A 72,089-nucleotide genomic window follows, 5' to 3' on the forward strand; every position below is an offset into this window, starting at 1 on the left:
AGTATGACTTGTGTACTGAGCACCGTTGAACACTTGCATACTGCACTATCATAATTATTCTTTGCATCTTCCCCTCTGGTGGCTTTAAATATTATTGTTTGCAATTTTGCAATTGCAAGCATGGTCAGGTCAGGTGCGTGTTGTAGGATCCTGAGGAAGATGTAGGTGCCCATACCCTTCTGTCTTCAACCACGCCTAATCTCAGCTCTCTGAGAACTCATTCCTGTGTGTCTCTAGACAGTGCCATTTCGAGAGAACACAGTGGCTCGAAAGGTTAAACAATATGTACTTTGCCGAAAGCGCCGTCATCGTAGATGGCCAGGTGATAAATCCGAATGACAGCTCTGTTCATTTGTGACTCTTCTCGGGGGCTTGGTGCTGTCTCTTATTTTATCCCCTAACGCGCATCTTCCGTGCAATCTTTATCTGCGGGGGTTTAAGCAAATATTGATCCAGACAGCTGTTAGCCGTCCCTATCCAAGGAGCTTCTAGGAAGAGGAACATTATTATTTCCAACCTGCACTAGGGTGCCAGCCCATCCCCCACACCTCCCTAATGTGTAAATACAGACAAAGGTGCCAGATCCCATTTAGCTTCTCCAAACAGGAAATAGGAGACACAGTGTTTTTTTTTCCCTTCCTTCCACTACTCTTTCAATTCCTTCCTTCCACCAACACCAAAGCCTGTTTTTTGGCCATGCTGACTTATTGATCTTTGAGCATGCAACCTGAGATGAGAGGGAGGGCTGCATCACTGTTTCCTTGGTTACTGTGCTCTCGGTCTCCCAGCACCTTGCAGGCAACTGTGTCTGAGGTGAGGCTGTCCCATGTGGCTACAGCAGGAAGGCTGAAAAAAATACCTCCTGACAGAAAAGGGCCTGAAATCTGTTGAAGGGTTGGAAGAAAGTGCCCTTTTCCCTTTAAATCATATGATATATAGCATATATATGACATATAGCAACCCAATATCACGCGATACCAAGTATTAACAGTCTAGACTCTAGAGTCTACAGTTTAATTATGTTAACATTTCAGTATATGCAGCTCCTCGATCATTTCTAATCATCTGAGCAGCATGGTAAGTAATCCAAGCTCCATATTACTCACAATTCTCTTTTTTTGTCATTTCAGCAACATAAGAAGATATTCGACAACAGGATCGAGTGATGCCATTTCAGGAGCATCTAGCTGTGTCTTAGTTTTTTTTTTTCATAAGACAAACACTATCAGTGTAATGTAACGTGACAGAACAAGTTTGGTCGCAATCACTGCCGAGCACAATTAGCCTTTCCCACCTGGGGAAGTGAGCCCTGCTCATTTGTCAGGCAGAATTGGCTGGTGTGAAGAGCCAGGCCAATGCTGAGGGGAAGAGGGGAGGGGAGGCACCAGAGGTGGGTGATTGGCAACAGTTTTCCCCCTCTCTGATACAAACGGGTGATACATTATTCTATGTTTAATGAGAGGGCAAATCACTGGTAAACAGCCTAAATTGAAATAAAAAAAAAAAACAGAATGGTAATTGTGTGGCCTGTGTGTTAATGATAATGTGAAGGGATGTTATTAAAAGTTTTCTGTGTTTGAAGCAGCAAGGATGTGCAGATTTCGCAGTTCCTGTTTATGCAAGGGTCTTTCTCAAAAGTTCAAAGCTCAAAAATGGATTGTAGGAAATGGGAATAGTGCAGTGAGAGGAAAGGACCAGTAAATGGTTCAAAATGTATGTGAAATATTACAGTTCATATATACATAATGGATTTACACTTAACATTCATAATAGCAAATAACAAACAGTAGCTTTTTTTTTGTACACATTTTAATATTTTATCTGTGTATTGTGTACAATATGATTGTAATTGATTTCCTAGAATCCCTTCAAATTGTGTAATTTGGGACAGAAGCTTCTAACCCACCCAACTGATCTAAATGTCTGTGACCCTTCTGAAATTGTGTACCAACTGTTGCTTAGCATTCTCTGGCTGAGGAGCTAGCTCATTAAGTGTAAATGTAAATTGCACATGGCAAATGAGTTTGTATCGGTCGCTGCCAAGATGTAATTAGATATAGAACGAGGCTCTAAAAAGGTCTGTGGCATGCCATATGCACTGTGCTGACACAGAAGAGAAGGGAACAGGGTGTGTTTGCTTTGCGATGGTTAGCAGATAGTCAACCTGATTTGTGTTTGATTGTGGACCAAGGCTGTTGGTCTAATTCATAAACTGGTCAAATTTGAGCAAAAATTTAATGGCGTAATAACATTGCAAAAAGATAAATTACAGAGGAAGGTTGAGTGAATGCATGTTGGACGTTGGACATATATTTTTATTTGAAGGAGGAACATAGGAAATAAATGTAGGACAAATGGAAGGGAAGGCACAGTGAATTCTTCAGAGTATATAGGGCTACCAGACCATTAATAGGAGCTGTCAGTGCAGCCTCCACCATTTTATGTATTTTTTGTTTTGGATGAAGGATGAACAATGTTATTGATATAAGGCTGTGAAACTTTATTCAACTATCTTTGGAAATGGAATAGAATGGAATTATATTTATCCATATAATGGCCATTTATCTACCAGATTTAGTTACTGTGCATGTTAGTGTGTGCGTACAAATAAAAACTGCAATGTAGAAAATAGATGACTGAGATTAGCTCACCACAGTGTCCATGCCTCCTGGAAGCATCACGGCACCATCTGCGTTTGCATGGTGGCATGGGTTGGAGTTATGCTGCCTGCAAGCACAAAAAAAGTCAAAGCCCTTACACTTGCTCTTATCTGAACACAAAAATATGTCTGCTTCACAACAGTGATAGGTTTAGACACGTTGTGCGATCTAGTTGTAAAGGAATATTGTAAAAGAAAGGAACATTGTAAAGGAAAAACACTTTGTGCTTTTAACAACAAAAATCACTTGAGGAAGTTGCAGTAAGAACAAATTGGGACATTTGGAATATATCTCTAAATGTTGTGTTTTGCTGTCCATTCAGCATATTGCAATGTCAACATACAGATTGCAATGTGCTGTTTACTGTGCTATTTCATGAAAATATACAGACCTGGGGGTAATACATGACTGTAGTTAGCTACAACTTTCATTATGCAACATTTTTCTCTTTCCACATCTTTAATGCTATATTTTAATATGACACATCGTGCTGCCCTGAAAGTATGAGAGGACGAGATTGCCTCGAAATGCAGTTTCTGTGATCTATATCTGAATGTGGCTTTTTATTGTGTTTATAAATACAGCAACTTCCTGAATGCCAATGCCATTATTCCCAGGCTAATGCCGAATATGTGCTGTAAATGTACCTCCAGTAAATTATGATGGCTGTAGTCAAGTAGATGACCACAGATGATAATCATAGAGGAATGTCCTGAAAGACCAACTTGATTTGAACTTTTCTCAGAAATTGCGACCTCATGCTCCCTGACCGAGGCATCCTTTACAACATCAGTGCTGCTGCATGACCTCACCAAGAGACATGGGTTATTAATTTCTATTTTAATACATTTACATCTTCACGGCTGTCTTTGCAGACCTGAGAATGAGGATAGGGCATGTTTCATAATTTTTTCAAAGGTTCATCACTCTCACTTGCTTGCATCAAATACCTTTTTAAAAATGGAGGGGGGGGGGGGCTTCTGTGGTCTCTCTTTCATCTATTTTTAAAAGACTCCACTGAGGCGTAGATCCTCGGCGTGGTTCGCCCGTACCCCAGCGGACCACTTCTCCTCAGTTCCCTTCATAAAAGCAGACATATACAACTCATTTTGGCAAAATTGTGGGTGGATTACATCATATTGAAGGGGTTACATTGCTCCGGTGTAGCAGCAATAACAATGCAAGGAAAAAAAATCTTTACTCCAATGCTGCAGATATTGACTTTACACATTTTTTTTTTACCAGTGCGTACGCCTTTATAGAGAGAGGTGTCTCAGATGATCAGATGCTTTCTGCTCTGATTTGAAGTCACTAGACGTCATCTCACATTTCAGGACCCCCAAGAGAGAGAGAGAGAGAAAAAAATGAGTGGGATGCTGAAAAGGCCCATAAACCAAATATGCTCCAGACAGGTCAATGAGCTTTGCTCTGTCCAATTAATAGAGTGTTAGCTTGGCCTTTGTGAGGGCACAACAGGCCCAAATGCACTTAGGTATAGGTGCATGTTAGCTAGCATTTATTTTGAAGAAAATGCACATTGATGGATGGTTATATTTGGTTTTTGGTCACACTGTGCTGAGCAAGAATGATTTTATGAGCCATCCTGGGCTATGGGCTATGTTCCACATATAAAAGGTGGAAATCAGAATTGGTATTACTTTTGTGAAGGGTTTAAAGATTCAACTGTCTGCACACTATGTGTTTCCTGACCTCCAAAGCACACAGCACAGAGAGATATGGGAGATAAAAGTATATTCTTGACCAAAGGCTAAGGAAGGAATTGTATCCAGTGACATTGAAAGAAAAAGTGGTTTTCAAAAAGTCTAGATATAAGAGAGACTTATTATAGGTTTATACAAGAGAGTTATTACAGGTTTGTGGTGAGGAGTTTGCCTCTTGCCCACTCCTTTTTCCGGCTTTTGTGTGTGTGTGTGTGTGTGTGTGTGTGTGTGTGTGTGTGTGTGTGTGTGTGTGTTTGTGTACAATCCAGTTGAGAGTCATCAAAGGGAATAGGTATTGTGGATGAAAACTTTCTGTGGATATACTGTATATGAACTGTAAAAAAATCAGCATTTAGTGCAAGCACCCAGTCCAAAATACACAACCATAATAAAGGTCTCCTTTCGTTGCTTAACTTAATTTAATTGATGGGCAATGAGCAATGAACAAAGTCCGCCGTGCATAAACTAAAGCTAATTTAATAACTACGATCCTAAGCGCAAACATGGGTGGGTCAGCATAATGCTCCCACACGCCACCCGATAGCTTTAGTTCAAGTGCGACAGACTTTGCTCATTGCCCATCAATGAAATTAGGGCCCAGTATGTTACTGTGGTGTCTGCAGACATGTAGATGTATGTCCTGAGGCAATAAATCAAATGACGACAACCATTGCTTCAAGCACAGCTTACCCTTAGCATTACTTTGTCTTGCTTTTATATAAATATTATGCTGTTCAGATTGAATTTAGTTTGCTTCATAAATAAAATGGAAATCATGAATTTTATGTGTTTAAACAAAAGTTCTAAGATGAACTATTGTGCAGTGATAGTGTCTGACTCTGGATCTTTGACTCGGGCCTTTGTTGAAACAGTGTGTGTTTGAATGCAACTTCTTGTACCTGCAGAAAGCCTAAATATACAAAGTTAAAGCCCCATTATGCCCCATTTTATGCTACTGAGATCCACCTAAAGTTGTGGAGTGTAGATCACTTTTACACTACTGTTGCAAATACAAATCGAACCTCGAGACCCCCTAATAGACAATGCCCACGTCATTGTTGACAAGCTGAAGGATATGGAACCAGCAAAGACAGCGACAGGGGCCAAAGAAGCATGTAGACTGATAAGGTAGGGTAATATTTTACACATATATGACCATGCATAGCTTCATTTATTGTGACATCGGAGATGAACGCTAACATAACTAAAGAACAAAAAAAAGACTTTTTCTCAGCCCGTATACACTGTTTTCTAAGCATTTGAATGTGGAGTATGTATAATCTAATAAAATGTTGTTGGCAACATGCTTAATATGCAATGGACTGACTCTTTTTCAGTTACTCTCTTTTTCTCTTCCTCACTTCCTCTTTTTTTTTGTCGCCTCCGCCATGATGTTGATACAGAGAATACTGCGCTAGCTTCCTCTTTTAGCTAGCAGATGGTTCTAGTTGTTGTTGCTCGAGGTGGTGCCACAAAGCTTTACGTAGCTCTCGTGAGGTGCTCAGTTATATATTGCACAATGTTGGTACAGGTCTTAATGTGTCTGTATGTATATTCTCATCAGTAAAGTGTTATGAAATATTTTTGGTCTTCTGAACATGTTAGCAGACATTTTCCTTGAGGAGCCATCCGCCTGTTTTCTGTTTTTTAACTTTTTTGTAATTTTGTAGTCTTTTGGATTCTCGTTCTAGAATGCACTCGGACAAGCCTACTTCCTTGCATTCTTGCTTTCAGAAGTACAGTGAGAATTGCTTCATGGTTCACTGTGTGTGTGTGTTTGTGTGTGGAGAACTGTAGCTGCAGCTCTGTCGTCATCATCTATTGAATAATTGATAAAGAGATTAATGTGATGCAGTGGAAATCATGCATGCCTACTCAACATCACAGCCAAATAGACCAGATTAAACATTACCTGGCATGGTGAAGTATAAGCCAGAAAGATTCATTTTTAAAATGGGAAAGGACTAATCTGCCTCGCTGTATGCTGACAAAAGATGGAATTCACTACCTTTTGAACACATGGCTCTCGCTGGTGGTCCTACTGTGAGAACACTGAGGGCTGGAATTCCATGTCCTCTCAATCTCCACCACATGTGTGCAGCAGATATAATCACCTCGTGCCTCATTTAAAAAAAAAAGTTGGCACCATCCAAAGGAGGAGAACGATAAGAACCTTCCGGCACATTGATTGATGTTATCTTCAGAGCACCAAGTCAGCCTTCCCACTCCAATTACAAAACCCTGCGCTGATAAAAATTAAAGTCACCTTCATGTACAATTTAGGAACCTCAGACAGGGGCAAATCAAGTGTGGGGGAGTGAAAAGAGAGAGATGGCATTGTGATTAAATCGTGGGATGGAGTGGGTGGGGGGAGGGGGTGCAGCTAATTAAAGTGGAGCGAGGTTGTGGTGAATGCCCGTACTACTCCCCAGTGGACGGTCAGCGCAGAGAAAGGGAGCGCGAGCCGACGCGGATAGACACGGAGCTGGGTATTCACACATAATTGCTCACCCAGGGAGGTGCCACAGAGACCGGTGGCCTGCCGTACACACTCGAGGTGTCAGACTCTGTCAAGATGATGAAACTCCACTCAGCCCCCCCCCCCCCCCCCCCCAAGTCCTGCGCTGAGACTGAGCAAGGTGCCGAGAGGGACGTCGATTTCAGCTTTATAAATCTAAACTTGATGAAATATGAGGACACTCTCGGCTGACTCAGGCTTAGTAAGTATTTATTTATTTATTTTAATTTTTATTTTGGGGTAGGGTGGGGTGTGTGTGTGGGGTGTGTGTGTATATGGAGGGGGCTCAGCACAAGAAGCCATCCCCCATTCTACATAGGAAGTCAGGTGGGACGTTGTGGACTTGATTTATGTCAGAGTTAGAGCAAGGCACTCCTAGATTCGATCAAAGCACTAATCCACAGTCAAATTGATTTTTTTTTCAGGTGTGTGGTGTTTACTGGTATCCCTGGCAGATCAATTTAATTTCAGGAAACATCAAATGAGGTGCACGGTGAGTTTTATATTCCCTCTTACCCCGAAGACTTCCTAGTGGCTGGCTGAAAACCCATTGCACACGCTCAGACTGCGCTGCTCAAAGCCTGTAAGGGTAAAGGGCTGGGGAGTGAGAGACGATTTTGTCTGATATATGCCACAGTAGGACCCCTGCAAATGGGACTCAGTATGCACCGGGGCATACTCCATATGCAGAGCCTCCTGACACACACATCATCAGAGCCAGTCATGGTTCCCCCCTTAGGGAGACATACAATTAGAGAGCAGACAGGAAGATGGACTACCAAAGGCCAGAAATAACCTAAAATGACAGGGCTGTATGTGTGTGTGAGTGTGTGTGTGTTTTTTTTCTCTCTCTCCCATATAGATTACAAAGCTGATAACACTGTATAATGCTGTCTTTTCTTCTGGATGAAGGGGAGAGGGGTTGGAGTGATGTGGCAATTAAATTAATCAAATGTGATTGTTGTACTGTTAGCTTTGGTAGTGCAATCACTTTTGATTAATTTAATTGCTGCATCTATCCAGCTCCTCGTCTCTCACTTTTGTGGTATCCTTTTTTTTGCGCTGCAAATAAATCAGAAAAAAATAAACAAATCTCCATGTTATCAAAGACAGCTTTTTCTCCCTAACAATGGCAGCAATATTGTGCTTACAAAAGTGACCTATGTAATAATATAGTTCGAAAGAAAAAGACCCTTATTAAATCATCACGCACATGTGCACAGTTCTGTGTCCAGAAATGTTTAATTCAGAAATTACAACGACATTGTTTACATTTTCAAGGGTGGACCTTCTTGTCCTGATGTTGTGTAATTACAGCATCATTAGTGGGCAGTGGTGTAATTACTCCTGTACAGGTGATGGCTAAACACTGTCCATCATAACAGAGGAGGTGGCTGTGACTATTCGCTGCCTTCTGTCAATGCAGAAGGAGCAGTCGGGGAGACAGACAGGAGACAGAGTCAGGCGTCAGGCATCAGCTGTACTCCCCTAGCTGAGTGAGCTTGCCATAGAGAGGCCATGGGCCTGCAAAAGCAAATATTCAGGATTAGGATCAGCGGCGGTGCGCCTGTTAAGAATGATTGCATTCTGGAAAGGCGCTTTGGTTTATTGAACACATGGATTTATCTGATCCTCTCTGTCAGCTCTGATCGTTTAATGCTGCCTGGCTCTCCCTCAAATGAATTCTGGTGATTAGACAAGAAAGGCCAGGTCAAATCAACATTTTATCAAAATGACATAAATGAATGGCCTGCTGACATATTCTACATCTGAGCACAGAGGGGGCATGGCACATCTGAAATGAAAGAGGAGATTTAGGTAATGCTGATGAATAACCTAATTTGGATTCAGTTGTCAGTCATTGTCAAACATGCTGAACAGGTAAAAAGACCTGAATAAATTCACAGAGAGTTGTTAATCCTCATCATTTCCACCCCCCCCCCCCCCACACACACACACACCATTGCAAGACTAGTAGTCGGTGCTGGCATGTGGTATGCTCATATTTTAAGCAGAGACCCTTTGATAAGAAAATCTACCACGCACCCATGCACACACACTCACACACATGCATGAGCGAGCACACACACACACACACACACACACACAAACACAAACACACACACACACACACACACACACACACAGAGAGAAACAGCCATAATCCTGGAGTACCAAGAAGTATTGCTTTTACTCATCGCAAAAGAAAAAAATAAGTGATTTTCAACTTGCAGCACAAGCTAAAATTGTGTATCTCCAAGAGTTCTGTGATGTTTCTGGCAATCTGATAAGAACACGCTTTTGAGCTCAGAGGATGTCCTATCAAAAGACAGATCAGAAACAGCGACAACACGGTTGAAAAAAATCGCTGTGCTGACTGAGCAGAATGCTCATAAAGAATTTACAGAGTGATATGTGGCAAGTTGAGCACAGTGCACTCTCACTTGTGTCCAGATTCACAACACATTATTAGCACTCAGCCTTTTTGTGTTGGTGTCAACAGGAGGTCACGGATGAGACTAAACCAACTCATTTTAGGCCAGATGGTATTACTATATTTAGTGTATAATTTTACTATTATTAGTGTATCCCTTTATTGGACACAGTTATGTGTGTTTGCATTGAGTGTACAATGGTGACACACTACTGTGAAATAATATGCTTTGTTCATATAACAGGTTGAATGAGAGGTGAATTAACCTTCCCCCATTTCCCCAAATATGTAATGCAATGTAGTGCAAAGTAGGCTAAAATATTTTCAGGGGCTTGTGTTGCCTGAGCCATGAACTGCCACTGTTAGTTGATAGTTTCAACCCATTCATTTTTGTGCAACATAAACTTAGCACAAAACACCCTGCATGTTTCTGTTCCTGTTTTCTAGAGTCAAAAATAACCTTCCGTAGGTCAGGTTTTTCTCCAAGTTATTTAATGGCCTTAATTTGAAGTCAGTGTCTGAAGCCAATTTTGTGTGTTCTCTACCACATGCTGTTGGCACGTAATGTTGGCAGTTGTACCGTGTTGTGAAATAGAAATCATATTCACATTACCTGTAGCAATAAACACAAGAAAGGAAATTCTTCAAAAATTGTAAATGAACAATTCAAAGAAACTGACAAATGAAAAAAGGAACAAGCGAAAAGAAATGGAAAGACATGAACTGCGAGGACGTCGAGAAACAGCTGAGGCTGGCTGTGCAAGCTAAGTCAGGGGTGACTCTTCAGCTCATGGCTTACGGTTGACATGCCTGAGAGTGTTCCCATTGTTTTGCTTGGATAGCGTGAATACTGAGCTAACACTCTCGGTGTAATCTATCATCGCAGAGAGGGATTGCTCTTGCATTGCAGACTATTTTTCCCTCCCCCTTTTTCCCTTTTTAAGCGGTTAGGAAGCATCCGTGATAAGGTACCTTCCCCGACTTTCATTCCTCCTCAGAAGCCATCAGTCCTTAAGGCAACTCGTTTGTCTCCTCATTAAAACATCTTTGGCGATGGACTTTGACATAGTCCATCATTTTCAATTGTTAATGAGCTCAAGAGAATGCTTCCAACTGTAATTATTTATTGAATAGCTTGACAAGGCTTTGATGTTTCTGTTACTCTTGTTTTCTAGAAACCGTTGAGTTAAAAAGAGGCAAAAACATGGCCTAATTCTGTTGATATGGAACAGGCTTAAAGCATTGAAGAGAATCAGCAGAAAGTGAAAAAAATTCTGTTGCATATTACAAATAAACATCCATAACAAAGGGAGTATTCACTAAGACTACAACACAGTCTTGTTGTTTAAAAGGATAACATTGTTGTTTTGGCTGATTGCCTCCTGCCTTTCCCCGCTCATCTGTGAGGCTGGGGGCAGGGCCATAACCAGGATTTGAAAATCGGTGAGGTCCCGGGGCGATGGGTTAAGAATGACCAAAATTACATCTACAAACGTAATGTTTTTATTAGTAGTATTCTGCACCATACTTAATAGGTTCCATAGTAATAAACACTGCTGCATGGACTATACCCATAAGGACATAGCAATAAGGACATCTCTAGAACACTGAAATTCACAGACTAAAAGTATGAACCACGGTAATAAGGAAAGCCAAAGATAGGCAACATATTGGTTAGCTAGCTAGAAAAATAAGCTTTCCTCAGAAAAACTCCAGATTAACGCTACCAACTAGACTAGGGAGAACTTGGTGTTGATACCGTGCAGGCTGTCTGTTTACCAATCAGGCAAGGTTGTGTGAAATGTTTCGCACTAAAATGAATGGAAACATTATCATGACCAGTGTCGCCATATTAAACATGTTTCATACTGTGGCCTACTCCAGAAGTCATAGCCTACCAGGGTACTGTTTCTGAACAATAAACAATATGGACGGGTCTTGGTGACATCATAGCTGGTTATGGCCATGCCAGGGGCGAGACTGTCCAATCGGCTGCTGCAGCAGCCACAGCAGCAGCAATGCCATATGTAGGTCACACAGTCTCTCTCCCCTTACTGGTGAATCAATAACAATGAATGGATGCACACCCTTTGCCTTATTTGGATCCGGATGTAGGTCATGTTAGCACAGTTCTATATTCACAACCTCTCCATCTCAACTCTTTCTCTCTCTGACTTAAACAGATTTTAAATATAGTCTGCGCATATATCAAAGAGGTGTAAATGAGTGAGATGCATAAACTATTTGTGAACGCAGCTAAGTGAAACACAGTTAGGTAACTGAAATATTTGTCTGACAACATTTGTCACATCTATATCACAGTAAACATCACATGGTATATGTAGAAAGTTAGTGTGTAGTGTTTGTACTAAACATAACTTGGTAATTTGCTAACTTAACAGCTAACAAGGACTGTGTCATCAAAAAGCTAAAGGTTGATGATAGTTAGATTGAATGTCAGACTTTTCTTTGTCACCATGGAACAGCAGTTAATACATTTCACTTAACCCTCTATACCCCAATAAAATTCTAGAACACTGCCACGGCCGCTATAGTAGAATTCTAACAGGCCGTCAGCGGCCGCTGTGGGAATTAGAGGGTTTAGGGAACCTTCCAGAGAACATGTCTGTCTTATTAGCCTGGAATCTGGATACCTGAAGATTGTGAATCAGTGCAAGGGCGTCACCAGCATTTTGAGAGTGGGGGGGACATATTTTGACGGGGGGTCTGGGGGTTCTCCCCCCGAAAAATTTGAAAGATGTAGATGCAATTTCCCGCATTCTGGTGCATTTACCATGTTTTTAGATAAAAAATGATCTCTCTCTTTCATTGTTTTTCCTTGGAGTCGGCATGGTCTGCAATTACTGACTACTAAACATAGCACAAAAAGTACGGAAATTTGTGTTTGGTAGATTATTTCTTTGTTGTAACAATGCTTCTCGGCAATAAATCTTATACCGTTGGAAAGCCTGTTTATTTCCCTTTTAAATGGTGCCACATTTGTAAGGAACATGCATTTGGGGGATGAGCAGCAGAGCTGAGTATGTGGGTTGCGCCCATGACAAATTTGCCAAAATTGCTAAATGCTAATTGCTAAATAGTTTATTCTTATGTTGGTATTCACTCTTGTTTTGAGTTGTTTAGTGGATTGGATGATTGAACTCTCGATCAGTAAGGACAGAAAAAGAAATCAACAAATGCTGTTCCACTCGTAATGGGTAAATAAAGTATGGTATTGCATAGTGCTAGTTGTAGGTAAATGGCTTGCTTATCTAGCTATAATCATTATGTTTGCAGAAGGATCTTTGTGACTTAATGCTATTATAGCCAGAGAATGTCTCATAAGGGTGCTTTGGCCACTAAAGGGAAAACTTGGGCAACTCTGACTTACTTTCCTCTTCCTCGGAAAAAAAACACCTTATGTCCATCTCGTCTGTGGAACAGCTAGCGCGATCAAACGCTTCGATCAAAGAGTATGGGAGTTGAATCTGGTGCGTAATGTGTAGGAAACCAGGAAAACGCGGAGTGGATTTATATTGCTATGGGTATTCCCCCTACTGATAAAGTGGAACGGATTTGATTGTGAAGCAATGGAAAGAACGCTGGACTAGTAGACCAGTCACGCACTAATATTTTGATGGCAAATGTGGGGGGGTCCAAACGACTTTTTTTTTTAAGTGAGGGGGACGTGACCCCCCCAAGTTATATTGTGGCGACGCCCATGAATCAGTGCATGCCAAAAGGTCAAAAGGCTGGAACATACTTAGGTCATAGGAAGACTTAGGTTCAGCTAATGACACTGAAGTTTTGATAGAGTGCTCCAGTGAACAGACCAGCTTTACTCACTTGAAAAGTTTTGGCTCCATCGGGTCCATCATTCTATTTATCTATCTCCCATCTCTTACACTCATTGAATGCAGAGAACCATATTGATAACACACTACCAGATATAACATGATGTTAATGGTATCGTTCATACAATTGTTAGTGGTCCATTTCAGCATTTGTGTGATATCTGGCAGCGTGCCATTTGGACTAGCAACACCTGGATCAACACTTGATCTATGATCTTCAATTTTGTGTGCTGTGATGCTGTCAACGTTTGTGAAAAGATATACTAGGCGCTAGACGTGGCCCATAGACTAATTTCAATGAACCATCACACATATCTGAAAAATAATTTACATCCATTGTGTAAGAGCAATCATTCAACAATGCATTAGGCTAACTATGAACAGGTTCCTGCTATGACCTGAAAAAAAATCCTCAAAATTCAAAAGTAAGGAGTTTTGGTCAAATACTAACTATCTAACTACTGAAAAGGCTTAACAACACCACCAACAACACAGTTGGCATTGATAAAAGGTTTGCTAACATGCTAACTCATGTCTTTTGGCAATGTCATGCTGTGAACGTTTTTTTTTTTTAATTATCACAGGGTGGTCCAACCCAGCCCACAGAAATGCATAGTGCATAAAGGTGACTAGTTGGAATGACAGGTGTGTTTATCTGTCCTTCATATGGCCATACACCATGAAAATACATTTGAAGATGATACCAGTAGGTCCTACTAGTTGCTTATAAAAAAATACTTAAAAAGTGGAAAATTGTAGCATACTGTTGCTTTAAGATACAATTTGAAACATGATTGGGCAAGATTCTAGATGTTCCAAATGTTAAGTCAGTTTTTTTTAAACGGTTTAAATTACTAGGATTTAAACCTGAAGAGATATCTACCTTACTTGTGAGAAATTTGAATTCAGGATCTTCGTCATATTATTTCACACCACATTCCAAAATACATGAATAGGCTTGTCTCAGAAAACTCGCTTTGAGACGCCATGTCATAATGTCTTCCTATTTATCAAATGTGAGAAACCAGGTGCAACTGTCACAGTAGAATGATGTCATTAACCTCTTTATTCGCTGCATAATAATGCTTTTAAATAAAATCTGATTTGTTAGAGGTCAGCCTACAAAAGTGGTTCATGTTTAATTGCCTGGTGTATCCTTTCTTTAGGCCTGTTATAGTTGTTATAGCTGTTTGCCTAATTGGCAAATAATAATGATAATAATAATCCCTATCAATCTACAGTATCTTTCCTAACTGTAAAGGGGAGCTGTTGTTGTTGTTGGTGGGGTGTGTGGGGTTGGTGTTGGTGATGGGTCTTACAACCTCAACGTCTGACATACGATAACTGTCGACCACAGCTAATAACATGGAAGACAATGCTGATGTAATCCTAAATATTTAGAATGTGTTACTCACCTTGAGTATTCTGTAATCTGTTTTGGAATACATTTTGTAAGACAATTTTTTCCTCAGTAATGGAACATGTTAATGCAGACTACTCTGTGGTCCTCTGGACAGGTATTTGTATGCAACCAGAGCTGGAAGGAACTGGTCAAATGTGTGTTTCTGGGGTTTGTTGTGTGCTCGCCAGTCAGCAGAAATGTGATTTTTCTTTGTCATCCGTGAACTCAATCTGAAGTTAGAGACCATGAACCGGGAGGTCAGTGGTGATATTTTCTCTGCTGAGAAAAAACCAAGTGGTTGCGCACCTACACACACACACACACAGACACACACACACACACACACACACACACACACACACACACACACACACACACACACACACACACACACACACAGACACACACACACACACACAAGGTTGAACTGCAAGAGTCAATCACCTCCATCCGTTCTGCCTCATAACCACCTCCATGTTATTGATGAACAGCCAGCTCTGGTCTCTCCTCACAAGAGGTTCCCCTCTGCATTAGCTGCTTGATGGAAGCTGGCACCACATGTAAAGAAAACTCCTCTTTTCTCTTCGCCTGAGCTTGGACATCCTTTTTAATTTGAGATGGGTTATACAACCCTGATGTCAAAAGCAAGAGGCTTCTCTTAACTCCCCAATCCCTCGGAGGGATCTAACTGACAAGCCCGATCCCACTTTGAAGGCTAGATGGAGTGTGGAAGGTCAGAGTGAATGTTGGTTCACTGGGGCTGGGGAGAGCACAAAGCTGTACATGAAACGACAGGGGGGAACAGGGAGGAAAGAGAAAAGAAAGAGAGAGAGAGAAGCGATGGGTGAAAAAAGAACACCTCCCAAAACGCCAGAGGGAAAAAGGATGAGGAGGGAGAGAAGTTTTAGAGACCAAACGTCAGTCAGGTGTGAGGAATGCAGAAGGCTTGTGACAACAACACAGTTCGCAAGATGGTGGGGGAGAGCCAGAGTGACTCAAGTTGTCTTCCTTTATTAGCCTAGTCTTTGAAGTGCACCACCAATCATAATGCGTCGAGTGTTGCTCACACGTTATTATGATTAGCGCACAGAGTGCATTTTTCATGCTTCAGTGTTTAGTGTAAACATGGGACAGATGACAAAACAACAACACATAACAGGGCAGTCTTTTAGGACAGATCTACTGTCATTCACTCATCTGCTGTCTTTCAATTTCATGGCTTCATAGCAACTACATAAACACCATGTAATTAGAAACAATAGAATGGACATTCAAATTCACAACGATGCTATGTTCCATGTAAAACCCTAAATAGGAAGTAAATGAATACCAAAAGGGAACCAGTGATGCAATGATTTTTGCATCATATACATATTTTGCGGGTATAAGATGTATTTGTGCACTTAATATTATCAAAGGTCACTGAGGTACGGAGGTCCCCAGTGAAGTAAGAAGTTCTGTACACAAAAGAACTTCGTTCACGTCCATTGTCCTCGTAATTCAATGGTAAGCATTCAGCTCCAGCCCCAGCTTCCCCACTTGTCTCTTTAACTTGCAGCCTTTCCAGATTTTCTCAGCAAACATCAAGGTTGTACCTCTGGTATCTACAGTCATATTCATTTTCTAAAAAAAAACTGCATTTTAACTGTTAAACACGTTTAATATTCTCCTGAAGTGTTCATTCATACGTGCACATATTATAATTATTTACATGTACATGTTATTGCTGTTTCATGATGGCTACTGTTGGCTCTGTTCGGTTGCCTCAGGGGAAGTAAGTGCCTCTCTCTGCTTGACAGCATGCCCAAGGAGGGAGTTTGCCTGAAATAGAAGCACCCTGCCAGGATTAAGTACACATATTCAGACTGTCAATAAACTTTCATATTTGGAAAAAGTGGTCCTGACTGCATGTTATGGCTATTTTTACATGGTTGCTGTTATTGCTTATTTATTCCACTGCCACTAATGTACTTGGTGTTAAGCACATCACAAACTTCATCTCACAATAAACGGCAACATTATATAATAGTATACTATACGCATTTAGCTGGGTCTTAATTATGGCAACTAAACATCTTCACATAGGGTAAACGTTTGAAAATGATGCAAATGACAATATGAAACCAATATCAAATCACCCTGTAGTATGTAGGCTTTAACTCCATGCCAAATTAAATGCCTGGAATAAATTAACAGCTATGGCCGCCTCATCATCAGTTCTTTGACAAGTTTACATAGACAAATAGGAAAGGCTTATTGGACTTTTCCTGACAGACAGCTAAATAATGAGTCTCCCCTCCTGACTTATCTTGCTTGTCTTGACCACAACACTAATGTAGGTGATGTTAAAAAAAAATAAACGAGAAAGAAAGAAGAAATGAAAATCATTTTGACAACCCTCCAGGCCTCTATTTCCCTGCTTTGACACAAGCTCCACAGCGAAATCCCGCGGAACATTATAAATTATTAGCTCGGTGACTTCAGTTATTACTTGCACCAGAATAATAAACTTCAAATGTCAACCAATACCTAGGATGCAGAATGGCTAATTCACAGAGGTAATGAAACTCATCGTCCTCCCGGCAGGGACACTCATCACAGGAAAATGGATTATCATAATGGCACGTACAGCCAATCAGGCACTGGCCACAAGGAAGCCATTCAGGACAGCTGCTGTGCAAGGGAGAAGTTATTTTTGAAGGCACGTCTCCAACACACACACGCACACGGACACACACAATCATACACAAACACTCACACACAGACACACAAGGACACCATGCAGTAAAGTACGCATGCGAAGAGAACCATGAAACACTGTGAATTGGGAACATCTTTACAAGGTCACTTGAATAACAGTACTGCTATTTTATAATCTCTACACTTTGTTTCTAGAGAGGGCCAAAGACGACCTATTACTGATGTCATGGACAAGAAAGCTGTCTGTCAGACTGTAGAAAAAGGATGATAATAGATTAAATAGTAAAAGGGCATATAACTAACACAAATATTTAGATTTGGTTTAAGCTTGGATGATCAAACTGGGACTGTCTGTGTGGATTGCTTGCTTCTGATGAGAGACAGAGCAATGAGATACCCTTTAAACTCCTTACATCAGGCAATGCTATTTCAAGAGAGAGCTGTACGAGTGCTCTAACTTCTGACAGAATTTCTGTTCTCTGTTGGAATTTGCCTTGTAAATTCTGGACCGCCCGCTTGTAATCCAATGGCCGTGACAATGACAATCAGTTAAATACTAATACAAAATGGTTTGAATGAATTGTCCCATTAGTCCCAAATGGTATAATGTGGTACTGTGACAGAATTGTGGGTATATACAACTGAGAAACAATACGGGCAATTTGCCGGTACAACTAGCCAGTGCCCACTAATTGTCTTGCCAAAACCAACTGCTGTGCCTAAATGACCACTGCACCTTTCCATCAAGATAACACATCAGTTATTATGGTGTTCATATCAGACACTTGAAAAGATATTGTGTCAGAATAGCCATGGCGGAGAGTGAGAAATTGTGAAAAATTGTTGTATGAAGGTTCATTCTTCTTGTTTGTTCCGCTGGTTCACCATGGTAGCAGTTCTATCTCTGTGAGTTTTTGGTGTGCACGTGCTTACTTCACTACCAGTTTAGATGGAACCGTCTCATCAAATGGTCTCACACACATACACCTTAAAGTTCACCATAAACAATATTAGTAATGCAATAGATCATATGGTTTTATCATATAGCAGATTATCAATAAGCATAATAGAACTTAAACATAATATGTGGTGGGTGCACAGGTAGAGTGCTAGGTGAAAGAAAAGTGTGGTTATAAGACATGAAAAACACTTTGAAGACTTTCAAACCAATGAGATTGTGTGGCCTGGCCTCAGTGTGATATAAAACTAATTATCCCGCACACCCATTTCATCAAATGAATTGTGCCTCTCACGTTTCCTTGAGCCATAGAAGGTTACAGCATGTATTCTCTTTGTAAGTGCTAACATTAATAACGGCAGCATTTATGATAAATTATAAATGCAGCTGTTATGCATTAAAGATGTAGGTTTTGAGTGAAGTGACCCCAAACATTTCATAATGATTTCAGGCTCGGAGCACTAATCAATCACACATGCTCTTGGCTTCCCTCGCCTTTCCTCTCTTAGCAGGTCAAATGAACATCATGCTGTGCTCTCAGTAACAAAGAAGCATTGGAAACCATTGTTTCTGTTCACTCTCTGAAGGCTTTGTATGCAATTCAAGAACTTTATATTTACATTATACAGACTGTATGCAGTGAAGTGAAATTATTTACATAGGCCTTCTTCAATGAGGCATGAATAAATAATACAACATTTTCAAACACAATATCAGCAAAGATCCACTCGTATTTGAAAAAAAAAGAGCATCAGAGAGCAATGCAAATAGCCAACAAAACTGCAAATACTAGACAATTCAACACAAATACAACAAATCACAGAGCAGACATACAAAAAAGAAATAAGTATATGATCAATATAGCACCGTGTTGCATAAATTACATTAATGTTGGAGAATATGTCTCGCATTGGAATATCACTTTGTAAGAAAACAAAATTAGGCTACTGGGCTTTGATTCGCTTAGTAGAGTTTTAGTGGCTGTGTGATAGAAGCGGTCATGGCGCAAGCCTATTTCACTAGACCGAACACACTAAGCATACATATGAGCACCGCATGCAAACATTAAAATGAAACCCGCACTGCATGCTTAAGTGTGAAAGCCATACAGTAGGTATGTATTTATATGTGTGTAGTTGCAAAATGGGCGCTGGCTACAGTCCTGCTTTCTTTGGAATGAAAGGTTATTCCTGACAGCTGAAGGCATGAACTGTCTCCACAACCAAGAACCCCATCCCTTGACCACCATTACAAAGTATTTTTTTCCCAGCAGTAAAGAGTTGTTTTATGCTCTGAAGGTGTCTTTGTGGACGCAGAAGGATTTTCAATTCCCAGCCCACAATAGTTATTGGAAGATGGTGTCTTCTCTATTTAAAAGCCAGTCAAAATAACCAGTTAAATAAAGCTGAAGGGCTACACACACAACCATCTGTGGGAGGCATGTAAATATCTATCACAGATACTAGAAGACTGACTAAAAAATCCTGGGGTGCTTTTTTTGAAAGAATGATGGAAGTCCCTCAAGAACCGTGGTGGTAGTCTGGCTGAAACACCATAGTAGCTGCGTCGCAAATCACCAATTCGGTTGTTCATATCAACAGCGTTGTTAATGACGTAACACCGCATGTAGAGGGTAAAAATGTGTCCTTCACATTTACTGGAGCAGCTTATGTAGCAACCTCATACTAAGCACTAACGTATGAGTGTAAGAAAAGTTGATGCTGTCTCAGTATTTTATTAATTATAGCCTGCTGTCACCATCTATCAGCTACCTGCACACACAAAGTGGCTTCATGGTAAGATCCATTACCAGGTTATTGTTCTTCATTTTTCTCTCAAAGCTAACGATTCAAATCTTGGTGTGGCCGTTTGGTACATCTTTCAGCGTGACTTCCCACAGATAATCTGTTTGTAATTGTTTACAGTTATGTTAATGCTTCAAGAACAGGGGCGTGGCCACTTGGTGGCCAGGGGGGGCCACGGCCACCATTGGTCAGAGAATGGCCACCCTGCCGGCCCCCCCAACCTCACAGCACGGCAAAAAAAACAAAAAAATAAATAAAAACCCACCTGAACAGAAACGGTATAAAGCTGAAATAAATGAATTCGTATTTTTTTTATCAAGTCGTCTTATATTGTCATTTGTCACTAAGCTACAAGCCCCATATTCGCAACATGTTGGGCCACGCCCCCATCAACAGCGCAAGACACAAACCAACGTGCCTGCATTCTGACAGCGCTTCAATGGAGACTAGCAGCTAACCACTGGATACCACTGTAACTAACAGGTGAGTAAGTTGGTGATACTTGAAAGGATCATTGAAATGATAAGATCATAAAGTTATCTTCACACTCAATTGAATGTGTAAGAATGTGTCAACATTGAGGAATTGTGGCAGAGTGAGTTGAGTTAGGCTGCTGCTGGTATTTTTGCAAACTTGTAAGATTATCTCTAGCTAGCGAGCTAGCGCTAGCTAGTTAGCTTAAGTCCATTCCCAGGTGTCACTTAGTCATAGATAACACACTGTCGCTAGTTTACACTTGAAATTGAAATAAAAGCAGTCTATAGTTAATGTTGTGTAAAACTTTTCTTTAAAGATGACACAATGAAAAGGATAAGTGCCTCAGGGGGAGACAGGAAAATCCATGCTTTTTTTTGCCAGCACGCGTAGCTGAAGAATGGGACAGGGTCGGTCGGTTTATGGCAAACAAAAATAATTTTAAGGCTGGCCATATGAACATATATTTATTCAATCTGTAAAATGTTAATGATTGCATGTTTAGTCTTAAAAAACAACAAAAGAACAACATGTAATTGGAAGTGGATAGCACTTATGTTAAAAGCTGATACTAATGGGATTCTTTGGTGTTTTACAGACATTTCCAAGTCCAGTGGTGAAGCTCCAGCGCAACCTCAACTAAATTTCCCCAAGACACTCCAGGAAGACTAAAACAGGAGCTTCAAGGGTGAGTGGTATGCAGTCCACCCCTGGTTAGAATACTCCATAAGTGAAGACTCTACCTCTAACAAACAAAAATGACAATTATGTAAAATGATTTACATGGATCTACACTCACACGCACACGCACACGCACACGCACACACACACACAAACAAAGAGTGCCCCTTATAGACCTGGTTTGTCAGTGCTCTGTTTTCATTCAGCACCACAATCTATTTGATGTAGTAAGCTAGTGATATTGTTCACTATTTGTAGTGATACTGTTCAATGTACATTGTACATATTGTTGATATTTTTTTTTATGTATTATGGGACATGTGTGTGTGATGTAATGTTTTTGCTTTTCTTTCTCTTTATATATACATATATAAATATGTATATATTATCGCAAATGAATGGAATATTGCACTTAAAATGCTACAGTTTACCTAAATAAATTATCGCCTAAAATGACAATTCATATTGTGTCTGTCACTTGCACTAAAAACATCCCCGTCTCGTGTTAAGGTCCCGAACCCCCTCACATAATCATGACACATCGCACTCGCACATTATCTAAGCACCCATTCCAATAACATGGGATTATCAATAAGACATCATTAGTGTCCATAAGAAGGTTCAATCCATTGTGCCACCCTAAATAAATGACTGGCCAGAGCTGGCCCCCCCAGAAATAATGTCCTGGCTACGCCCCTGTTCAAGAAGAATGAGTATTATTTTTTTTATTTATGGTAAGCGAAATTAGGTAGGCAGGGAGATGGTCAATCTTGTCAAACTAATGCAATTAAAACGTTGTGAACTTCCCAGGGATGGTGCTTCTACAGACTGGTTGCGAGCAGTAGTTCCAACCAACCAACTTTGCCACCATTTTTGTGATTGCGATTTCGGTTGTAATAATAGATATTGCGACGGTGGTTAGACAACGACGCATTAAAGAAAAGCCCCTGTTATTAGGGTACTTAGATTACATTGTGTGCCATAAAAATGATACTTCACAAAATATCACCACAAATATAATTTCTTCCATACATTATTTATTGTTATTACTGTGGATACCATCACATTTATCTTGTGTTTGTATATATGCACAACCAAGTTGAGGCTAGAACTCAGAACTCTGCTCTCTAAAATAAATACAAATGACTGGACATGTAGGTTTCATATAATCATGCAATTCCATTGCTTCAGACCACAGAGAGGACATGTAGGCCTATCCATGGCTCAGTTGTTGTATTATAGTCTGGCAATGAGCAATACAAGTGAACATGTGCATTTATATTCAGTACTACTGATCAGAGGGCAGATTGGTTCAGGTGACAGCACATAGAATGTTTTCAGTTGAAATTCAACAATGTCAATGTGTCTGCTCTCAGGGGTATTAACAAAATACAAAACAATACACCAATTTGCAATGGATAAAGTCTTGGAAAACAGAGTAGGAAGTTATCTAGGCCTTTGTTGAGAGCTTCAAAATGTCTCTCAAACAGAATATCAGAATGTACTTGAGAACTTGACTTGAGAACCATATGATCACTTTTACTGTTGCTTGCGATTTGGTGACTCCAGTGGTAAGACATGATATAATGACATACGGTAGAATGCATCAGAAATAATTAGTAGGCTATTTACTACTGAGACGATACTGTCCAAGCATGGCAAAATAAAAAGGTGTGAAACACTAAAATCAGCTGACTGTGAGGCCTAGTGTAATTAAATTCCGTGTGCAAAGTCCCTACTAAATCCTTAACATTCATGAGTGTCCACAGTGCTAATGAATAATGAATGTAGAAGTGATAAGCCCACAGGAGCAATGGTAATACAGGCATTTGCACTTTTTTTGAGGGGAAGGCATTTGAGCCTAAGCCAGCTGTGAAAGACACTTAGTGGCGTCACGCCCACTGACTCAAAAAGGACGTGACGCATAAATAAATACATTAAATAGAATATTTTTAACATAGAGTTGTGGCTAAAATGTCGTTTAAAACATGGTGCCCCCCATATAGGGTGACCAGGTGTTCCGCTTTGCGTTGAAGGGTACTGCACAGCATTCTGACCCTTTGTCCCGTAAAGTACAGAGCCAACTGAGGTAAATAAATTATATTTTAGGTACTATCAAAACAAAAATGAGTTGAGTGGCCCGTAACTTGTTTTGACAGTATGTACCAATACCATTGTTTTGACAGGCTCTGGTTTGCACTATGTGACATTTCAAACACTGTTAATAGTTATTTTCTGACTGACGAAACGGTTGCTGCTGCTCATGTGGTTTGTAAGCAGACAGTCAAGCCCATTACCAATGAGAACAGACCTGCTGTCATAAGCAAAAAGAAGGCTGTGATGCAAAAGTTGAATCTGTAAATCTAGGCCCTGGAGACAGTAGTGTCAGCATATTGGGACTAGGTGAATGGTTTAGTGTGTATCTAGCTTGCTGTGATTATTGTGTGCTGTGCCTTTTTGAGTGCTGTGCTTATGAAATGTATCACCCTTTTGTATTCACTGTGTGTACTGTGATCCTCCATTAATGTGCACCGTGTGAAATTGCATAGAACACTGTTCACCACACAGACTTCCCCTTGGGGCTCACTGATTGCTTTATTGCTTGAACCTGGACACATACCTGGACCATTAGTAACCTACCTATCGACGGGAGCGAGGGCAAGGAGGTGGGGTATATAAACAGGAAGCTGTTGGATTAATGGAGGCCCGGCGGGGACAGCGAAACCGTGACGAACGGACGGACGGACGGACAGACAGACAGACAGACGGACGGACGGACGGACGGACGGACGGAATGAATGAATTAATGAATGAATGAATGAATGAATGAATTGAGCTGCAACGGATGGAAGCAGCCCAGAACACGCTATCGTCACGGAGAGCTGTATTTGAATGATCAATGCTCACAATTCCCGAGCAAAGGAACGTAAGCTTTGCTTCCTATTTTTACATGCCATTATTACTGTGTACGTGGCCTGCGGTACGTTGATCCTTTGCCTGACTATCCGAGGTCTGCTGGTGGCCATTTCCGGGTTGGGACCGCAAGGATTCCACTGACAGAAGTCAGAACCAAGAGAAGCCAAAGTGGCAAATACTCCAACGCTCACGATATCCAACGTGAAGGGAAGTATTTGTTTCCATCTAAACCCCATTGCGCTGTTTATTGCATTGCCTGAGTTTTTAACTATTTATTTTATTGTGGTGCATGGACTGCTTGCTCCGAGAGGCGGTGACTGACGTCATTGGGAATCCCCGGAGAAGCCCATCATCTGAAGAGGGCGTCGCCCATGACGACACAACAAGCGATCCACACTGGACAGATGTCAGCCTTTATTTGACTGCAATTGGACCCCAGCTGGCTGTCAGCTCGCTACTTGATTTTCCTTGTGGACATTTAATTGATTGAAAGACTGCTTTTAAAGATATAAATTATCTTCAACCTTTTTTACAAATAAAGTTATTTTTATAATTAAATACTGTTGGTACTTCTGTGTCCTGGGCATTCGTACAATTAAGGAGGGGGTCATACGGCTGACAGTAGTACCCTATTGAGCTGTTAACAAAGGGTCTGAAAATGGCCTATTCTGCCCGGGCGTTTGTCTTTAAATTAAACTAGATTAATGAAAGATTCCGCCGAGACATGGATTTTGGATATAGGTGTGGCGACATATTCTATTTCTATTCAAATAATTTCACCAGGCAGAAAAATAAATGCAGCGCCACACAAGTGCATTTACCGCAAAATGTCTTGGCACAGTGGCTACGGAATGCAGAAAGAGATTGCATTTGGGTCCAGGCGTTCAAATTCATCAACATAAACATAGTACACAACCTCCAATATCTCATGCACTCCCCATTCCTTTCGTGTTATGGTCACTGATACTCTTGTGTTTTAGGCACCTGGTTCTTTCCAACCCTGACAACTGCCTCTTGGGATATCCCAGAGAGGCATCAGTATATCTACACATACAGTCCCCTGTAGCATCACCTGTCTACTCTCTCCTGATGACCCAATGACCCAGGCTTTCACTCAGTCAAACAAAACCCTGCATGTCTTTGGGAGATTCTTTCTCCCCAGGATGTCAAGCCTTCCAAATGTTCAATACGGCCATGCATGCAGTCCTGTGATAGTGTTTTTGTGTGTGTGTGTGTGTGTGTGTGTGCGTGTGTGTGTGTGTGTGTGTGTGTGTGTGTGTGTGTGTGTGTGTGTGTGTGTGTGTGTGTGTGTGTGTGTGTGTGTGTGTTTGCGTGATGAGTGAGCACTACTATACTTAATTGACCAAATTCTGATAATAATACTGATGAACTGTATGTCTACAATCGCTTTGCACTGTCTGAGGACATTTGCATCTTTGGGGTGTATCTTCCTGAACCAGTGACATACCATCAAACTTACTCTCTGGTATCTTCATAGACCGCTGCTACACCAATGTTCAACATCTGTGTGAAAGCAACTTGAACCTGGCCTTGAACATTGTGTCAAAGAGACAACATCTGGATGAATAGAGACCATTTTTGGTGCCTTTCCCCAGCCTTGGTTAAATATGCTAGTATATTATACAGAGGTTTTAGGCCTTTACTTGAGTGAAATTATCTGTTGTCGAAGACTGCACAGCAGGAATACGCTGTGATGACTGTAAATGGAAAAAGGGTTCACTTTTGATGAGTGTTTGAATGCCTTATTTAATCACACTTCAAATAATTATTTGGCCACCCTCCCAAGAGAACATAACAGTCTCTGTGGGAGGCGGATTTACACATGAAAGGTAGTCATGCAATAAAGAAGTGTTTTTTCCCCCCCAGACAAAAGCTGTGTGAATTTAAAACATGCCATTGCACATTCACAGACGACACGTCAGTGTGTTCTTAGTGCTGATGCTCGTTAAAGGGGAGCGTTGTGCTGTGAAAGTTTATGAAAATAGCTTTGCCCAAGTCCATCATAAACAGAAAGGCAGTCGGTGGTTTTGTTTTTTGCACCGCTCCAAGAATGTGTTTTCATTTTTGTACCTGCATGTCGGGATTAATTTGTAGCCATTCTGAAGGCTCAATGCAAACTTAGCCGTGAAGCAACCAAAACACTGACAGTGCCCCGGGATGTAACAGAACAAATGATGGATTTAAAAACATTTTGCCTATCGCTGATTGCTAGTGACATTATTTCCTGCGGGTCCCGCTGATAAATGTTTGATGACTCACCCAGGCGGCAAGGCACGGATTTCTGCGATGGGCCAACTATCCTTTATCAGGGCCCGTTCTTCTTCCCCAAAGGAAAGAGTATGGTGTGTTACAGAGACACCACCCTGGTCACAAACACTATCCTAATAGTTATCTCTCATTCACACTGGCCCCTTCAGGGGAAGCAGAAATACACGGAAATGACATACTATTACTGCTTATACTAGAGGGGTGTGTGTGTGTGTGTGTGTGTGTGTGCGTGTGTGCATGCGTGTGTGTGTGTTTGCATGTAAGAGTGTGTGTGTGTGTGTGTGTGTGTGTGCGTGTATGTGTATGTGAATGTGCGAGTTTGCATGCATGCATGTGTTAGAATTTCACTTCATTTAATTCTCACACAGAGGCGAATCTGGGACAAATGACTGCTGCTGCTGCTGCTGCTGCTGCTGCTGCTGCTGCAAAAGATGTCTGACATCAAAGTGAGCCGGCCAAATTTGCGCACATCCTTCTGACTCTCATGAATGAAAATATGGCCAACTGCATTGCCCGTGTCCGTACGACACCCCAGCAACAGCTTGAAAATCCTCCGATCCCCAACAAAAAGAGGAATAAACTATCTATGGAATTGCTGCTTTTCTCCAGCGCTGCTACAAATGAGTGGATGGAGTGAACCAGACAAGACAGCTTGCTTCCGACAGCATGGGTTGAGGGGAGGTGAAAAAAAAAAAATGAAAAAAAAAATAAACTGGAGAAGCCTTGCCTTCTGGGGGAGAAAGCTATGTTGCTCTGTGGTAATGGGTTTCGACACAGTTGTGTGCACACTACCAACTCCACTGGCACAGCTAATCAAGGCAGAGGAGATTTGGTTGGGTTGCGGATGTCCAGACTTGGAGAGGGAGACGCTGTTGTTGCGTGCAGACAGTTGGCTGCACAATCCCCGAGTGCTCAAAGAAGCGTCGAGAGAGGCCCCTGCCATGGATGTGTGGTCTCACAGAGGCGAGCCAGGAACATCCTCTAGTCGCGTCTTCTCTAGTGTATATTCAAGCAAAATGAGACCTTGTCTGTTTCCTCCCCATGCCGGCATGTCACTTATTCTGCACTGGCCTGATGGGTGCATTTAGCTTGATATAAACTACCCTCGAGTGCATGAGAAGAAATTGGAAAAACACACACACACACACACACACACACACACACATCATACTTGTTTACTCAGAAAAGCAGAGCCTTAGATCTCCGAGCAATATATGTTGGCATGTCTCTCAGGATGGGAGAGGTTGATGTTATTGAAAAAGTTTGAGTTATTGCTTGCAGCAATGCTCCAGCTGAAGCCTCTCTTGGGGGGTGAGTTTTTTGAACCAGGGAAGAACAAAGAAGCAAAAGGCCGCTCTTGACAGGGGAGAGGAGATGAAGGTGGAGGAGGAGGATGCAGAGGCAACTTGGGCATGAAAAGAGCCAACGAGATGAGAGGATTGCTCTAATTTCTGATCTTTTCCAGCTAGAGATGAAGTTTATGAATTTTTGAAGGTTCCTTGAGCTGGTGAAAAATCCTCAGATGAGTCCAGCAATTAGGACCTATCTCTGAAGCCTTCAGCTAGCCCTCCAGTTCTGAAGTCTAGACCTAGATATTACAAATGTTCTCTCTGACATTTGTCTTTGCAAAGTATGAGTGAATGTCACAATGACATTTCTGAGCAACACTGAAAATGAACTAAAACCTTATTTAGAAGTCTGAATAATATTAAAATAGAAAGTTTTGTATCTGTCTTCAGCCTCCCTTTGGTAAAGTAGGTTCTAGTGGCACTGTATCCAGTGACTCCCTGTCCTCACCTGCCTGTTCAGCAATGACAGCTTGAGGTGTGTTTATGGGATAAGCATCATAAGTGTTGTTTGGGGTCATCTGGCATGCTCACAGTGGGTAGAAAGGTTTTTGCTAAATATTGAAATGTTAGTTCTGGAGATTTTGACAATGAAATGAATGTATTTCATCAACTGACACCTCTTCTATTGATAAAGCAAATCTAACCGGCTACAATTTAAGGTACAGTGCAATCTAATGTACAGTGTACCTATGGGGTCACTTCAGTGTACTTATCATGTGACAGTAAGCACCTGACCCTAACAAAGTGAAATTTTGAAGGGACCACCTGTATAAAATGTGTACATTGTACTGAAGTGGGGTCCAAGTTTCTGCAACACTTTAAAAGAGAAATTCCTTAAATTAATTTGACCTCCATCCATTGCTTTCAAATCCAGAAATATTGGCTACAGATGTTTCCTGAAGCAACACATATTTGTTCTACTTTTACTAGCTGTCTGCAGTTGTGCTATTTGTAACTGATCAATCCAGAGATTAAACCACAAAACATTGAAACTCTAATCAATTGTAAGTGTGCACTATAAACCCATTTATGTATAAACTTGTCAAAAACTTGCAGTAATCCTTTTTTGTTTCCTGTCAGTGGTGACAGTATAATTTTTGCCAATTAAACTGATTTAAACTGTTCTACCATTAATTAGGTATTAAGCATTAACATATTCTGCTTGTTATTATTCTGTTACATTTTCTGTATTTCTTATGACAAGGGATGCTTTTAGACAACAATCTATTATACTTCTGCCTCTCCATGTGTCTGAACCATCTGTCAGGCACAATAGCCTCGGGGTTAAATAAAAAAGAACATTAAAATGTTCAACATTAAAAGTCTCTGAATAAAAAAACAACAACTTACTCTTGCACCAAATCTTAATCACTTTGCCAACAGATCACTTCATAATGTAGTGACATCGAAATATATACAGCATAATCACACACGCACACACACACACACACACACACACACACACACACACACACACACACACACACACACACACACACACACAGTTTTTTCCCCCAAACCTATATTACATAACAAATAAACTTGTATGCTTGTCTTCAGCACACGCAAACACATCCCTCAAACTCTGCAGGGAGACATTTGCAGGTAGTTCCTATCCTGGACACCGAACATTGCTGCCACTGAATGATCCCGCTCCTTCGACACAGCCAGTAATTGGAGGAGTAAACACATCACAAGGCTGCTTGGACATTTTTTCTCTCATTTGTTTGGTCGTCCTTGTTTTATAATCTGCTTGTTAGCACATTTCAACAGAAGGCATTTGTGCCATTTAACTAATTAGAGAGACTGGCAACTGGAAATCTTCAGGCATTATTTGCACACTTTCTTACACCCCTAATCCTTTGTTGGTGAACAGCTTGGAAAAAGAAGAGCTTGTTCTGAGGGGGGCTTATGCATTTTAATCTTGGCTGCACCAGTATTTTGTGTGTCTTCTTGTTTTGCATTATATATTGTTGTCACTGTTAGATCTTCGCCATGGGTTGCTGCTCTTAATGTAAAAAAATAATGTCAAATGTTTTAGGCTTTGACTTGCAGTATTCATGGTCATGGTCTATTTTTGATCACAATGAAATGTGTGCTGATTATACTAGACTTGTCACTAGACCAAGGCCGTGTCAAAGTCAGGTATTCAATTCCTCCTGGGAATAAACTTATCAGAAAGAACGTATCAGTTCCATTTATTGGAAAACGTTTTGGCTGGCAAAAAACTTGTAAGTAAGTGCATATCTTTTGGTTAATGGCTTCTATTCAAGTGCGAAAATGTGAGGTCAGTGACACTAGACAGTGGGCTGAGCATGCCAATAACACACACACCCTTTGTATATCGTAATACATTGAAATCCCTTGTGTAAGATCTGTAGGGGTTCAACTCCCTCAGTCTGTCCGGCAGTCTGCAACTGTCTCTGCAGACTTACATGTGTCTATGTATATGGCTAATCCAGGCAGTATTACATTATTCCATTTAGCCACCGAAGGTTGAGTGGGGAGTTGCAGACACACATTTGTCGCACGGATGAGCAAGTACTGAGATGTAGGCGGTTCAAAATAACTGACAAGTAATTCATGAGGTTTGAAACTCCAGTTGACTAAAACAAAATAAAAAATGGTCGGAACTCTTGCTCTCCGCCATCTAATCCACAAACAAACAATTACCTAATTAAAGGCTACCTATCGGCGTCCTAGTGATGCAGAACCCAGGAGCATAATATACGTCACACACAGTCATCAAGTAACACATCTCAGTCTCCTTTGGGATACACAATCAAAGGTAAATAAACAATTTTCATATTCATATTTCATATTTCATGTTTGTATTTAATATTAATATTTCTTATGTCAAGATATCATAAGCTAACGCAAAATATCTCTAACAGGTTTTCTTATCTAAATTCAAAAAGCTTTCAATATGGCTCCAACACTGTGTGTAGACGCTTTCTGCTTTCCACCAGACACGGTTGCATTTAAGTCCTTTCATCTCTTACGTGCCAGCATCAATTCAGCAGGGCATCCTAGAGGACAGACTGGAGGTGAATGAAAAGGTCTCGGGATTGGCTATGATCCTGACAGTGAAGGGAAGAATAACTGTGAAGAAATGCCGACTCCATGATGTCTCACTTAAAACGACTTGAGACTCTTCAGATAATGGGTAAGGTCCTCTGAGTGACCCATCGTCTTCTTACTTCCAGTCAGCTACTGAAAGTGGACAGACAAAACTTTTTGAAAATCCAATTGAAATGGAGGGGTAGCCTATACATTGATACAATATACGAGGTAATACAGGATAATGTAAGAAGACGGATTTGACTCAGTCACTTAATGGATCTGTCCGTGTCCCCTCAATATTGAAAGCACAATGACACCCTTGACATCAGGAGTATCCATGCTGTGACTGAAGTGTCAGTGTCACTCTTAGATTTGAGAAGTTCAGCGGACCCCTCAACACTGCTACAGACATAACACAGCCATGCGACAGCACATCTGCTGCCACAACAGGGAAGAAACGGGGACAGGGAAGGTGAGGAGAAGAGAGTTAAAGATTGAGGTGAGATGAGGGAGAGAAGAGAAAGAATTGTGAAAGAAAGTGTGAGAAAGAAAGAATTGTTAAAAGAGAGAGCCTACCTTACCACAGACTCCAGGAGATCATTACATCTCTGGAGGTGCCTGTCAGGTCTATGATTCCAGGTGGGCAAATGTTTGGCGAGTGCTTTGTCTGACAAATGCCTGTGATGACAAGCAATAGAGAGAATACGCAGTGTGCAAGGACACATGAAGACACCATGTTGGCAGCTGTATTCTAAGTGTTTTTTAACACAATTTAAAATCCACACACCCGCATTGATTCAACAAACAGTGATGGCGGCAATTCTACGCCGTTTGGACTGTAGTCCTGTACCTGCACAAGGGTCCCCTCTCTCATCACTTATACCACTCACAGAAAAAAAAATGGAATAGCGTTTGCCCATGACATGATCTTCCTGTAAGCTAGCACAGAGATTAACCTAGGCCAATTGTTCTTGCTGGCCCTTTCGGAATTGGTGTGCCAGAGGAATTCTGCGACGGAACACGAGGCGAGCCTATCGTTTAGTAAGCCACTGGTGATGAATTGTCAGGAAGAGCTGTCTAATGGCGTTCGGTGGTGATTGGGCACCCCTGGGAGATTAGACTACAGTCTCCCCATAATGAGCAGCATAATGGCATAATTACAGCGGCCCCTTAATGACTTCCAAAGTGCTGTCACTGGTTGAGTGTTCATCCTCTGCCATGTATGAGCCGCCATTCTGCACCATGGTTCCTACATTAATACACAATTTGTAAAGGCGCACATCCATCCACCGGCCAGCCTTCTTGACCCCTCGTGTCAAAAAGCACGTGGGCCTTCAGTACACAAAGAGGCATTCGGTGGTAATGACTTTGGCCCAACTGCAGGTCTTTGTGCTCTGCAGTAAATGGAACATCAGTCACTGAAGCTTTGCTGTTGGTATTTCGTCCTCATTATGACCACTAAAAAATGTCAAAATGCTGAAAAGAAGTAACCAGTTTTTATAAATATGCATGCAGTTATGATATACAATATGCAAAAAATAACTATGAGGTGTGGTGATATGCAGTTTAATAGACATCAGGTAGTTAATTTGTATAATACAAAGGAGTTTTGTCTTGCTAAATACTTTAGTAGGCTATACATTACTATAACAATTTTAGTGCACATGTAAATGAAGAGATTTTAATGTTCTGTCTGACTATTCTTTTTTGAATATAATTTTGATTTCATGATCTAGTGGACTACTCTAGAAGGCAGTAAACCAACAGTGGTAAATCAGTCAAAATTATCAATTATTTCTCTAAAATAATCACTCTACAGTATATCACTAAATCAGTCAGTCTATTTCTAACCATTTGTGGTAGGGTGATCCCTGCTAATTAGTAGCTCCACCCATACCTTTCCCGTGTCTCTACTAGCCTGGGCCTATTTAAACACGCAGGTGTTTGCAGTTACATCGTCTGCAGCCCAGAGTAGTGTTGGAACGTTGTCTGCTGGTTGAGCTTGTGGGAAAAAGATTGCTTGTGTGGCGTGTGTCTAGTTCGTGGTTCTTGGAAGTCATTAGCGACTAGGAGTTGGATGTTGGATTCATCACGTTCCATAACCAGCTCTTATCCAGGACCGGTGAGTGCTGTTGGTGAGCGCTATTTAGTATTGTGGGAAATAAGCGTGGGGTAATGGTTGCTTGTTCTCTGGTGCAGTATAGGTGGAGGTGTATGGACTGTTACGGTCTCCTGGCCATAGATCTAACATACAGCGTTACAGGTATGTTGCTGCAAAGGGTGTTAGGGAGTTATAGTCTGACCTTTTGTTACAGAGGCTTGTTGGCTGCTGCTTTGCTGCGTTTGTCTGCTACCATCTTGTGCTGCGTTCTCACGACGCAACGCTGCTTTATTTGTGGGCTGCTTGTTGCTACACTGCTTGGCTCCACTGCTTGGTTTCACTGCCTGACTGTCACCGCCTGGTTAATCCAACGGAGCTACCCGACGAACTAAACATCTGACGTGCTCCAGGCAGGCTGTATGGTGCAGTTGTGGCATGTCTGCGGTGTGTTCTGTGTATTGTATGCCTGTGGTGTGTAAGTGCGTGGGCGAGTTCGACCATCAATAAACTTGTCTCGTTCGTATGATCATATGAATCACTGTACTGTTTGACTAACCACACTGTCGGAGCAATTTTAGTTTATTTATTTTTGTTGTGTTATCCCGGAGTGATAAGTGTGCTAGGGCCTTGCTGAGTTTTCCTGCCATTATTATTATAGTTTGATGTTTGGTTTTACACCCAAGGATTGTGTTTGGTGATTTTGATTTGGCAGCACTGATTTATTTATCATTTGATTTTGGGTTGGATCATATAATTTGCTGTGCTTGTGTGTTTTGTTTCTGTTTTCTCTTTTTGGTTAGGTTAAACTCAGTAGGCCATGGATGCTTAGCTCCTGAACGGTCTGCACATCAAAGCCCTCCTATCAGTACCAGTGCATGTGTAACTGTTGTCCTTTTCCTTTTAAACTTTGATCAAATAAAACCATATGCTTTTGTGGAAACTCATCTCTGTCTGTCATTCGGTTGACTGGCCTGTATTACGACTAGTTCAGCCATAGCTTGGCTTTAAGTGGGGCTGCACAGGTGTGTAGAGCAGGCTGGTGAGAGGCCTAACCACTGTGCAGTCGGCCCACCACATTTGGCGCTGCGAGCAGGGTCAATACAGAGATGTGTTTTTCCTCCACTGCATAGAAGTGTAGTAAGGGGTTTGAGCTCAGTCGTATACCATCTACTTGGTATCTCCTTTTGTGTTGCACTGAGTCCTGAGTGATTTTGATTTAATTGTTGTGTAGTGGTTGTGTGAGTGAGTGGGTGTTCTGTTCCAAGCAGCAAAGCAGCAGCTGACAAGGACCGAGGGAGACTACAGCCGTAAGACCGGTTATCTCCTGAGGTTGAGAGGGAGACGTGACCTGATTTGTAAGTGACCACATTCTCTTTTCTCTATTTAGTATGGAAGAAGAATTAGCGGAGCTGCGTAGGCAGGTACAGATGTTGAACACACAGAATGAGCAATTACAACAACGGGTTAGCACCGCTGTGGACTCCCAGGCCACCACCAGCACAAGTGTCCATACTCCTGCCAACCCAGGGGCTACTTCTAGGGTAGCTACAGAGCGTGTAGTTTTCCTCCCGAGAGAAAGGCGGTGTGCTATTTTCAGTGGGGGGGCAGATGAAGACCTCTTTGAATGGATGGAGGATGTTCAGGCCAGTCTGAGGGTCCGTCATCTATCACCTGTATAGAAGGCTCTGTTTATCCTTGACCACCTAGGTGGTTCTGCAAAGAGGGAACTTCGGTTTAGACCCGAGGAAGAGCGAGAGGACCCGACAAGGGTTTTTGCCATTTTGAAAGAACTGTATGGGTGTTCTCGATCATATATTTCTCTGCAGGAGACATTTTTCTCCCGTAAACAAGGGGAAGTAGAGTCCTTACAAGACTTTTCACATGCACTATTAGCACTGATGGAGCAAATCACGCAACATGCCCCAGGTGAGATGCCAAACTCTACTGCGAGACCAGTTTATAGAACAGGTGTATGACCATGGCCTACGGCGAGAACTCAAGCGTTTTGTCCGACTCAGTCCTAGGTCCACTTTCTTGGAAGTTCGGAAAGAGGCTATCAGGTGGGTGGAAGAGGGGATGTGCTCAGTTGACCAGAGAGAAAGGAGCAATTCTGTTCCAGCATCTTTTGCCACTCAATATCAGGTACGTGGGCGTAGTACATTATCCCCCACCCCGATAGCTAAAAACTCAGAACTGGCTGAATTGAAAGAAATGCTTAAGGCCCAACAAGCACAGCTTAATCAACTCACCCAGGGTTTACAGCATTTGCAGTCCCACCCGGCACTTGGTCGCCCCTGGTCTAACAACCCAATTATCTGTAGGCGTTGCCACCAACCTGGCCATATGGCCCGGGATTGTACAAGATCTTACAACCGGTCCGTGGAACAAGTAACCGCATTACCTGGACAGTCACAGGATCAGCGTAGGCAGGCGGAAAACGTCCCCCCCCTGAAGTGAGGAGCTACACTTCAGGAGGGGTAGTGCTTGGCTCACAGGCCTCAGAAAATAGTGGTAACCAGGCCGTTTCAAACTTATTAGGAAATTGCCCTTCTGTCTCTGTTACTATGGGTGGGGTGGAGATTCCATGTTTATTAGACACTGGGTCTATGGTCACTACTCTTTCTGAGTTTCTTTAAACAACGTTTTGAGCCATGGGGCAAGGAGAAGTTGCATAGTTGTGGGTGGTTACAACTCCGTGCTGCCAACGGACTAGAAATTCCTTATGTGGGATATCTAGAGTTAGATTTTGTGGTACTAGGGAAACCGATTTATAACAAAGGGGTGTTGATTGTAAAAGACCTGCCTAGTCCATCCTCAGACGGTAGACTACCTGGCTTGTTGGGGATGAATGTCATCCAGGAATGCTACCAGGAACTTTTTAACCAGCATGGCACTCATTTATTTGATCTTCAAAGTGTGTGGGCAACCCCAGCATGGCAGTGTGCTCTACAATATTGCCAACAGGTGAGGAGTGAGGCCCCAGGGGCTGGGGAAAGACAAGCAAAGGTTGAAGGTAGGACAGCGGTGCGAGTACCCGCTGATTCCTTGCGGTTTGTAGCCGTAACCTGTTCCCTATCAGTTGGGGCAAACTCAATGATGTTGTTCGAGCCCTTACAGAAGCAGAATTTATTGCCGGCAGGCCCACTGGCCTCAGTGTCACTGGTCCCAGTTACCAGGGGTGTTGCCTATGTACCCATAGTCAATGTGGGGGAGCAAGATGCACTAATACAACCACATGTTGCAGTTGGAACGTTATGCCCAGTTCAGGCAGTGGAATGGCCGGATGGGGTTGTTACGGTGTCAGCTGTAGAACAGGTCGTAGCTCCAACGGTAAATCCCTCCCAGATTGTGGGAATTGACCGAGTAGGGAAGATGATCGATGACACAGACTTGTCCAAGCTTTCACACACTGAGCAGGCCCAGGTGAGGGAGCTGTTATATAAACATAAGTCTGTGTTTGCAGCTGAAGAGGGTGATTTGGGCTGTACCGGGCTCATCACTCATGAGATCCCCGTATTGGACAGTGTACCGATACGCCAGCGTTATCGCCGCATACCTCCTGCAGATTATGAGGCTGTTAAACAACATATCCACCAGCTGATGCAAAATCAGGTAATACGAGAGAGCAGTAGCCCTTATGCCTCTCCTATAGTGATCGTGAGGAAGAAGGATGGCCAGATCCGTTTGTGCGTTGATTACCGCCAACTAAATAGTAAGACCAGGAAGGACGCTTTTCCTCTGCCCCGCATTGAGGAAACACTGGATGCTCTCTGTGGGGCTAAGTGGTTCTCCACATTGGACCTAGCAAGTGGGTATAACCAGGTTCCGGTAGCAGAGGGGGATAAGAGCAAGACCGCCTTTTGCACGCCTTTTGGGTTGTTTGAATTCAACCGCATGCCGTTTGGATTATGCAATGCCCCAAGCACATTTCAACGTCTTATGGAGCGTATGTTTGGTGACCAGCGGTTTCAAACATTGCTGCTCTATTTGGACGATATTATCATCTTTTCATCCACTGTTGACCAACAGTTGGAGAGGTTAGAAATGGTGCTCACCTGACTGAAACAAGAAGGCCTTAAGGCTAAATTAGAAAAGTGTTGTTTCTTTCAACAGCAGGTGACCTATTTGGGGCATGTCATCTCCAAAGATGGTGTGTCCACCGATCCAGCCAAGATTAGTGCAGTATCTGAGTGGAGGCGTCCTACCAATGTCACAGAGCTGCGGTCCTTTTTAGGATTTGCAAGCTATTATAGGCGATTTGTCGAGGGCTTTGCTAAGCTTGCTGCCCCATTACATCGCCTCGTTGCGGAAGTGTCCGGGACCAGGAAAAAGAGGGGTTCTCGGAAGCCACTCGAACGTGGTTGGGGTGAGGAATGCGAGCAGAACTTTCACCTGTTGAAAGAGAGGCTGGTGACTGCACCCGTCTTGGCTTATGCTGATTTTTCCAGGCCCTTTGTGCTCGAAATCGATGCGAGCCACTTGGGGTTGGGGGCAGTACTCAGCCAGGAAGATGATGGTAAACGTAGGCCAGTGGCATACGCTAGTCGAGGCCTTAGGCCCACAGAAAGAAACATGGATAACTACAGCTCCATGAAGTTAGAACTGTTGGGACTAAAATGGGCACTAACGGACAAGTTTCGAGACTACCTGTTGGGGCAGAAGTGTATTGTATACACTGACAACAACCCACTGAGCTATCTGAACTCTGCCAAACTTGGTGCTTTGGAGCAACGTTGGAATTCACAATTAGCAGCATTTGATTTTGAAATCCGCTACCGTCCAGGCCGCGTTAACGGCAATGCTGATTCGCTGTCAAGGTAATATACCATAGCCCCGGGCTTGGAGCGAGATGCTGGGATGGCTTTGCCAGCTGCACTTGTGGAGCAGCTAGAAGGCTTAAGACCATTTGAGGCCACACAGCACATGGTCACAGTGTTCCCTTCCACCACTAAGGTAGACCTTGGGCAGCTGCAGGGACAAGACCCAGTTATTGGTAAGGTTTTCCAGTTCTTCTCACAACAGCGTTACCCTACGAAAATGGAACGCCAGGCAATGCCTAAAGCATGCTTGGAATTACTCCATCAGTGGGGAAGACTGTCCCTGGAAGATGGTGTGCTTTATCGCCACATTAAGCTCCCAGGGGGTGGGGAGGAGGTAGATCAGCTGGTACTTCCAGAGGCCTTGCAAGGGGTGGTTTTTCAGCAGTTGCACAATGAACATGGTCATCCAGGCAGGGATCGTACCTATGAACTTATTCGTAGGAGATGCTTTTGGCCAGGCATGAGCATTGAAATTGAGCGGCACTGCCAGAATTGTAACCAGTGTGCATGGGCTAAGTCTACTCAACCTCCTGCTCGTGCCCCTATGGCACATTTACTGGCTTCAAGCCCAAACCAAATCCTAGCTATTGATTTCACCATTCTAGAGCAGTCTAGTGATGGTCGGGAGAATATCCTGGTAATGACTGACGTTTTCTCAAAATTTACCCAGGCTGTGCCCACTCGTGATCAAAAGGCTACCACTGTTGCCAACATCTTGGTTCACGAGTGGTTTTATAGGTTTGGGGTGCCGGCCAGGATTCATTCCAATCAGGGAAGAAATTTTGAGAGTGCACTAATATCTCAGCTTTGCCAGATCTATGGGGTGCAAAAGACTCGCACAACCCCGTACCACCCACAGGGGAACGGGCAGTGTGAACGGTTTAACCGGACACTCCATGACCTCTTCCGGATGTTGCCCTTGGAACAAAAGAGATCATGGACGCGGCACCTTGCGCAGGTAGTTTTTGCATATAACACCACTTGTCACACTGTTACCGGGGAATCCCCTAATTTTTTGATGTTTGGTCAGGCTCCAAGGCTCCCAGTTGACTTCCTGTTGGCACGGGTGGATGAGCCCATGGGGGGTCAGGTGGTAGATTGGGTGGCAGGACACCAACAGGTTTTACGAGATACATACACCAGGGTGAGAGCTAGGCTGGCTAGGGCTGCTGAGCTTTGTAAGGCAAAATATGATCAGTCTGTTAGGGATGAGGGGCTGAGTGAGGGCAGCTTGGTATACTTGCGTGACCACACAGTCCGTGGTCGCCATAAAATTCTAAATCATTGATTACCCATTGTATACAAGGTTGTCAAGACTCCTAGAGGTGATGGTGGGGTATACACCATAACTAACCCACTAACACCCACCCTGGTGAAGCATGTACACCGGTCACAGTTGAAACTGGCCCCAAACCCAATTTCACAACAAGCTATGCCAGACCAAGGGTTGGGTGAGCTGTGTCTTGAAAGGGAGTTTGAAAGGGAGTCTGAGGATATCTCGGCGCTCCTAATAATGGAACCTGGCTTGGCCCCTGCTAGTGCAGAACCTTCTACTGCCATTGACCCACATCCTGATTCATTACAACCGTCTGAACACCCTATAGGTAGGTTTGACACTAGCCCTCCTGAGGTAGAATCCTCCTCTGCCATGGGGTCAGGGCATGATATGTCTCGTAGTCTCATAGACACATCCAGGGTGACTACAGAAAGGCCTCTTGATACTGCCATAGTGGACGCGGTACCTATAACAGGCCCGCTACTCAATCAGGCTGTAGCTTCAAGACGGACCACTAGAGCTAGTGCAGGGCAGCATTCTAATCCACATCATCTGCCAAGTACTATCCCTATTTGTACTATTAGCTCGTCCCCAGGATCAGAGGATTTGCGACCCTCCTGTCCTGGCCCGACCATTGATGGCCATTTTAGACCATGGCTTTAGGTTGAATCATCGGGACGACGATTGAAAACCTGGGGGTAGATGTGGTAGGGTGATCCCTGCTAATTAGTAGCTCCACCCATACCTTTCCCGTGTCTCTACTAGCCTGGGCCTATTTAAACACGCAGGTGTTTGCAGTTACATCGTCTGCAGCCCTCGTCTTTCTTACCTTAATTTCCAAATATTGCATTAAGGTGCTTTTATACACACCCTACGATATTACTGAATGTATAATATGCAGTGATAAAAGTATGGATATAATCACTTGTGTGTTTTTGTCTCTACTTTTACTTTTTGTTTTTACTTTTACTGTTACTAACCTATACATAGTGACTCTGTGCTGAACTGCTTCGACACAAAGTGACCGCATACTAAACAGTTCCTGTTTTAATTTTGTATACCGAGACACACAAAATATTGCTGTTTTTAAAGCGGCAGTAAGTAGTATAACATACATTAAGAACATTTGCATAGTTTTAAAGCAAGAGAAATATGTATTTTAGGTGTTCGATGTTTTGTAATGGTGGGAGCGGATACACCATAGCCAGACAGCCAATTTCACACAATCCTCCAAAGTGTTACAACACTCCTTGGATGTAAACCAAGGTTGGTAAGGTTGAGTAATCACCAGCTCCTCTAGAGTGAGAATGTGTGGATTTAAATGTTAACCAGTAAGGCATTTTGCATCCCTGTGGTATGACACATACCATATGAAAGATAATTTCTAACTTTGTCTCAAATCTTAACTTGAAGTCTCTCAAAATACTGCGCTGCTATATAGTAAAGTTTAAATGTAAAAAGTCAGCACATTAAAACAGCCCATTACCTGCTCACTGATCCTAACACAGTGTTATTGTTTGACAAATGTTTCCGTCAAAGTCTGGATGATTGACATGTGAGGGACACTAAGCTCTACTTATGTAACCTCATATGGGACCTGCTTGTCCCCTGATAATGCAGGGATAAGCCAGCCCCATGTAGTGTCCTTCACTCAGTTAAAGACCCCCACCCCACAAAGACACATTAACATATCTGGGTTTTAAAATCTACGTACGTAACAATGTGCTTAAAATAGTTTTCAAACAGTTTCCTCTTTTAAAACGGGTTCTCTTAACAAGGGTCACAAGCCATGAAGAACACAAACCATGAATCTTTCAGAACCTATTTCATTTCCTTTTGTAAACAGCCCGACACAAGCAAATTGGAATTGAATGGATTTGTCTATAAGGATTATTTGACCTGTGCAGAGACACTGTCCCTTGCAGTCTGAGAAAGACACTGTATTGGTTCAGGTAAGCTCCATCATCAAGGCCACTTGCTGAGCTATCTAAAAGTCTTAATGATTAATGAGGCCCTGACGATGCCTGTGCCAACATCCTTCTTAAGCAATTAACCTGCTTCAAGCATGGCTCTGACCCCAGTGCGACTCCAGCTCTAATCTCAAAGTGTTGTCCTAGTGTAGACCCCCCTCACACACTCTAGTATATTGAACCAGTTATCCATCTCACTCATACATGTGCTCACATACACACACATACACACACACACACACACACACACACACACACACACACACACACACACACACACACACACACACACTCATGTACCCACAATCACGGTGGGAGAGAAAGAAGGAAGGAGGAGAGGGACGTAGGGAGAGAGGATGCATAACACATAAACACACACACCAAGGCAGTGTTCTTTTTTAATTTTAAGGTATAAACTCACTGGGCACACAGTACTCAAACATACTCAAACCCCTGACATATACACACATCCCCTGTTTTTCTTTCCTTTGGATAAACTACAGTGCATTCAGTATATCTGTGTCTGTAAATATTTTTTCCATAACATGCATTACATTAGTCCAAGGACCTGCGAGGTGGAGCTTTCTGAAGGTCATAAGAATGCAGCATGCAGCGGTTCCCTCCTTTGTTAGACTTTGCAGGCCTCAACGTCAGCCTTGCAGGTTGAATGAAGAGGGCCTGTCATCTATAGGCTAGATAAAACACCTGAGTTATCACCCAAAGATGTCTGTGAACGTACGTGTCGGAGGGGGCGCTGGTCTTTGACAGACAGTCAGTGTTTCATTTGACATGCGCATTTAACAAGATCAGATGTTATGTCACACTGAGGTGCTATTTTCATTAACCTCCAGCTGAGCTATGATTTGAACGCGGCAGCGCCGCAATTAGTTGATTGTGATTGACTGATGCAGTTGCCGGGACTTGGCCTCATTTTTCTTTCTTTCAATATTCACATCTGAGGTAAATGTATAGCAACCACCTTGCAAATGTATGCGCTCTCATCACAGCATGACGGCGACAGTGTTATCCAGTAATGACTAGGGAGCGTCTGACATGGCCAAAGGAAGTAGAGAGGGGACAGAAAACACAGCCACAGCTGTTCATCTGTGTGAGAGAATATGCAATGTTCAATGCTTTGGCAGCACATATGTATCTCTGTGATGTGGTCTCATTAGTTCGATCTTATGAGGCAATAAGAAATACTTCATCAGGTCCTGGAGTTATTTTTTTGTATTTATTAACGAGAGGTTGCAGGCATTAATCTGAGATCTGGGTGTGTTCACATGGAAGCAAGGAAACACAGCACACTGCAACTCCATTTTGTCATAGCAAAGTATTTGCCAACAAAATGGTGACACTCTGTATGTGTTGGTCCCCTTAAGGTAAGCAAGGCACCAAACAGGTATCTGTTCAGCAATTTCATATTATTAATGCTGACTGTATGTGTGCCATGGTGTAATTGCAATGTATGTGGAAATTTAAGGATCAAACACATGAGCTACATTATTCACCCTGAACGTAATCAAAGGTGTTGCTGTTTTCTGTCTGACAGACACACACACACACACACACACCTTCCACAGGTGGCTTTTGTCTGGGCATAAAGGTTGTGCACGAATCCATGCTGACATTTAAACACATAAGCTTTAGCTTCTCAGTTTTCACGGTTGCAGAGCGTAGGGCCTCATTCTCGGTTTATATCAAGCTCATGTACCAGTATCGCGGTGGTTGATCAATATGTTACTGCGGCATTGTCAGATAACACACATCTGCCATGTACATACTACAGTCTCCTGCCCTTGTGGTCTTTCCCCATCTCTGCCTTTCTGCACCTACTTGAAATCAGAAATCAACCTTCAACCACCAAAGGTCACGATTCAAAGCCAGTCAGGTGGTATTTTCACTTATGAGGGAATAGTTTTTTTTTTTCTTGCCTAATGGCCTCAGACCTGTCTTTAAAGTCTTTAATATTCTAATTGCAAAAACAATACTCTCAGCCAATTAGGTATATGTAGCAGTAAATTGCGCAGAGAGTATCCTGAAAGCACTTCGCCATTATGCTTCATGCTTCGTGCCATGGATATGCATTGGTAATGACAGGATATCTTAAATTGCCTTTCCTCTTCCTCGCCCTTGGAATTTTAAATGGGTCTCTCTGCCTTGGCCAATTTATCTTCCATGCTTCAAGATCCCATTTTCTGAGTGGGATTGTTTCTCAAAAACAGTTCTAAAGATTTAAATAGTTGGACTTTAGTTATACACAGGGAGAGATGTTAAATTCCTTGTGCTATTGGATGGGGACTTCCCACAGCGGTCAAGCCTCTCATTGTCACATACAAGTACTCACTCCCTACAACCTAACCTATCCAATATAACAACAGCCCAACCATAGATCCTGAGCAGCACGTATACAACAACAACGCACAACTGCACAACTGGCTGGTGACAGCCGCAACACGCGTCACATGTTGTGATCCGTAAAGGCACTCCTTCACAGTAGAACATGCACTGTCTGTAGCCCAGAACTGCTAAACACAACAACATGACTGCCCAACCATAGAACCTGAGCAGCAAGATACAACACCAAAGCTGCCTGTGAGTATTTCACTGGGATTTTCAAGCATGCACCTGTTTTTTCAGCAGAATGCTCGATGCAACAATAGACAATATTAAATACTGTGATATATTTAAATCGTGGATTGCATGAAGATAATTTTATGTTGAGGACCACTTTTATCTAACTCAAATGTAATGATGTAGTGATTTAAAATGACTTGACTATGTACATAAGTAATTGCTTTATAGTGTTACTTGCTGTAAAATAAATATCCTGATACCCAACATAACCCTATCTCACAACCCTATCAACATCTGGATAAATGTCCTTGTTACACATCATAAATCGGAGGAGTTAAAGGAAGAGCTAAAGTGTGTGAACTATAATCCAAACATACATTCATACAAACATTAATTTCATGTGCCTTAATCATATACACCATGCATACTTTCTGGTTTTGTTTTGCTTAATTCCTTTCGAAATGCAAAAACTTGGCTCTGATTAGCCTGGGTGTTAATGGGCAATGCCTAAGCTGGAGTAATATGTGACTCACCAATGTGGAATGTATATTTCAATTGTATCACTCAGAACCACAATACGGTTCTGTGGTAACGAATGAATTAACATAGTAATACGTGAAACAAATTATTTGTCATACTGAATGTTACTGAATGATACAATAATGTGTTCCTCCAGTACATAACATGGTACACAAGGGCTTCTCAGAGATTTGTGGTTTGAGTCCAGCTTCTACGCTTATTGGAAATTCAAACCTCCATCTCTATCTCAGGTCAAATGAATTCAGCTTCTGCCATATTTGCTGTTTGTAATTCCACTGCTGGGAGATTAGCCATGTGATCTCGTTGACCATGGGGCCGTGACTGCATACAAAGAAGATTACTGCGTGAAGTTGCTTTAAATTTGCGGCTTTGCTTCTTCACCCCCATTAAGCCAACAGGATGATAACCCCTCGCTGGGTACCAGCACAGCAACACTTTAGGGGATCAGATACAACTCTCATTACACACAGATTCAGGGGCGGTTTTTCCTACAGGCGGTATAGGCGATCGCCTAGGGCGCCACTCAGAGGGGGGCGCAAAAAACTGCGCCCAGCAAAAAAAAAAAAAAAAAACAAGAATTGTGTTTTTTTTTTGCTGGACAGAGTTTTTTTTGCGCCCCCTTCTATATCTCCAACCAATATTTTGACATAAAAAAAAAATCTAACATTAGGGTAAAATTAGCCAAAAATCGAAAACGGAAGGGGTAAGTACGTCCTTGGTGTTGTCAGAACATGCTAGCACAGTGAGGCGATTGGTTAGAGTGTGTGTGTGTGTTCAAGAAACTTTGAAGAACAAAATAATGAAGAGGCAAAAGCCATCCGGGGCGCAATTTAAGAAGAAAAGAAAGGAAGAAGAAGAGAAACGTGCCAAGGAGAAAGGTAAATCCTTAAATCCTGTTCTAGCCTAGAATGAATTCCAGATAAGAAAACGTTCACAAATGCGTGAATTGCCCCCGGAACTTTAGTGGAGTTAAGAAGAAAAGATGTACCTTATCATTGAAAGTTTCCCTGTCACATAGTTCTTTAAGGATTTTACAGAGGCGGGTATATGAAAAATGATATGTCCATTTATTCTACATTATACAAAAAAAGACATGATTAAAATAGGGGCGCACATATAAAGCCAATAGCCAGTGCAACAACACTACACATATCTTACTCGTTGCATAGCACACCCATTAAGGAAGCCAAACACGGCGACTTGTCAACAAGTGAGGAATACTGGTAAAAATCCAAGTGTTGTATTGTCAACTATTGTTAACTAGCGAATGGATTGAATATGTAATTTTGCTAGTTAGCTAACGCTAGCTAGCCAGTGGCTTGTGACGTTCCTTGTTATTGCCATTCAGTCGAAACATCAGTTCAAGTTCAGCTGTACCGCAATTTGCGTCATTTTGCGTCATAAAAATGTGAGTAATCACATTTGGACAGCTTTCGTTTTGGTGGAGCGAGCTAGCCAGTTTAATTAGACATGATTCAACTAATCAAGAGCTATGCATCTTGTAATAAAAAAATGTCAGGCTGTCCAAATACACCAAAATGCTTAATAACTACATAATAGCTAAATTTAACAAATTATGATAATACATACTTTTGTTATATCATTTTAGATTCACTTTTAGAAGACTAAGAAAACATTATTTGCAGGCGATTTGGAAGATGACGTGGTGGTGGTGTGTGTGTCCATAAACAGAACATGGGGCGTGGCCGAGCGTAGTCCAGCACAGGCGTGACATTTTCTCAGTGATTTGTTCTTGAATTAATGTTTGTTCATCGTCGCGATCGTTGTTGTGTTTATGTGAAAGAAATGCAGTCTTACAGGGCAAAATAGCGTTTGAAAGTTGCAATTCCGTTTTCGTGGGGGAAAAAAATATTTTTCGCCTAGAGCGCCAAATGTGCTAGGGCCGCCCCTGCACAGATTGAATGAGGATGGTGGCAGGTGGCTGCTTGATCTTATGAAAGCCAAGAATGGAAAAGCACTGAAAATGTCTAAACTGAGCTCCCTGAGAGGGTATGATATCAGTTTGGACATGTCTGGACATGTTTGGGCAGCTGGGACATTTGTGGTTCCATGGTGTTTCTTGCCTATCTCAGCTCTATGGCATTATAAGTTAGATTTTTTTTAAATATGTCTTATCCTGGCTCTGGTCTGTCAGCAGCATTACACACAAACTACCAGGTCAATTTTGGAGTTGTGTAGCATGGACCAATTTTGTTCAATTTTGGAGCGGGGGTGGATCCACATGTGTTTTCTCACTTTCGTTAACATTGCGAGATAAGGCATTTGGTCTTGGTGGAGGTCTTTAATCTCCGAGTGGCCTTCTAGTTGGGCCTTTTTATTTTAAGTTTGTCCTATATGCTTTAGTTTACCTTATTATGCTACTCTGTCATATATTCTAAAACATGTCCTTGTGATTCACTCTCGCGTTGTGTTCTACTTTCATTGTGCAGCACCTGGAGCTGAAATTGTGTGATAAATGTTATATGAATGAAATCATTATCATGATATTACCACAATGTCACTTGATTTTAATTAAGTAAAGGTGTCGATTTATGTTTTTTATTTTAATAAGCTTTTTGGCATATCTAAGTGTGTGAGCCATGGTGGCATTAATTAATAACAGAATCACGGAGTGAGACAGTTACTAGAAATATGGACTGTTTCTGTTCAGTTGGAAATTGCAACCCTGGTCTTACTGATGAGTGCAGTCAATGAAATTGTACTGGACACGTATAACAACATCTGCTGTAGGAGCGAGGAAAGATTATGATAAATGTCATTAAAAGTGAGAGAAGGCACAATAATGTTTTTAATAAGAATGAAAAAGTAATGTTTTACTCTAGCATTTTAATATTTAAAAATAGGCTCATTGCCTTATTTCCTCATAAATAATACATACATGTTCTTGCCTGATTATAACTTACTAACTAGCAGTGGTGCATCTCATTTTACATCACAGGTAAGAAGATCACATTCAGTGCCTTTCAATGATGTTTTCATGATTTAAGCTCAGTAGTTAAGAACCAGATGGTGTTAAAAAGAAAACAACAGGTGGCTAATTACATTACCACATCTTTGCACCTCTGATGGAGACTGTAAAACTCAAACGGCATTCAGACATCATTCAGCAAAAATAGGTTTCTCTCTCTCTTTCTCTCTCGCTCTCTCTCTCTCTATCTCTCTCTCTCGCTACCTCCTGTAATGGGGGAACCAGTGGGCTGAGTGTAGTCTGACGGATAATGAGGCCCTGGTCTGCTGGCCTCCGAGAGGCACCCTTCTCTAAAGCTCCATGATTTAAGCTCTGAAGGTTGTGGCAATGCGCGAAAAATCTCAGAAAAAGGCGAGTGAGAGTTGAGGATCAGTGCTACCTATACCACTGCAGCTACATTTACTGAGCACTCTGATGTCCTCCCAACTCCCACTGTGGTTCCGACCGTAGAAGGTTGACTATTCCTGTGGATTCGTTTGGGTTAGGGGTCGATATATATCAAAATTATGGTGAAAGTAGTTGGATCAGCTCATACAACCAGTGGTGAACTGGGTACTTTCAAAGAGAGGGTATGTTTTTATGATTCAGTTGTACATAGACAAAGTATTTTATGCACATAGGTAAGGTTCAAATAGTTACTATTTTATTATATAATATATGAAAGTCTCACTTTACATATTAATAGTTAATAGAATTCTTTCACAGCCTAGTAATTACTATAATTATTTACAACAATGAACAACATAACTTCACAGGCTTAAAACATTCTTCAGTGTTCAGCTGGGTGACACAGACAACTCAAACTGGGATTTACACACAGTTTTCAAATAAGAATTACGGTCAATTATCAACAGGAGCCTAATGATTTGCAGTGTTTAAAGAATGTCTTTGTAGTGTTTTTACCTTAAAATAACATCATCAGATTAATACAGATGGCAAATTCATGGTGAAAGGGAAACTGCTTCAAAGACACGTAGAAGACTTGTCTTCATTATGCAATTCATGTCTTCACTGTGCGCAAAGAACTTAGAATTTCAAAGGACTTGATTTATAACGCACCTGCTCCACTGAAAACATTCTTTTTACTTTTTATTTGATTGATTTCAGCATGCTTTACTGATTCATCCCCTTGCATATGATAGAGTGAACACATGCATGTACCACACTAGACCGTCCAGGGGTGCGTTTCTCAAATAAGGACGGAGGTCTTTGCAAAACCATGGTGGTACAATGCACAACCTTTCACCTACCTGCACACGTGCTGCGGCTCTGTTTAGAAGATCCAGTAACAGGTTATGGACTTCTTTCTCTAGTTAGTTATACACCAACTTCAGCGTTTTCACTCGGATTGGTCTGGAAATGTGCCTAATGGTAGGATGAGCAGGACGTAGGGAGTGGTTTGTGTGATGAGGAGGAGGAAACACTTTCTATTGAAATCATTTTAATTTAATCTAAAAGTCATGGGTACTAGAGCTACAAAATAGAGTTTTAGAGGGTCTATACTCCAACTAAATATGGTCTAGATCAGGGGTTTTCAACCAGGGGTCAGTGGCCCCCTGGTGGTCCGCGACGGCATTGCAGGGGGTCCGCAACATGAGCCTATGTTGATCAGTTCACCATTGACTTTTTTTATTTTTATAAATATACCTGGGCCCGTCGACATATTTATGTCTGAATAGCCAAGTCGCATTGCCCAAAATACTGATGTAGACCCATATTCAGAAGAAGAAGAAATTACACTGACAAGTATTATAGGCAGAATATGTGTGCGGGGGGAGGGGGCGTGGCGGCAGCGGCGGTTACAAACATGAAAAAGAAGGGTACGGGACTGTAAACTGTTTTGGGAATCACTGGCACATCAGTGGGCCGCGGATTACTTTCTGGTCAGAATGGTGGTCCCTGGGACAAAACCAGTTGAAAACCCCTGGTCTAGATGGTCATGTGATGTCAATTTCTGTTTAGGCAAACACCTTCGATTTCCTAAATAAGTTTCCTGTTGATTGTTGCTTGGAGTAATATTGTGTTCATTTAGATTTTCCTTCATGACATTTGTGACTCTGTCAAGTTCCGGGGGAAAATCTCAACAGAATATATTGTTTAGCCTTCAGAGTTGCTCAAATGCTTCTGTGTTGTTTTGTTATCAAGTACTGCTGCAGTAATTAACCAGCGCCCACATGTTTCTATAGGGCATAAAAAGTTCATGTAGTTCTCAATAAATACAAAAAAAATTCAGTTATAGCATCGAATATTGCAATATCTGCAGAAAAAAAAATGTATCCTGCAATGATGGTTCACAACCAAAGTATTTAGCTGAATTTTTGGTGTTGTTGCAATTAGACCCTCTGGATTGCTACCATAAACAAATGTGACTTAGTGAATCATTAGCACGATTACACAACCTTCCCCATTTGAAAAGAACTAACACATCTGCCTTAGCCATCTGTTTGCAATCATGACAAGAGTGGACATGGACCTCTAAACAGCCTTCTGTGTCTAATTCCTCAGCTTGTCATGTTGTCCTCAAAGTGATACAAAATACCAGAGTAGGCACAAGGAAAGGGATAGAGGTGGGCTTGTTGATAGTAAGCACACATTTGGAAACTCAGGTACAAGATACTGTTCTGTAGCGCACATATTTCACAAGTATGTCCTGAAATGTGCAATATTGTACATGTATAGAGGTGGGCTTGTTGATAGTAAGCACACATTTGGAAACTCAGGTACAAGATACTGTTCTGTAGCGCACATATTTCACAAGTATGTCCTGAAATGTGCAATATTGTACTTAACGAGACAACATTTTGTACTTTTTGTGTAAATGCAAGGGTAGAACCACACAAGGAAGGGTGCAGGATTGTAATCCAAATGTGTGCTGCCCTGATGACAAGCCTTTTGAGCTCTGTACAAAATGGTGCTCCTTGTGCCATGTGCAAATATGCGAGCATTTGTGGGAATCATTATTTGGAAGGCATTAACACTGATGCGTGTTTGTGTGTGTGTGTGTGTGTGTGTGTGTGTGTGTGTGTGTGTGTGTGTGCATGCATAAGAGAGAGGTTATAATAAAGAAAAAAATCCAAACATTGTTCACAACCGGAGCACAAACGAAGGCATCTCTTATCCGATGGCTTACATCTCCATAATAGCCTCATTATTCACGAGGAAGCCACGAAACAAACCCATGCCAGGGTAATGAGCTTAGCACTCATTGGTGAGCATCACCCCTCTGGAGAGGACCGTCTCCGAATCCATGCTGATTGTGAGTGCAGGGTGGGAGGCATGGGGAGGCAGATGATGAAACTACTTCAGCAGTAGTCCAGAACATGGGCAACCACTATCAGCAATAACACAACACTGGCTCCACAATGCTCCGAAGAGGCAGTGTCGTGCAAATACACAAGACATTACATGGCACTCTTTACCAACAGCCAACTCTCTCCCTGTGTGTGTGTGTGTGTGTGTGTGTGTGTGTGTGTGTGTGTGTGTGGGAGGGAGGGAGGGAAGGAGGGAGGGAGAGAGAGAGAGAGAGAGAGTGTGTATCTGTGTGTATCGTTGTGTAATGGGAAGAGGAGCTAAGATGGCATTTGCTAGTCACAGCATAGCGCCCAGCGAGCTGTGTGTTAACTGGCATATGACTATCACAGAATGGCTCCGCACAGTCAGAGTCTCATGCAGATGAGGCTAACCGCATCGTAATCGGGGAGGTAAAATCCTCCTCTGGACTGACTGGGCTTGCACTAGAGTCACATTTGGCCCAACAGAATGTGTTCATCTCCTAATGTCTTGCAAGCAGGGCAGCCTCACTCACATGGTTGTTTTAAAACTGGCAGTGGTCTTTAGCGGTTTCTGGATACTTGTGAATGTTCCCTCACTGAACACTCACAAGTACAAGGGATATGGAATGAACAGTGATGCAATTATCACAGAAATCGCATCAACACATCAGTTTCCTGTCGATGCAAGCCCATCGCATATTTAGCGCTCAATAAACACCATGGTGCACTGTTGATTCTTCAGGAAGATGACAAGTACACAAAAACAGCCTCTATTCATACACACAAAAACTACAGGAAGGTGAAGGTGCAATGGAAAAAAAAGAAGGTAAACAATGGAATTTGCTTTCAATTATCATGATGATCACTTGTCATAGGTGAAAATGCTTACTGCCAATAATGGTTCAGAATATTTAATGTTTATTTATAGTTAACATATAATGAATGTAGCATTCATACATGATTGTGACTTTGCCTTCAGTGATCACACCAACCTGAGGCAGGAGTGGATGTATATGAGATTAAATTGCCATGTTAAGGTTAATTTAACATCAAAATGATGGGTTTGGAATTGGCATTTAACATCGTATGCCTCATACAGCAAATTGTTTAGGAAAAGTATTTAACATTATCTGGCTCATATAGTAGCATATCTTCTAGCACCAGCGATAATGGTGCAGCAGTGAGTGCCAAGGGGAGAATCTCGGCTGTGTGCAAGAGAGGCACAAAGCCTCCACACCTAGGCTACTGTACCACAAGACTGTGAGACTGTGAGACTGTGACGGATAGCATGGCCGTGCAGCCTAGGGCCCTGTCCATGGTGGTGATGAATTCCCTAATAAACACAGGTTTGGGGTGAGGCGGAAAAAACCTGCAGTCATCATAATTAGCCCCCCACCCCTACCTGCACTGCCCAATCCCAGCACCCCCCCTGTATACACACACACACACACACACACGCACGCACACATACACGCCACACAGACACACGCACACACACACACACACACGCACAGATCTACACACACACAGATCTCTGATCAATGGCACTTCTCTGGCTGCTGTCGTGTAGCGTTAACAATGCAGCCCATCATTTACTGCAGATTTATCTTGGCTCTCCTGCAGGACTCCTGGGTCTGGGCTTCATATTGTTGCCATTGAACCAGAGTTGAGGGCCTTCAGTGCAGATGATTGGGCCCTTTTAATTACCCAGCGGCTGTAGCAGGGGTGCTGCTGTTGCTGTGGCGGCTTTGGTACCACGCCTCGGTCACCCTTTGAACTGGTGGACTGTTAGCCCGTTTCAGAGCCTCATGTCCACACGCTTTCAGTCAGCTTTGAAGTCCAAACCGCAGAGCGAGAGAGAGAGAGAGAGAGAGAGAGAGAGAGAGAGAGAGAGAGAGAGAGAGAGAGAGAGAGAGAGAGAGAGAGAGAGAGAGAGAGAGAGAGAGAGAGAGAGAGAGAGAGAGAGAGCAGTGGGAGATGACCTTGTGCTCCTCTGTTTCTTCTTCATATGCAAAACAAACACTCACGCATACACACACACACAGACATTCATAACAATCTCTGCACCCATTGCACGGAAACCTACCAGGGTTATAGGGAATACCGAACCTACTTTTCTAAGCAACTTCTCAGAGGCACATCCATTAATCCCCCCCCCCCCCCCCCCTCTTCCATCTCTCCACCAGGATGACTCAGAGACAGGTGAGGGGAGAGGCACAGATGGAGGGAGATGTGCATGGTTCTGACTGCAGGCACAAATGCCCCCCCACCCCTATAATTCATGCACTGGAGGTTGTCACACGGTTAGTGTGATTAATTAATATTTGCCACCCAAAGCCTGATTCAAGCACTGCCTAAGGAGGAAGACAGAGAATCAAGAGAATGCTTCTTCATTTGTGTTGTCAGGGTTACAAAGAGGAAAGGTGGCCTAAATCAAGCACACAAGGGACAGCAGCTTCATCATAATTATAATGAGCCCGCTTGTGTGTGCATGTGTGTGTGCACGGGAGAGAGTGCATATGGCTGTGTTCAAACAAAACGATTTGAAACAGACTAAAAATATCAAATCCATATCTATGCAGGGCTTAGTATAGGACCATGTCGTACAAATATGTGGCTGCGGCTTGGTCTCCAATGACATGGTTTTTTATCAGTACATTCCAGTGTAATTCAGAAAAGCAGTTTTTCCTTCTTAAATTCAGAGAGAAAAAAATCTCCATGACTAAAGCGATGTGATATTCTGTGATTGGAGACAAATCTGCTTATCTGCGAGGGACTGATATTGAGATATTGACTAAACTGTTTTTTTTTTTTTAAACAAATGGTTGTTTCCTTCCAGGAAATATAATTGTTTTCCATGCTCTTACACTTTCTAATGCATATTGTACACAGAAAAAAACAACACTGAAAACTGTAGCTTCATGCAGATGAATTGCAGAGTGGGTCCATACATCATGCTATTTTTAGTTTTCAGATGTAAGAGTTGAAAGCCTAGTTTCCCATGGGGAAAAAAGAACACGTCTTCAGGAAATAGGCCCATGCATTACCCTTGTGTTTCATTCAGCCTCATATTACCAGCATGCAGCATACAGACTGAATGTATATCACAGCAAAAATGAATGCTTGAATAAGTCTAGCATTCATGCCGTTTAGCTTCTTGGTAAAATGCCCAATCCCATCCTCAACAGTGTGGGCTTCAGCTCCGTAGAAAGACAATTGTCGGAATAGAGCCATGACTCATATTTGGAGCAATTTGTATGGACCTGACAGTCGCACAGGCCAGCTAGCCAACACTGTCTGGAGGAAACCTCAGAATCAAATCAGTTCAAGGCATGCATGCAACAAAGCCAGCTGTTTCGACTTCCTTGGTGCCGAGCCTAACAAAGCAAAGGTCATGAACAGTAATTGTTATATACTACACACTTCACATTGCATTACCATTTGTGTTGGTGTAATCAAACTGTTAAGTACATTGTAGCGTAGATGAGCAATATCACACCAGAATGAGTGCTTTTATCATGTAATGGATGTAACTGTTGTAAAATGTTACTGTGCTGATAACATACATATTGGCACACATGGAATGATTGGAACAAACCATTTTAAAATCAGCATTGATCCGTAAGCGTGTACAAAGGCTTCAATCACATTAAAGATATGACTTCAGCACTCTGGAAACAACTTGATGAAATTGCGACCTTAAAAATAAAAAGAATGCAAAAATGGCCAAGCCTGTCGCCTAAAAGTGTTTTTTAAGTGCAGCAGTGTTTTTTCGCAGTGACAGCCAGTTTAGAGTTTTGGAATTTGTGTCTGTTGCTGATTAACACAATTCTTGTCACTCCAAGTTAAAACATTTTGAACTTTGACCCTAGTGTGATAAGATATAACATGTTTTAGTTGACCTATATACTGTAATCACAAAAAAATCTCTACTCATAAATGTGTATGTTGTCTACTGGGAGAGAAATATTATGCACTGTGAAAAACATCCATATGGTCTTTAAAAAATATTTTTTTCATGCTGTCATTGTCCATTTCATTTGACAGTTCATACAAAGCAAGAAGCAAACTGCTCTTGTTGCCCAACTGTTTGGAATCCATTTTGTCTCTGTTCTACTTGTCGCCATGATGTGTCACTCTACAGAATATAAACTCACCTTCAGACTCACGCTAACTTCCGCATATGTACTTTTAACCTCTTCCTTCCTGTCCTGCCTTCAGAAGTTTGTGATTGTGATTTAGGCCACACATTTCATAGTTGTCTTCTGATGTACAGTATATGTTACAGCAATAAACAGAGAACTAAAGTATTACTAGAGACGTCTCAGAGAATTTTTGATTGGATTATTCTGCTGTTCTAGAGCTACACAGTGTTCCATTATGTATGTGCGCACAATCAAGACTGTTGCCTGATTTCACCTAAAACAGAGATTCTATACCACTACAGCAGTGAATCATATATCATTCAGTACCTGAAATATAAAGTTTCCCTTCCCACTAGAGTGTCTTCTCTTCAGTGCGTGTATTATACATACATCCTCTTGACTGGCTTCTCTCATAGAATGGTAAGTTGCACATCTAATAAGGAAGATGCAACAGGCCTCTTTTTCATTTGCCTCTCTTAATCCTTTCCAATTTACATGCTGATCAGTTCACTGGGGTGGAGACCATGAGAGGAATACATGATGTTATCCCGTAGCATGAATATGGTAATTGAAATATACATCTTGTGTCCTCATGGTACACAACGTTGAGGGAGCAAGACTATGTCACCAAAGAGAGTGACTCTTCTTCACTTTTATGTATTACGTAAAACAAAAACTCCCCCTCCCCCCTGATATATTTCATAAGGCACATTTTCTTTCTGAATAGACAAGTATACATGATTTTATGATCCAATGCTCAGGAAGTCCCAAAAGGTGTTATCTTCAACTTGTGCACTCTAGTTTATAGGATCAGGATGCAAACCCATCAGGGGGGAAAATGGTGAGAAAGAAGCGAACCTCCGAGCGGGCTCCTGGGGCGTGCAGGAAGAATACATTTTTTTTTTTATTTACAGTAAATTTTAGCATGAGGACATAGGGAAAAAATCACCTTAGAATTAATATAATCTCACTGCTACAAAAATTATGTAAGGGGGACATCAGTACAGGGCACTTGTAAAGACAGTAAACAGTGCAGAGACAGTGTAGAGCAGGGGTCTTCAACCTTTTTCAGCCCAAGGACCCCTTGGCTAAGAGAGACACTGAGCAGGGACCCCCACCCCCGCCGCCCCAAATTTGGGCCTGATATTCATATAATATATTTAGAACTAAGTGTCAGTCACACACACACACTCCCCTACACATGTTTGAACAGAATTACAAATCATCTGTGACACACAACTCGTTTCAATTTATTCTGTTTATTATTGAAATTTTTTCTCCCTTACAGTTAGCCGTCACTCTGTATTCAATAAGGGAGGGACAAAGAATTGAGTAGCTTGAGAACTCTTCAAGCCCCAAGGTGCCCCGTGGGGAACTTTTTGGTATTTTGATTAATATATTTAAAAATCTCGGCGAGTTTTTGTCCTGGAAACATAAAACTAACACCCACAGCAACCTTGAACCCTTTTCTTTTAAAATATGTAAACTAAAATATAAATAATCACTTTGTAAGGACAATATTACGAATCCCTTGCAAATTTCAGCCTCTGAGTGAGGTTTCGACCCTCCCATTAGCAAATGACAACTATTCATATGATAAGGAGATGGTAATTCAGTGATCACTATTGGGTCGTGATGTGTCAAGTAAACCTGTAGGAACAAAGACATTCCAGGCCCATTACGTCATGGCCATTGTTCTTGACCGAGGTGTCCCAGAATGTTCACACCTTTCTCATCAATATGCATAGTGGTCTAAGTGAAGGAAAGTGTCACATTGTATATTACTTAAAATGAGTATTGAAACCACACACACTTTCTGAATGATAAACTCACCTATGTGGAGCAAACACCTATGTTTACAGGGCTCAGAGTAAAGAAGAAAACTTCCAAAATATTAACAATGTGTTTTTGTACAAAGTCTGGGCACCTCTAAAACTAGATTTAATTTTAGTGTCTTTAGTTTTTTACTACATTCCTTTTACTCTCATTTTATTATTGCTGAGGTGTTCTAGAATATAATAATAAATGCCACTTTTGCCTCATGGTTTTTAGTTAGGTGAAATATACAAAAATATCAGGCATGGCAGACTACCTAACATAGTAAAAAAAAAGCCTTGGGGCTGGAAGTGTTAAGTATTGGTGAAATATCTCATACCTATTGAGAGATCTGACGTTTGAGAATTCATCATTCATGTCTTTGGCAACAACATTCTCCCTATGAAGCATGCAGTGCGTCATACATGGCTCTTGCACCGTCTGTGCACATCGCGACACATTTTGGCCAGAGTAGCCTATATCATGTTCACGGAAAAAATTGTCGATCACTTTAAAAATCTCTGAACTTTTTTTTACCTCCAGGCAGCTGCTTACAGAATCGAAATTCCTCCTGCATCTCATTTTGGTCGACAAATCACAAAAAAACTAAAAGCTGAGCGTCGTTTGACACATCGGTGGATTCATCTAATTGTAGTGCAAAATAATCTGCCTTTGGGAGTTTTGCGACTAGTAGTGCCCTCACATCAGCTGCCAATTCATCAATAGGGCGGGCATTGGGATGCTTTTCAGTTTTTTTACGTACTCATCCTTCCCAAACATTGTTTTGCACATATCACTAGCTGTTGGCAATATTAAACTTTCCGCAATTATGTATGGCTGTTTGGTCTGAGCGACACGTAGGCTAATGCAACTTGATAAGAGGCTTTTAAAGCTAGCTCGCACACTTTGGCTGATTGTCTCATCAAGGTCTGCTGGCCCTCAAAAGATTTTAAACGGGAAATATTAAATGTTTTTTTCTTTCAAGTGAGCATGGGTTGTCTTTGAGTGTCGTTGCAGCTTTGATGGTTTCATAGTTTCGTTTGATTGCACGGAAGAGCAAACCACGCTCACTGCTAATTCTTCACCATCGGTCTCTTTATAGGTGAAGGTAAACTTCAGATAATTCTCTGAATATTTACGTGTCTTCTCCCGTTTGCGCTTTTGGCTGTTCATGTTGGCATCCTCTGAAGGTAGATCATCTGAACCGCCATCAGTGGAGTCTGACGAGGAGCTTTTGTTCCGAGAAATTACAAAACGATCAATTATTTCAAATTGTATGGTTATGGCAGGTAACGTCTTTTGGCACCAGATAGCTAAATGTAGCTAAAAGTGCATATGTTGCCATTATGATCAAATAGAAAGCTATTTTTACGTTCTGTTTATGTTTATGTAGTCTTTTGGACGTTGTACATTTTTGGAAGAGGGAAAAATGCTTCAGATGAAATCATTTGGCGGACCCCTTGCAGTACCTTAGCGGACCCCCTGGGGGTCGCGGACCCCCGGTTGAAGACCTCTGCTTTATATTACAAGATATTGGCTTGGGAAGTGGTAGAGTTTTGCTTTGAAAATTATTCACTAGGTGGCACTACTCCACAAATGGATCGTGATGAGCTGGGGTAATGCACCTGCTAGAGGTCAACTTGCCATAAAGATTTTGTAATTTTTGACTATTGTCAAAAAAGTGCTTAAAGCCTACCACATTTCAGGGGGCACTAGCATGAAGGGACATGTCCACCTAGGGACACAAACCTTATATTCCATATCAGCCATGTGGGGCTACAAACACACTAAGTTTAATGTGGATCGGTAAAATCTGTAAAAAGTATAAGATAACGTCGGTCAAAAATCTGTGGGAAAAAAGTATTGGGTAGACGAGACACGAGGCTAACTTCAGGTTACGCAGGCAGCTCTGTAGAAGCAATCTATACTGCTGGTTCGTCCAAAGGCTTTTCTAGCGTTTTTCATCAATAGGTTAGTAGAGATCAGACAGGAGTTGAGTGGGAGAGAGATGGGAGGTAGATTCAGGAAATTACTGGGCTAGACTCGAACCTGGGTCCCCGTGGTTGCCACAACACACCAACACTACCGCTGTGCTTCCTCAGTTTCTGACTCCTTACTCCTTTCAAATACGGACCATGCCAATTATTTCACAATTACATAATAGTGGAAACATGCTGATTGTTTGAAAGAGGATGTGGTGGCTATTATGTATGTAAACCAAACCAAATATAGAATGCTTTGCCTTCATCTATGGTATATTTTGTGTTTTCTGTTTCTCGGTAAAAAAACTATAAACATTGCAATATGCCTACCCACTTTTAGAAAAAACCTGTTAGAAGAATGTTTGTGCTTTCACATTCTTTCGTTGATGAGGCCTACTGAGTTATGTAATGGGAAGAACATTTCCCATTTATCTTACGTGGTGAAACGTAATACCTGAGACATGATACATCAAATTGTTTCTCCATTTTTCTGCATGTCTCCCTCATTATTTCACTTGCTTTTTCTGTATTAGGCTACTTTGACAACTGTGTTACAACCCAATTCCAATGTGCCATCCATTACTCTTGTACTGTACCAGTGTTTCATCAGTGTAGCTTCTCAGGGAGATGCATAGAAACAGATCTCTTTATCTTTTTCCCCATCTCCGTCACAGCAGCGCCATGGGAACACTCTTACACAATTCTGCCAAAATACACAGAGGAAAAAAAAAAGGTTTGACAGACTTTTTATCCATGCACATACACAGCTAAATCGGATTGTGGTGGAGAGAGAAGGAGTTTTAGAGTTTCATTCTGGGTGTATAGAAGATGCGGCTGACCTACATATTGTACCCCGGAACTGCACATGAACTGAAATAGATTTCTTGTGATGGTGTCAGCAGTTTGTGTGAGCACCCGATTTTGTAATGTTTGTTATAAAGGTGTTGTTGCTTCGTAATTCGAAACTCCTTGCTCAGGATAAGAAGCCAATGACTCATGATCACTTGTACTATTACAAAACAAAATAATAAACTATTACAAAGAATCTGAATTTTAACACCACAAATGTGTATTCAAACCAGGAAAAACTTTTCCATCAAACTGCCTTTAAAAAGAGTTGGTCAGTCCTTGATGATTAGATGTTGATATCTGAACCCTCTAAAGCCACTTATGAAACACCTGCAGAGCTGACTGCAGTAATACGATTTGGGCAACTGGGTGCAATGTTTTCTAGTGCCACAAATAGCCAGGAAAGCCTTTCATTGGTGATATCGCAACGTGGAGCCGGATTCATCTGTCTCTGTCCACCAGAGAGGACCAGCAGGGGGATGAGTGCAGATATGGGACTTAAAGGAGCAGATGCTTGAGGTATTGCTGCACCTTTTGAGTTATGTGAGAAAGCTGTAGATGAGTAGATTCCAAAGTGCTTCAGATCTGCAAACAGTGTGAAAGCAATCAGGCCCAGGATCTAGTTCTTGGCAGAGACCCCAGGGTCACACAAAGTGGTAATATTTCTTCTTGTAGGGACAAGTTATCATCTTGTCTATTCTTGCTTTCATGTGAGCACATGATTATCTTGCAGAGATGCCAACTTTCTGCAAAATTCTCTGTTTGGAGATCAAAATAGGTCACCTATAAGATTCATGGAGATCCGAATCGAGGTGGAGTGACGGGGTGGAGTCTTGGTCTATAAGGACAGAGTCACAGAAAAAAAATCAGTTTTTGACTGCCTGCTTGTCTGGTTGTGAGTGTTATGATAACCTTGGGATGACGATGACGATTTTTACCAATTTTGTCAACATTTCATAACAGTACCTTTGCGTGACGAGATATATTGTGACAAAACTAGAGCAATAATTAATGACACAGTTGTAGTTAAGGTCTCATGCCAGTTAACCTAGCTATCCCAGCTATCTAACTCTAGATTAGGGAGCTATCTTAGCAGTTTGCAGTATATGGTGTATTAATAGGAACTAATTAGCTGGTAAGTCAGGCTTATGTATTAATATGAACTAATTAGCTGTTAAGTCAAGCTTATGTATATGGTGTATTAATATCAATGAATTAGCTGGTAAGTCAAGTTTATGTATTAATATAAATGAATTAGCTGGTAAGTCAAGCTTATGTATCTGGTGGACCAAACAACCAAGCAGCACAGGCACACTGAATGTTTCTGCCTTTTCCTATTTTACCTGACTATCTAACTTAGCTAGATAACTAGCTATCATTCTATTCAAATGGAAGTCTTCACATTAGTCTCTACACTCTCTGCACTGTCTCTGCACTGTCTACACTGTCTCTGCACTGTCTGCACTGTCTGCACTGTCTACACTGTCTCTACACTGTCTCTACACTGTCTCTGCACTGTCTACACTCTCTACACTGTCTGCACTCTCTGCACTGTCTGCACTGTCTACACTGTCTCTGCACTGTCTCTGCACTCTCTGCACTCTCTACACTGTCTGCACTGTCTCTGCACTCTCTGCACTCTCTACACTGTCTTCACATTAGTCTCTGCACTGTCTCTACACTGTCTCTGCACTCTCTACACCAGAGGTCTTCAACCGGGGGTCCGCGACCCCCAGGGGGTCCGCGGAGGTACTGCAGGGGGTCCGCCAAATGATTTCATCTGAAGCATTTCAGAAACAGAACGTAAAAATAGCTTTCTATTCTAAAAATAATACATGGGCTACCCATGAGTCTTCACGCGATCATTTGATCATAATGGCAACATATGCACTTTTAGCTACATTTAGCTATCTGGTGCCAAAAGACGTTACCTGCCATAACCATACAATTTGAAATAATTGATCATTTTGTAATTTCTCGGAACAAAAGCTCCTCGTCAGACACCACTGATGGCGGTTCAGATGATCTACCTTCAGAGGATGCCAACATGAACAGCCAAAAGCGCAAACGGGAGAAGACACGTAAATATTCAGAGAATTATCTGAAGTTTACCTTCACCTATAAAGAGACCGATGGTGAAGAATTAGCAGTGTGCGTGGTTTGCTCTTCCGTGCAATCAAACGAAACTATGAAACCATCAAAGCTGCAACGACACTCAAAGACAACCCATGCTCACTTGAAAGAAAAAAACATTTAATATTTCCCGTTCAAAATCTTTTGAGGGCCAGCAGACCTTGATGAGACAATCAGCCAAAGTGTGCGAGCTAGCTTTAAAAGCCTCCTATCAAGTTGCATTAGCCTACGTGTCGCTCAGACCAAACAGCCATACATAATTGCGGAAAGTTTAATATTGCCAACAGCTAGTGATATGTGCAAAACAATGTTTGGGAAGGATGAGTACGTAAAAAAACTGAAAAGCATCCCAATGCCCGCCCTATTGATGAATTGGCAGCTGATGTGAGGGCACTACTAGTCACAAAACTCCCGAAGGCAGATTATTTTGCACTACAATTAGATGAATCCACCGATGTGTCAAACGACGCTCAGCTTTTAGTTTTTTTGTGATTTGTCGACCAAAATGAGATGCAGGAGGAATTTCGATTCTGTAAGCAGCTGCCTGGAGGTAAAAAAAAGTTCAGAGATTTTTAAAGTGATCGACAATTTTTTCCGTGAACATGATATAGGCTACCCTGGCCAAAATGTGTCGCGATGTGCACAGACGGTGCAAGAACCATGTATGACGCACTGCATGCTTCATAGGGAGAATGTTGTTGCCAAAGACATGAATGATGAATTCTCAAACGTCAGATCTCTCAATAGGTATGAGATATTTCACCAATAGTTAAGCTTCTCAAGCTACTCAATTATTTGTCCCTCCCTAATTGAATACAGAGTGACGGCTAACTGTAAGGGAGAAAAAATGTCAATAATAAACAGAATAAATTGAAACGAGTTGTGTGTCACAGATGATTTGTAATTCTGTTCAAACATGTGTAGGGGAGTGTGTGTGTGTGACTGACACTTAGTTCCAAATACATTTTATGAATATCAGGCCCAAATTTGGGGCGGCGGGGGTAGGGGTCCCTGCTCAGTGTCTCTCTTAGCCAAGGTGTCCTTGGGCTGAAAAAGGTTGAAGACCCCTGATATAAAGGATAAAAGTTCACGAAATATGTCACACATTCGTCCATAAGGGGCGCTGCAACTGACAAGATCTCAAGAACAGCTTAACCTAAAGTTTTGAAATTTGGTATGATTATACTTGGCAACACCAAAATGGCCACCAACAAAATAATTAAATAAAAATTCAGCAGTCAATGCATGCCTGTGTGAATGGCCAATCTTAATAACATTGTGTAGGCTCCTTCATAATGGCATATAGAAGCTATTTACCCAATTTTCAAACAAATCAGTAATGGGATGTTTCTACAACATGTTTTCCTCTGTTACTCTCACATAGCATGATCTATATTCAAAATTCATTTTGTCTTTAAATTGTTACGTAAAATTTTCATAACATTGAAACAGCCCTCGTTCACCTGTTGCTAAATTACTTCGAACCCGATGATCACTACTTGTGGCTTTATTTAAACTTGATAATGATTATTGTATACCCCTGTCCTATTATAAATGTTGATACTTGTATGCCAATATGTACCATTTAATCTACATTTAGTATTGTATTCAAACATATTCTTGCCTTCAACTTATAATGCTACATTTTATATAGATATTCATATTTTTCCAAGCTTTATTTATAAATGACAAGTATAGTTAAACAATGAAGCGTATGTTGTTTATACATGTACATTTCACAAAATACTCAGATTTACCACAGGAATATATCTGTTATAAAGTCACACTCATCCACATATTCACTAGACAGGTCTGAAAACCACAAAACGTAACACACACCCTATCAGTATACAACTGCCAGATCCACAAACTATAGTTTCTTACATTTTTACTCAGAATAAGATAAACAACAAATGTTTTAGTCTATTGTTGCCAGAAACACAATCATTCAAGATAACACACTTTTCTTGGAACAGAAAATATCTTGTTATTTCACTTAATTCTTGCTCCTTCTCTCACTTTCTGTGGCGGTCATATTATTTTTAACTGAAAACATGACACTGCCTGTCCCAGCCTAAAGCACAGGACCCCACAGAGAGTTGCCAGGATGTGGATCTGACAGAGAAACGTCAGACCTCAGACAAGGGTGACAAGATATGAGATCCAACTTCATTCTATTCCTGGAGGACGAGGATGGAAAGAAGAAAGAGGCAGCTGGTGGATCGTGGTAGCCATGGGAGCCGGGAATGAGTGGCAGGTGGTGTCTGCTTTGGCTGAGATGAATGTAGGAGGCCTGACCCTCTGTTACGGCATGCATCTCTGATATTTGATTGGCAGAGAGAGAGAGAGAGAGAGAGAGAGAGAGAGAGAGAGAGAGAGAGCATGTGTGTATGAGGACTGATTATTCATTTGTTAAACTAAGTGGATAAATCAGCTTCTCAGGTTACTTGCAGTGTTTATATCTAGCATAGTCTTATCTTATTTTACAAATGTTTGTAATTATTAATAACTCTCTTACTTGCTTTCTATTTTATTTTAAAAGAGTCACATATAGATCAAGAATGTTCTGACTCATTAATTATAACTGTGTAACATAATACGGTGAAAATGCATGATACAATTTGCTTAATCAGTAAAAAAACAAAAAACAGTAGGCTACCCCTTATTACAAAGAGGCAGCCCTCATTTATCTTTGTGAATTATTTCAGTAATCCAATCGATTACTGTTGGCTCTTGATCTTCCATTTTTAAACTGTAAAATCAGTACATTGGAGACATCTATAAGATAAGACTATTATTGGAAGAGGGCACATAAGCTTACATCCACTATAAAACAGCAAACACACTTTAATTCAGCAAAGTACACAGTGTAGTCATAACGGATGAACACATGGATATAAAGGATTAAGGTGTGAATTCACCTGCAGCAGATATAAAAAGAATGTTAGACCCCGTTAAGACATTGCTATAATCCAGAACCAACTGAGAACTGAGTTTGTTATTGTTGTCTATCAAACCACCAAGTGAAGGCAGATTCACTAACCAACTTTGACATGTCATGCCAATGGCCTCCTCGCCATCACGCTGCAATCTGAAAGGGCACAGGTAGACACACTCATGCTGTTTGAGCAACATTCTCCCCATGAAATGTGCAACATATAGACAAAATACTGCAGTAGGTGAGGGGTACACTGACCAATAACACAGCTCTCCTAACCAATTAAATCAAAAGAGCGTTCTGATGAACAAGCTGCCCCAGTGGAATGTTTGTATGTGTGTATGTGTTTGTTTTTCTCAGTTGAGTCAGTCGTCGTACATTATATATGCCTCTTGTTGGAGGTCTGGCCCTTCAGACCATGGGTTCCATACAGATAACCTGAGCATTGTTGCTCCTACTGAATGTAATGTCTGTTTGAACACCTTGAGCACATTTTGCAGTCAAATGAGGATGTCTTCCTTTTTTAAACTGAAGCAGAAAAAAAAACTTGACAGCTGCGCCGATTTTCCCTTCAAATGTCCTTTTCTTGCCAGCACACATCAAGCCGTTGTTCCCTGTTCTATCTGTCACTCGAGGCAGATTTTCTGTCTAATTTTAATGCACTCTCTGTCAAAAGACGACAAAATACCCTGCAAATACAATGTCAAGGTGAGACATATTTTGACCTGTTACTGAAATATGCATCCTGCCAACAGTCATGGCACCTTTTTAGCACCCCATCAAAAAGGCACATAGCTGCACCAATAATTGCAGGGCTTCTGACAGGTGTTTCCTTTTTTTTTACATGACATCACAGAGTTGGCCTTTACCCTGACCCCATCTTCTCTCTCCCTATCTGCACAACCCACCGTAGAAGTAATTATCTGCAAATGCCTTTAATTCCACTTTAATATGCCACGCTCTCCCCCCCCCCAAAACTATATAGCTTTGGCAGAATTTTGACACCTTAATCACCCCTAATATGTATGGGTTGCTCCTTTGTGTGGACACTATGAATCTGGGAATCAGAATATTATCCTCCCAGCTTTTAGCCGAGCCTCTCCGGCAGACAGGAAGCTCCCACACATCAATGTAATAATGGTGGCGAGGGCGCCGGGCGCAGAACTGTAATACATATTTTAATAATGCGCTCTCTGTATTCAGCCTTGCATAAAAAATTAAACATCATACCCTCAGGGGTTCTTCATAATGATTCTATGCATGCAAAATTGCACCAGCCATTTCTCAGAGTTCATCACCAAAACAACACAGTTCTGATTGATACAGTCAGTGTTCACTGATGCAAATCGCTATAGGGATAAGGAATCACTTAATGTCCTCATTGACTGTCACTGAATGTCTCCAAAAAATAAAAAAAGAATAAGAAAAATCGTTTGCCATTTGAAATGAAGAAACATTTGCTGCCTCTCTCTCTCTCTGTCTTTGACAAGGCTTCTGCTCATGTTGACGTTGAGTCGATGGTAATGAGAGGCAGATCTGATGAGAGATGCCACTGCATTATGCTGATTTATGTTTGGAGAGAGTGAGTGATGAACTGCTCCATTTGGGGTGTTTTAATTAGGCCAGGCTCAAGCCTTGGATTGCAGATGTTAATCAAAAGGGCAGAATTATATACTGAGGAGGTAACTATGCATTCTCAGTGCACGTAAAACTTTTGCACCATAATGATTTATTTGAGTTCATCCACCATAAGCCATTTTGAGGCTTAGTAAACTTAGGCCAAGCACTGTTATGCATTGGGCAGATGATGTGTTTGCCCCTAAGGAAATGTACTGAATTTAGTTTGGGAATCTTTTTTGCTATCAACAAAAACATCTCTCGTACCCATGATTACACCCATATTGGGTTGTACCGGTTATAATGGCAAACACAATTATGGAACGATACAATAGATTACAGTTACAATAAGCTGTTATTGTAAGGGTTAGGCTCAGACTTCAGTAGCGGTACACAGTGTTCGTCGGCTCCAGAACAACAGGACGTGCTGTACTTCAAAATGTGTTGCCCCCAGAACAGGGTGTTTCAGTCGCTCTCATTTAGCAAGGGCTCCCTAATTTCATTTCAGTCTTCCCCACAGCTCGGTACATCTGTATACTGACGCAAAGTGATCAATGAGTCTGGGCCCCAAAAATCTGCCTCCTAGAAGCAGACAAATGATCTGATGGTGTAAAAGTATTATACTTGGTGATAAGCTCAAATATTACATAATCTCTTTCTCTTCTTATCTCTCTCTCTCTCTCTCTTCAGGATATGGTAATGTAATTTGTCTTGTGATGTGCTGGATAGGATAGCATAAGGTATGGGTCTGTTTGAGCACGGATTTGAGATGGATCACTGTACATTGGACAATCCTAATGTCACATCTCATATCACTTCTAGGACAAATGGTCTGGCATGTTTTAAAAGCCCTCCGTTTTTGTCACACAGTTTTCTTTTCACGTATGTTACGTATGCTATGTAAGCATGAGGTACACTTGTGGTTATCATACATACAAATGTAGGATCTGGGACGTCAGCCAAATGGACTAATTTGAATAATTCAGTAATAACAAAAAAAATGGAAGGAATATTTTGATTGATTACCTTAAACCAGACCAGTTAAGAACTATACAGTATTTTGCAAACATATCTATCATTTCTCACAACTTATGAAAAAACTTGCTAGTTGAACAGCTGCAATCAGCAGGGATGACATATATGGACAACAAAGTTGTGCAGTAAGACCACAATAGTATGACATCTTTATGTGCTAAGCAATGCTACTTGACTTATTAATCCGTTTCACAATGAGACCACAGAAAAGTCATGCAAATGTTCAAATAACTCAGCTGAAGTTTTGCCAATGGACCTTTCCATAATGGTTACCGTGAGAGGGTGAAATCCCTCCCTCTTCTCACTGTGGCCCTAAGGGGGAAAAGGACTGGACTCCCCTACCTGAATGGTTGGGTCCGGGTTCCCCCACCACTGTGGAGGGGTCCAACTAACTCTAATTGGACCAATTTAGCCCAATGGGCGGCCTAAATAAAAGGTGCACCTCATTGTCTAGTGAGGGGAGGACAGACTGAACATGCTGGAAGAAAGCTGGGAGAAGGTTCTAGACCAAACCTGTGAGCACAGAGTTGTACCTTGTCTGTTTTAGGGCTTTAGTTTTGTTCAGGGTGTCACCAGCACGTGGAGCTCTACGTCCATCAGTGTGACTCCTGCACAGCTCAGGATGGGATGACCCAGCACTCTCACAGCTGCAGTAGTTACCAGGCGGGGGCCCCCACAGACATCCTGGGCCCCTTTCTCATCACCGACAAGAGGAATCACTACTTCCTTGTGGCCATGGGCTCCAAGTGTGGTTTCCAACCAGACTGGTGCCACCACCACTGAGCACCTGATCAGCAGGACCTGCAGTGACCAGGAGAAGAATTTTGAAGGTGGCATGTTGAGTGAGGGCTGCCGGCAGATGGGCATAAAAAAAAAAGACTCGGTAAAACACCATTGCATACCCAGAGTGATGGTCTAGTGGATGGTCCATTACAGTTCCAGCTACAGGTATTGGCCTTATTACTTGCTTCAGCCTTCACTTTAACCAAGAGTGCAATATGAACTTCTGCCTTTCAGAAATCAACTAAAAACGAATAGTAGACCACATATTTATGTGATTTTAAACATTGCCAGGCAGAAGAACTGGAAAGCCCACTTACATGAAATGTAATGCTATGCTGGTTTATGTTATTTTACCACATAAGAGATTTCTTGAGATCTTTTGAGTAGCATGGAGTTGGTCAGCATAGCCACTGAGACTCTGGAACTTGAACAGTGATTAATGATTACTCTGTGGTTGGTGCTGGTGAATCAGCTGAGCATTAGCTGATGAGCTAGGCAGTAGGCAGACTGTGGCAGGTATCTTCCAGTTTTCAGAGATAACAAGTCAGAAAGCATGGCCATTTTTAATCCATCATTAGTTGTTTTTAAGTTGAAAGCAGAGCTACTGATAAGTGAAACCTCACAGATCAGCTTTTTCTACACACACAGATACATGCACATGGGCTTGTTATTATTTATAGATCACATATGAAATTAAAACACCAAGGGCCCTATTACTATGTGTGTGATAAAAAAGATCCAAAACAAACATTTCTCTCATTGGTCTTTATAAGTTTGTATTTGATCTGAGAAATCTGGCAAATGAAAGCAAAATTCAAATGCACACATATTCAAATATGATTTCCATTCATATCTCTGCTCCCCAGTAAAATTCACATTCACAAATTCACCTGTAACCTTGTGTGGTTTATAACCAGCGTGTGCCAGCGGTTCTTAAACTGGGGGGCGTGACCTCTCGGGGGATGGCAAAAAAATGTGAGTGGTCATAAGATAGTTTAACACAGAGCGAGCAAAAAAAGATCTACTGACATGTAGAATGTCACACATTTAATGGTGTTCATGCACTACAGTCACGAAGGGAAACTCCACGAGGATATGCTGTTCTGCTCCCGCACTGGAGGGAAGGTGCACGGGTGATGACATTTTCAACAAGCTTAACAGTAAGATGGAGGAGGAAGGGCTGTGCTGGGAAGATTGCATTGGCATATGCACGGATGGCACTGGGACTATGCAGGGATAAAACAAAGGACTGAAAGCAAAAGATCTACGTGTCACGCCTCAAATGTATCCACTGATTCAAGACAGTAGAGCCCAAGCTTAACAATGTTCTCCAAGCAGCAACCAAAATAGTGAATTATATTAAATCGCTCCCACTAAATATCAGACTTTTCTCACTTCTCTGTCAAGAAAGAGGGTTTGAACATGAAAGTAAGGTGGCTTTCAAGGAGCAAAGTCCACACGTCTGTTTGAGGCTGAGGTGCATATCTTCCTCTCAGGTGTTTTTCTCTCTCGCACACTACCTCACTGACTCAAAATGGATGGCAAGTCTTGCGTACCTGGCAGGCAAGTTAAACACACTGACAGCTATTTGACAAACTAAACACACTGAACTCGTCAATACAAGACCCCAACAGCAATATCCAGACCCTCTCAGAGAAAATGGATGCTTTCACAAAAAAGTTGCGGCATTGGGCAATCAGACTACTTGGAGACATGTGAATTAACCTGTATTACATGAAGAAGCCTGTTGCCACAAGATGTTTGGGTTCCTAAGGTGACCAGGGTTTGTATCCCAGTTTCTTCCCTTACCCTAATTGGGGTTCATAATCCTGGGGAGGTTCTTCCACGCCCAACCCCTTCCCTTAACCTAACCTAGGGTTGTATCCAATTCCTACCCTTACCCTAACCCAGGTTCATTCTCCCAAGGGAGTTACAGAAAATAAGCCTTTATGTTAAATTGCAACTTATTTCAGTCTTGATGTTAAATTGCAACAGATAATCTGTCTGATGCCTGCGATTTTTATTTGTGGATATTAAGTGGGGTTGAAAGAAAAAAAGACACAAAATGTCTTGATTTTTAAACATCACACATCATCATGAATGCAAGTTGCGAGTTGTATGCGCTAAGACAGTGTTTCTCAAACTTTTTCAGGCCAAGGACCACTTAGCCAATAAAAAAAAACTCGCGGACCATCTAACTAAATAGTATATCCCCGGAACAACAGGCCTCCTACCCAGACCTGGCACCAGACAATTGTTAGCGGCACGGGATTTTCGCGGGTGGGCACTCCTTTTTTTATCGGTTGGCTAGTTATAGATATCACAATGCGCTAGGCAAAGCATCTGGAACCCTGCTCCATGCGTGACTTGGTTAAGTTACAAACTATAGTTCGCTCACAGCCTCATACTCCAATCACACACTCAGACACGCCAATGTATCACTAAACACCAATAAACACAACGATGCACATACCGACCACGCGACCGCAGTAATTCACTACCAACCGTAGGCTAGTCGACTGGCATTAATATAGCCATCCTAGTAGTCAATTTTCATAATTATGAGTTGTCATTATCCAACGTCACACAACACAGAATAAAGTTATCATCTTGCTGTCTCTGCAGCGGGAGAAAAAAAATGCTGTTTGAATGCAGCTCCGCGGCGGGAGTGACCCTTCTCCTCTGCTAAGTAACATTTAACAACAGACAACTGCAGTACAAAACAGACTCTACTCTACGGTCTGTCAAAAATTAAAGGACAAACACTACATTTGATTTTAAAGATGTTTATCCGAACAGGAACAACCTGTCTATCTAAGAGGATTCATCAATGTCTGCAGGGTGTACTATATGGTACATTTGGGCTCAAAAAAGCAAAAGATCGGGGGACTCTGCAAGCCATTGAGGTCTTAGTGCTGCTATCACACTGAGTGCTTCTCCTCTTACTAAAGGGAATGAATGGTGTTCTTAATATTTTAGAAATCTCTATTCTTAAACTAATGAATAATTGAAATCCCTCCAAATGGATTCTTTGGGCATTAGTAGTCTCTCCCTGCTACAAGACATGCTTTCTTTTTAAATTGTTGTGGAATAAACCTTGCAGCATCAGTCACTGTGTATGGAATGTGTAGTTCTGTGATAACTGCAGGACATTATGTGGTTTAACTGGGATTCTACTTTTGACCCAATGTATTAGTTCCCCAAAAACATAAGATTTCCAGTGAAAAACTTTAAATAGGGGCGGTTACACAATGAACATGTCTTTAGGATGAAGAAAATGCTAATCCTATACAGCGAATATTGTACATTATGTGCATAATGCTATACAGTGCATACCTCCCAAAAATCATTACACACAAAATAAGGCACAATGTGCATACATTTTGCATGCACAGGTTTGGGTTTCTGTGATAGATCTCTAGATGGCAGATGTGCCTGACATACCTCAGCAGATATGATAGCAATCTTCAAGATGTGCACAGACACCTTCTGTGGGTAAGAGAGAAACCCAGGGGCTGTGGGGGCAGGATTGCATTTGGCTGTGTTTCAATATCAAGACATGACAGAATGATTTATTACATGGTGAAGTCTTAGATTATGTCCTTTGACACTTGGCCTCTCCCTGCCAATTAGACGAGAAACAAGGTTCACTTCAGCTCTTGATTAATTAAAGGGAAGCCACAGGTTAATGCTGGCAGATACTTCTGGGTTGACTGAATGCCTACAGACAAGTAGGGCAAATTCTGTCCTCTAAACAAAGAGCAGAGTTGAGAACTACATAAATAAACTTCAAACCACACAAGACCTGTGTGCAGTGGGGCCTGGCTGTGAAGGGGGAGAGGAACTACAAAGCAGCTTTCATCTCTCGTGTTGGGAACTGGGAGCCAGCGAGGAAGCAAAACAGTAAAACATCATGATGATGATCAGCCATCAGTCTTTAAGAGTGAATTAATTTTGATCTTAATTCAAACAAGCATGTTAACCCTGTATTTAAGCCAGGCATGAAAGCAAAATATGAATTTATATGGCTACTATGACACTATAAATACAACACTGTTATCAAGATATTACTGCTCTATAAACCACGGTACATTTTTTCACTTTCACTTCATGTTTTTCACTTCAGTTTCTGCAGTGATTACTGGAGTCCGGACGATATATATACTAATTTTTGCTGCATTTTTGAGCTTGTTCATAAAACAAATTTGAGAAACCAATGGCAAAATGTGTTGCCAAGCCAAATAAGTATTGCTTGCTTGCTTGCTTGCTTGCTTGCTTGCATAGGCTCATATCCTCTTCAGGATCTCCTTTTTAAAACATGATTACCATATTTCATCTGAGATTCCAGGAACTACTGAAGTCTCTTGAACCATGAGTGTCTGTTTTAATTCCAGTTAAAATAGTATACTTTTATTATCATTGT

General features: G+C 41.7%; 2 long non-coding RNA genes across 2 annotated transcripts; both read left to right on the plus strand.

The window, feature by feature from the left end:
- The first annotated feature begins 7,029 nt into the window (after nucleotides 1-7,029).
- LOC116222180 lies at nucleotides 7,030-52,888 on the plus strand. Its single transcript, XR_004164511.2, has 3 exons — nucleotides 7,030-7,101; nucleotides 7,325-7,392; nucleotides 52,556-52,888. It is a non-coding gene; the product is annotated as an uncharacterized LOC116222180 (long non-coding RNA).
- LOC122133214 lies at nucleotides 32,754-33,865 on the plus strand. The gene is made up of 2 exons (XR_006152634.1): nucleotides 32,754-33,087; nucleotides 33,140-33,865. It is a non-coding gene; the product is annotated as an uncharacterized LOC122133214 (long non-coding RNA).
- Nucleotides 52,889-72,089: the final 19,201 nt, after the last annotated feature.

Source organism: Clupea harengus, chromosome 10 (genome assembly GCF_900700415.2).
Source record: "Clupea harengus chromosome 10, Ch_v2.0.2, whole genome shotgun sequence".
Classification (NCBI taxonomy): domain Eukaryota; kingdom Metazoa; phylum Chordata; class Actinopteri; order Clupeiformes; family Clupeidae; genus Clupea; species Clupea harengus.